At 40.2% G+C, this 60,948-nt stretch overlaps 1 protein-coding gene across 2 annotated transcripts; it reads right to left on the bottom strand.

The window, feature by feature from the left end:
• Positions 1-706: 706 nt before the first annotated feature.
• On the bottom strand, positions 707-49,257 carry ZDHHC13 (zinc finger DHHC-type palmitoyltransferase 13). Of its 2 annotated transcripts, none has more exons than XM_055143258.1 (17): positions 49,122-49,257; positions 37,297-37,442; positions 32,871-32,993; positions 30,627-30,704; positions 29,749-29,893; positions 28,277-28,341; positions 24,605-24,767; positions 24,253-24,378; positions 21,333-21,466; positions 18,604-18,704; positions 14,371-14,495; positions 13,683-13,745; positions 12,904-12,997; positions 11,328-11,411; positions 6,924-7,081; positions 3,916-4,013; positions 707-1,285 (listed from the first exon to the last, which is right to left on the bottom strand). In XM_055143258.1, exons 1-17 carry the CDS (start codon positions 49,146-49,148, stop codon positions 1,147-1,149), a joined length of 1,869 nt encoding a protein of 622 aa, XP_054999233.1. In that variant the 5' UTR covers positions 49,149-49,257; the 3' UTR covers positions 707-1,146. The 2 variants fall into 2 exon arrangements, with proteins under 2 accessions (XP_054999233.1, XP_054999234.1); XM_055143259.1 differs by having other exon boundaries at positions 37,297-37,437; positions 49,122-49,241.
• Between the last annotated feature and the right edge of the window lie 11,691 nt (positions 49,258-60,948).

Genomic DNA, 60,948 nt, shown 5'->3' with positions numbered 1-60,948 from the left:
AAGTATTTTAATGCCCGAAGAGAATAGACAAACTTCTTTAGTTTGTTAGTTTCCCTGTCTACAAAGATTCTGTAGAAGGGAAAACTGAGCCTAAGAAATGAAAGATTATCATGGTTAGAATACAAAATATGTTTGTGCATGATGTATATGACATATGACACGTATCAATATCAGGAGTTAGAGCTGAATTCGCATTTCCTTCACAATAAGGAGAATAGCACTGTACTGTAGCATTGTCATCTGGTTGTTCATCGATTTGCTCGAGCGGGCACCAGTAACGTCTCCATTGTGAGACTTATTGTTACTGTTTTTTGGCATATCGAATACGCCACAAGTAGCTTGCCAGGCTCTGCCGTGAGGGTGGGATACTCTCGATAGCTTGCGCCGGGCTCTCTGGGAGGGACGGAGGAATCGAATCCGGGTTGGCCACATGCAAGGCAAACAAACACCCTACCCGCTGTGCTATTGCTCCAGTCCAACAAAGGAGAATAATAATAATAATAATCACAGTAGTCTAACATTTTGACGGTAATAAAAAGTTTTCTAAATTCTCTAAAATACAAAAGTATATTAAATTTTGCTGTTTGGTCTTAATAGTGACCTCAACTCATTACTTAAACTATGAATCAGTTTCTTTGTATCCTATGTAGATCTTTTCTTATTTCAAAAGGCCAGAAGTGTTATGTGTCAGAAACTAAGACTCCACTATAAAAAAAAATGTTTTAATACGTGTGAAAGCAAAACAGGTACATCTATTTAAATATATTATTTTTACATATTTATAGACAAAACAAAGACAAATAATTTATCAAAAATTACAAGTTGAAAGTACACTTTTGAAATAGCCAATAAAGTATGAAAATACTACATTTTAGCCATAATTATGGAATAGTATCTAAAAAAAAGTAACTTGCATTTTCTTGTGAAAATATATATATTTTTAGATGTCTGCCAAGGATTTTCAGAACAGTCCATCCTGCTAATCTAAGAAAATGTGATGCCTTTATCGAGAACATTTTTACCAACTGGCTTTAAAAACCACCTGTGTTTTCCTTTGCCCTCACGTGATCTCAACCTTCCCGGCACTTGCAGACCACAAGGGATCAACATAAATACAAAGGGGTGAGCACTCTGGCCTGCTTTTCTTTATACTGAGCGAAGAACTTTCTCTTTAGCTGGGTGGATGACCATGGTGTATTGTGTTGTCCAGTCTACCACACAGGGCTTCACCAAGCCAAAGCAGCCACACTGAAAGAAATCTGCAAGGTTCTGCACAAACCCAAGGCTGCCAAGAAAGGAAGAGAACATATCTTAGTACATTTCCGGTTTAGCTCCTGACATTCATACAAACTATAAATATTTACTATGAATTTATATATACAACATCCTTTGAAGAGCCTGCCAGAGTCCGGAGGTGACCATGACAGTACTTCAGTGTATGGGACCTTAAAACGGAAGCTCAGCTCTACTTTAGGAACTGAACTCCCATTTTGAGATTCCTAGTTTCTGCTCAGCCACGTAGCTGCTTAGAAAGGTCATTTTGGATCTTTCACCTCCTAGAACGGTTATAGCCATCAATATGTTTCTTTCCATTCACACTATCCTAAAGTAGATTTGTTTTGTTTTGTTTTGTTTTGGTTTGGTTTTTGGGTCACACCCGGCGATGCACAGGGGTTACTCCTGGCTCTGCACTTAGGCATTACTCCTGACAGTGCTTGGGGGACCATATGGGATGCTGGGAATCGAACCTGCATGCAAGGCAAACGCCCTACCCGCTGTGCTATCACTCCAGTCCCCCTAAAATAGTTTTTGATGATTTCAAAGTTCAGACTAGAAAAAAACTATAATCAACAATATTTTTTTTTCCCTAAACCTTCTAAGAAGCTCACTGAATGTCTGTTTCAACTCCTTCCAACTCATCTTCCACACAGATATATACTGATAGGTGTGTCCTTCTATATTCACATATAAGGAGCTCCTCACTTCCCAGTCAAAACTCCTTAAACACAATCCTCTGCCAGATCCTCAAATACACACTTTTCATCTCTGATTTAAGATCCAACATGATAAATCTCCATCCAGCTCCTCAGTTGTTCGCTCCCCAAACTCATCTTTATCAACCTCTGCTCCCGCGATTCAGGCTCCAGTTTTCCCATGTCCATAACTGCACAGGCTATTCTTTTAGTCCTAGAATCTACATCCCCCATCGTCTCTCTTTCCCTCACTCTCTCTCTTTCTGTATTTTTGGGTGTTTTTTTAATTTTTGTTTTTGGTTAATACCTGGTTATGCATGAGAAGGGTGACTCCTGGCTCTGCACTCAGGAATCACCCCTGATGGTGTTCTAGGGATACTGAAGAGCAAACCCAGGCCAGGAACATGCAAGGCAAGCACCTTACTGGCTATACTATCTCTACACGCCCTGTTTTACTCTCTGATCATTTAAAACCTATCAGTTCTAAGGCCACAGTTAAGGTCTGCTTTCCCTTCAGAATATTCCTACTATAACAGTCTCTGGCATCTTTTTTTTTTTCTTCTTCTATCAGATTCTGGAACAATACTATCTATTCCAATTATTTTTATGCACATACCCTATCTTTCAAGTGTTCAACCTGCTTTCCTTACACTCATCAAAACTCACCTGGACATGAAGATGACTGTGCTATTCTGCTGTTAAGTAAGAATCCTCAGGAAAGCAACAGAAACTTCCTATTAAAACTTGCAATGCCTTTCCTTCCTCTCCCTAAAGCTTCACCCTATGTCTTTCAAGGCTCAGCTCAAGTTTGGCTTTCATTACAACGATTTCCATACTTGGGTGGAATAAATATTTATTCTTCTGGTTACATTACCGAGAAAGAGACCTGAGTATCACTGCTAGTCAGAAACAATAATCACAAGCTTGACATTACTCTTTACTATCACTTTCACCATCTCTTCCCAATTACATCAATTTCTCTCCTCTCTGAACACACATCACAGTCATATTCTAAGCTCTGATTTTCCTGTCAAACAGCCTAACAATTTCATCTTGTACCACCAGTGTGCTTTAAAATAGACTGCTCATGAGATAGGCAACGGTGCTCAACTCCCCCGAGAGCTCTGGGTCACCTCTGCAGCACTCCCAGTCTCCAAGACTGATATGTGACAAGAAGATAAGCTTCAAAGCCTAATTGTAACATACCCTAAGATGACAGCCTCCCTACAAACACCTTCATTTTCGACTGAGAATAAATTTCATACAATCAGTGTTCTGGGAAGCAACAGACCCAGACCTGAAAAACTAGCTTCTTTATGACACTTAACCATTGGCTTAAAAGAATTTCTGGTAGCACAGAGCCAACCTGAAAATCTTGGCAGAAATCACTATCTAATTTTTTGAAAGAGAGAGAGAGGGAGGTGCGGAGGGAGAGAAAGAGAGAACAAAAGGGAACAAGAAAGAACAAGGGAGAACAGGAGAGAGAGAGAAACCAAGAGAGAACATGAGAGAACGAGAGAAAACAAAAGAGAATGAGAGAAAGAGAGAGAGAGAGAGAGAGAGAGAGAGAGAGAGAGAGAGAGAGAGAGAGAGAGAGAGAGAGAGAGAATGAGCCCTGTGTGGCTAGTTTCCTCATCACATGCTTAATTATCACATGTTGAATCCATGCCAGCACTGTGCAATCTTGTGACCATGTGACTCGGCAGAAGAGATTCCCATTCTTGGCAAAGCCATGTCTCTCACTGTTTGTGCTCAGTCCAGCTAGAGTAAATCCCAAATTCTTACCACTTCGGAGCATATGATCTGACCAAACTTCATCTCCACCAAAGAGCAAATCACAGGAGAGAAGCAGGGCCATGTGCTGGCCCGATATGGGGAAACGAAAGGCTGAGGCCAGCACCTCCCCCACCCTGACTCAGTGGCCAGAACAGGTCTCACTTACTTGTATGGTGTCCTCCGGAGGGACACGGTCTGTTTCATATGCCTGTTCTGTTTCAGCAGGCTGCTTCTCTCATGGGACGTCAGGCCCAGAAAAGCAATCTGGAAAAATGAAAGGTTGGAAGAAACAGGAACAATTTTATACAATCAGTGTTCTGGGGAGCAAATGACCCAGAGCTGAAAAACTAGCTTCTCTGATTTTGACTCAGCAGTGCCTCAAAAGACACAGGCAAATGTTCCAAACTTCTTAAAAGGAGGCATTAATGAGTCTTCTATCCAAGGATCCTGGTGAGGTCCAAGAAAGCAGCCCTACACTAGACTCTTCTGTGAAAAATGCTGGGTCACATCGAGGCACCATGAAAGTCCACGTGTGCTCAGCTGAACACCAGAGGCCAGAGATGGTGACTTCATGGGCCCCCAAAGGCCAATGTCAGGTGCTGGCTTCAGGTGCAGAGTTAAGGGACTGTGACTTTAAATTTTTTAAAACTTTAGTTAGAATTTAAATTAAAAAAAAATCTTTCCATTTTTATTAATACTCCAGAAAGCAAAGTACAGTCTTAAGTGCAGACTTACTAAAGCATAAAATAATTGCTTTAGTAATTCAAGTAATGGCTTACAGCCATGTTTAGATTCTCAACACATTCAGCAATGAAACTTTCAGATGAATAAAATAAGGTCAGTATTAGTGTAACCATCATAAGACTTTTCTATTCTTAAGTATCTTTTTGAAAAGGGTCAAGTGACAAATTAATAGGAAGTCAATTTAAATTAATACATATGGGGAAAAGGTAAATTAAGGGTAACTTAAAAAATTCCCAAACTGCAAAGTCATTAGGCAACTAGTATTCACAGAGTTATTTCCTTTAATCCTCAACATAAGCTCAAACATAAAATTCCTTATCTGGAAACTGGAGAAAGTTTACCCTCCTGATAAGACTGCTTAAGGATTTGAGACAATATACTGAAGATACCTACTGCAAAAGCTTATAGAGGTGAAGTGCCCGGTCCAAAGCCACATAACTTGGAGAGCAAAATGGAAGAATTAGGACTAATGCCCTGGGCAGTGTGAGGACAAAGCCCCTGATCCTAACCAGCAGTCTCGTGCTCATTTTGACTTTGACAATCAAAGCCCTGATTCACCAGGGTGCTCTGGACATGAAAGACTTCAAATATAATGGATTATACATATAAACTTACTCTGAATTCTTCTATCTGTGTACTATTCAAAGGTGTTCATTTCATGTATGGACACCCAAAGGTGTCTATACATTCTGCCTAGAATATCTAGACAAGCATAATAACTTTCCTTAAAAAATTAAGGTTATATATTCACACTTGTTCCGAGTTTAGAAAAGAGGAGAATTAGAATTAATGTCTCAAAACTTAGGGTTTGTTGTTTTTTATTTTGGGGCCACACACCCAGCTACACTCAGGGCTTTGTGCTCAGGGACCATATGGGGCACCAGGGGTTGAAACCCACATGCAAGGCAAGTACCTGATCTGCTGCACTGTTTCTCTGTCACTACCTCCACACCCCCAGCAGGTTCTAGGTTCTATTATTTTTTTTTTTTTTTTGGCTTTTTGGGTCACACCCAGGGGTTGCTCCTGACTCATGAACTCAAGAATTAACTCCTGGTGGTGCTCAGGGTACCATATGGGATGCTAGGAATCGAACCCGTGACGGCCGCGGGCAAGGCAAATGCCCCACCCTCTGTGCTATCGCTCCAGCCCCTAGGTTCTATTTTTAATTGTACTTTTTACTAGACAAACGGCCATTTAAAAATGTACTCATCGTTTTCTCATCTGTAATATGAAGATACTATTTTGGCATGGTCTGCCCCATTAAAGTTTGCTGGGGACTTGGATGGGAAAATGCTTTGCAAAGTGTAGAGTGTATGTAACTACTGGGTGTTTAAGTGATAATGATGAACGTTAAAGCGACTGATGCTAATAACCATTCTTACTGTCAGAGTGTTTAAAAGTTGGAGGGTTAGGAGAGTCGCATGAATGCTCAGAAACCTGTTCCGTCAATATTGTTAGCCACATTCCTTTCCTTTGGCATTTCCCACCTTTGTAAAATTTTTTATTATTGTAGAATTAGTCATTACACATAAGAGTGGAATGATTCCAAGCAGCGGAGGTCTGACAGTGACTGGCTCAGACTGATCCCGGCTGTCCACCGCATGAAGGCAGACCATAGCAATAGTGAAAGGGACAGAAGCCTTGTAAAAGCTGAAGGTGGCTATTACTCAGGAGCCTGAACTCTAATGGCAGTGACCTTTTTCAGTCCAGTGGTGATGTTTATTTTTTTTTCATTTCTTCCCTATTTCCACAAATGTAAGCACTATATAGTAATAATAATAACAAACACGGTTAGAAAAAGTGAAGGGAAAAAACCCATCTCACATTTTTTACAATGCTCTTACAATGTATACCATGCTTTCACACTCTAAATAATTAAGTTGTTTGAATGGGACCATCAGAAAACCTAAACTTTCAGTTCTGATTTAGCCATCACTGGGTGGCCTCAAGTAATTCAACTTGCCTTTCTGCACTCTTACCTGTAAAATGGAGATGTAAGGTTAGATAACTAGGGCCAACATTGTTAAGGGCCAACCTTAACAATGCACAATTTGACCCACTGGCATTATCTCCATTTTACAGATAAGAAAACTATGATTCAGGAACCAGGAACTTACCTACACCCACAGAATAAGTGGCAGAGGAGGAATTTAAGAGCCAAGTCTTCCAATTTGGAATTCAAGTCTTTCTTGGATACAAAGCACTTGACGTTTTACTCAAATACAACATAAGAAGAGAAATATGGGGCTGGATATGGATTAGGGTGCTTCCCTTGCAATACAACTACGGTTCAATCCCGAGCACTGTATTTGGTCCCCTGAATATCGTTAGTGGTTGGCTTTTAGCATAAAGTCAAGAACAGCTCCTGAGCACTGCCAGGTGTGGCCCCAACCCCAACCTCCCAAAAAAATTTAAAAAGAAGAAAAATACCTGAAAGAGTTGATTGAGTAATAAAAATGTTGACCATGAGAAATGAAAAGCTGCTATCATGAAAATATATAAAACCCAAGCAGAACATGCCACAATCTGATTGAGGTAGGTCCAGAATCCATCTTCTCGGAATGTCGTGACACAGTGATTTGACCAATCTGTGAATCCACAAATAAAAGAACCTGTTATTTAAAAAGATACCACAATTTATGATCGTTTTCAAAAGAGCAAAGTCAGTACACTTCTACTTTGAGGGAAAAGAAAGCAAGAAATGACGGTAAGGATCAGAATTCAACTGAAGATTTTCTCTTCTTATGGCGGGCCTAGTCTACAAAGGAAAAAGGGCACTGCACTGTTAGGGCTACTGATAACACTATCAGTAGTTGACAGTGAAGGAATAAAAGCAAAACAAGCCCATGAAACCATCACTTAAAATCAGTATGCTTAGCATAAAAGATACTGGTTAAAAATTAATTCTTCAGGGACTTGACAACTGATTAACAACTATATTTAATAAATATTTATCCTTAGTGTTCTACTCTACTCTATAGCAAGACATGAGCCTATCACAGAACTGAATATAAACTCTTAAGGATTCAGATCAACATGTTATTGTTGTACAAGAAACTGAACATTGTACAATAAATTCCAGATACCACCTAAAGCAGACAATTGTATGCATTTCTGCACTGGCATCATAATTTATTCTGCAGAAAGAAAAAAGGCAGGCGAGACAGACAAAACTAGAAAAAAGGACAGAGAGCAAAATTCTTATGGTCACAGTGGGATTTCATTCTAGGAACATCTATTTATATATCATGATGGCCTTCATAATGTTGACCACCTACTAACCCATGGAGAACCCAGGTGAAGAACAGGTGAACAGATCTTCAGGTTACATAATGCTAATGACTTTTACAAGTACAGTGGCCATTCATAAAGGTGAGTTACTTTTAAAATAAAAATAGAAATGAAAATTCTGTAAAAAAATTAAAAATTTGAATAAAAGGAAAATTCTGTAGTTCAGTACCTCAAGCAGTACTTTGAGGTAGGTGTTATAATGCCTCTGACAATTTGATAAGTCACTTTAGATATTTTCCTAAGGCAGCACTTAAAGAGATTCTGGGGGAAAAAAAGTGAGTTCATGACATTCTATCAGCCATCTGCCTATTTTAGTCCTAAAAATCCATTTCCTATTCTTTTTGAGTCTCATTTGATTCATTTCCAAATATCTTTCATGAACATATATTAGAAGCATTCCAAAGAGCAATCATCCTAAGAGTAACAACCAAGGTAACAAGTTAAAGCAAATTACACTATTTTAGAGCTCTCATTAGAACAGCAAAGAAAGATGCATCTGATGACCAAAAAGAAAAAAAAACAAAACCCTGTAATTTTCAACAACAGGAAGGGAAAAAAGCTGCTGAGTGGGACAGAATAGCTATTTTCTTTCAGCTTATGCTTTTCTGCTGCTCTCTTCTGGGAATATTTTAAATAATACAGCATGACTTCAGGCTGGCATTTTCATAGAACTGATATCAGATTTAATATCAACGATAAGGGTACGGACAGTAATGCACATTACCTTAGGTAATTCAAATATTTTAATACACAGTAATAACAAATTCTTATCAGGTTAATTACAGAGAACTCATATTGTTCCAAGTCAAATATTTTCATGTTTAGATAGCACTGACTTTATAAAGTTCTTTTTTTATATATAAAGTTCTTTTTAACACTGATTTAAATCTTTCTCTCTTACTTATTGTCCCTCTCAAAAACATACCTCACAAAATAAAAGAATAGGTAGGATAAAGCAGGGCTCCAGGAATAGAAGGGTTAATGATAAACATGGAAGATGGGATAGTGGTGAAGCCTCATTAAAAAATGTAGCACAAGTTGGTTTTTTCCTGTTGGTAGAATAATGATAAATGGCATGATGTCCTCCTCATTCAGTGTAAAGAAATACTGTCGGAATATAAATGGGATAAAAGTGAAAAAAATGTTCCGCTAGCCTATAGTTTTAAGTGATTGTAAAGTGTGACTCCAAGAAACAAAACCTAATGTACAAATTGGTTCAGAGCCAGAGAATAAAGACAAAGAAGAAAGAACCAATGCTTGTAATAAGAAAGCAAGTTGGAGAGAATGAATGTGATGGAAAATTATTTCTGTCCATATCAATACAGTCTTTATGCAGGACATAGAAACCAAACAAAGGTGCCTATTTTTAGTGAAGAGGGAGAGACAAGATTAGTGCAAAGTCTGGCTCTCTCTCTTAGGATCAGGTCCAAGGTACAAGTTGGTCCCTGGGCCAGCTTAAAAAGGTTTTCCAGGAATCTGCTTTATTGTCAGGCCTTAAAAGGGCAGCTTTTCCAACAGAAGCTGCACTCAAAAAATCTTTTATTTCTTATACGATAATGTAAGTGGTTTTTAAAATTCCAGTGCTCAGGATTACTAAAACCCTTTATAGGAGCTGAAATTGAGGATCACAACCTCTTAGCTGTTAGAAGCATTTTGGATGGTGATGGCTACATTGAGCTACAAAGGCTTTCCCTAGAGATCAGAGACCCCCAGAAAGAAAAGGTAACCAAAGCCTCATCCATGCCTCTTGCAAAAAGAAAAAAGATCCAAACAGACATTAATAACAATATCTAACAATGAAAACATAAACAAAACTTGTAAAATTATGTTTTTAGGGAGATAATGTAGGTAGTTGGAGAATGGCACTGGAGAAAATTTCTTTTAGAAGCTTCAACTAAAAGAAGTCATTTCAAAGTTAAACTAAAAGGAACAGGAGTGTCTAGACTTGAATGTTAAGGGATAAAAAAAAAAAAACTGCAGAGAAAAACCAAATTTTCCTAACTTCCTGATGTGTGTGTGTGTGTGTGTGTGTGTGTGTGTTTTGCCAGGGATTAACCTAGGCCCTCACACATGCAAGTCAAGTGTTCTACTACTGAATAAACTCTTGGATCACGAAATTTAGTCCAAGCAATAAATACACCAAATTAGTAGCTTACCAGCAAACTTCTAAGACTTAGCCTAACTACAGCAGAAAGACAGGTGAATACAGATTAAAAGTATAGCTACTACCTCTACCGTCAAACTCTCTCAATGCTTTCAAAGTAAACAAAGTCAACATGAATAAATTCCAGGTGCTCTATGTTTTCTAGATCTATTCCAAGGCTTGAAAGACCTATTTGCTCAATTTTAAAGCACTAACCAAAACTCTTTTGTTTTGTTTCTGTTTTAGGGCCACACCCGGCGATATTCAGGGTTTACGGTTGGCTCTGAGCTCAGGGATTACTCTTAGCAGGGCCCCTGGGGACTATGTGGTATTGGGGGTAGAACTCAAGTTGGCCACTTGCAAGGCAAATACCCAAACTGCTCTGGTCCCCAAACCAAAATTATTAATTATTTTGGGGGGGAGTGGGGGGTGGGTTGGACCACACCTAAGTGGTACTAGGGAGTGGGGGGTGGGGTGCTACCCCTGATTCTGTGCTTAGGGGTTGCTCTGCAGTGTTGGGGGACTATGTGGTCCTGGGGATGGAACCAGGTTCAGAAGCAAGCAAGGAAAGTTCCTCAGCCACTGTACTACCTCTCTGGCCCTATGTGCTCCAAATTAAACCCTGTTCTTAGTCAATCACCTAACCACAGCTGATTGTCACTTCATACTAAAATTCCTAGAGGGTCTTTTATGATGCTACTGAAAAGTTCTTTTTCCTCAGGGATGCAGAATAAGCAATTTTAATATTTTCTTCTAAGATATTTCCAGTTTTTTGTAATCATTATTATAATTCATTCCCATCACTTCTAAACTACAACTTGGTATTTATCAACTTATATGGTTTCAGAGTTCTGCTCCTTCATTACTGTGACTAACCTCTTCACTGGCCTCCTTGCCCCCAACCTTCCTTGCCCCCCGACCCCGCCATTTTACTTATTTTTCCCTTGCAGTAAAGTTTTCCTCACTTTACTGGGGAATAAATCTGCGCCTGCCTTAAATGTATTTATATTCTGATCCCTTCTCAAATGATCAGGTTCATTTTAGAGTACTATCTCCTCTAAAGTACTGACAACTAACCTCTTCTAGTATTTCTTCTTGAGAGCCACACCCAGTGATCCTCTGGGCTTACTCCTGGCTCCAAACTCAGGGATTATTCTTAGCAGTGCTCAGGGGATCAAATCTGGGTCAGCCCAAGTAAGGCAAGCGAACTGCTTGCTGTATTCTCTCTGCAGTCCCTCTTCTAGCAAGTCTGCGGTTGAGGCGTGTCAACGCTGAGAGACTTAGATGTGTATTTCATCTTTATTAGGGGTCTCATTTGATAATCCATCAGTCAGAACATGGGAGTTCACAAGGAAAAGCATATGGATTTCGAGTTTGCTATAACAAAAATTTATACTTACAGACGAAAGACTCATACATAATCCAGTCACACACGATGGAAAGAAAAAGTAAGAAGAATATGTAATAGTGATGGTTGCCAAAACCTTTATCAAAAAGAAAAATAGTGGATTTAATACTTTTTTTACTATAATTTTCCACATCAAGATTTTACTAATTACTTTTCTATCAAAAGTCTTGACTTTTAAAAAAAAAAGTAAGGGTAACTTTGCTTTTAAATACCACTAGACAAAACCAAATGCTGATACATCAGTTTATCCATGTTAACTAACTTATTACTTCCCTAAAAGAAAACATTATTTCAGGGTATAGAACTAAGTTTAAAACCTGAGTGCCCAAGAACAGAGGAGTGAATAAAGAAACTATGGTATATCTACCCAACGGACACTAAGCAGCCACCAGGAAAGTGAAGTCATGAAATCTGCTTACAAATGGATGGACATGGGAGAGTATCTTGTTGAGTGAAATAAGTCAGAGAGAGAGGGATAGACATAGAACAATTGCACTCATCTGTGGGATATTACATATATATATATATATATATATATATATATATATATATATATATATGACAGAGAAGGGACCAGTATGACAGTAATAGTTGGAAATGATCACTCTGGTGAAGAACTGAGTGTTGAAAGTAGTTAACGGGGTATACATGATAACCCTTCAGTATCTGTACGGTAAACCATAATGGCCAAAAAAGGGATGGGGTGGGGAGAGAGGAGAGAGGGAGCGAGGGAGGGAGGGAGGAAGAGAGAGGAAGAAAGAAGGGATGGGGGGAGGAGAGAAGTATCTGTCATAGAGGCAGGCTGGTGGGTGAAGGGAGGGGGAGAGGCGGTAAGAGGGAACCTGAGGACACTGGTGGTGGGAAATGTACACTGGTGAAGCGGATGGGTGCTGGAACGTTGTGTGACTGAAACCCAATCACGAACAACTTTGTAACTGTGTTACTCGCGGTGATTGAATTTAAAATTTTTTTAAAAAAAGAACTAAGTTTAACCAGCACATATAGCTCTAGGATGGCCAGTGATGGGATTTGCTGAACAAAGGGGAGTGGTGAGGTTTTTGGGTAAATCACATCCTGTGTTTTCTCATCCCTCTGTGGTGAACTTGTAAAACTTAAACTTCTGATCATAAAGAAATGATCTGATTAGGAAACAGAGGCAACAAGCCTGGCAAGCAGCATTAAATTATTATCAATCAGTAGCCTAAGGGCTACTGAAGCACGGGGAGGATGAGGGTGCTGAGCCAACAGGCCTCACTCCAGCACATGCTATCTTTTAGATCTGGAGATGAGGTTCGGGAGCAACCTCCCAGGCCTGTGCCGAGGAGGAAACAGGATGGTATGTATGAGAGTCCTTTGTAAATGCTAACCCTGTTCAAATGATATCACCATCACCACTGAAACCTGTTTTCCAAGTGTTGATTTTTCTCCTACATCATCTAGAGATGTTTCTTTAACAAGACAGACCTATGACAGGAATCCCCTTAGTTGCCCTTCCATCCTTTTCTATGAGACACAAACATAATTAAACATACACTGACATCATAGCTGGGGACAGTTCAGTCTCTCACCTATGCACCGTCCAGTCCACAGGCAGTGTTGATCGTATCGGGCTACACAGGAGTTGCACACATGGCAATGGAGTGATCTTAACGGCTTTCTTATCTAAGCAGGCAAGTAAGAGAACTCTTCAGCAGAAATCAGCATCTCAAAATCGACGAATCACAATCAAAATCTTACTCCTAAGTCATACAGACACTAGTGCATATACTCCTAAATGGGTCATCAATTCTCATAGAGGCACAGGAAAGCCTTTTTAACGTCACTATTATATGTCTGTGTAATAAGAGTATGTAATCCATAATGCGATTTTGAACTCCAAAGTCTGTTCAAGTGACTAAGGAGAAACGATGTAGCGTCATATAGCAGAATAAGCACTGCAGTAAAGCCGTGTTACATTTTTGAATCTGCCAATATTTTGGGGAAAGTTACACCTTCTTCTGTCTTGATTACTCAAAAAGGAGAAGTTTCAACTAAGAGGACTTGGGTCAATATGTGCCTTTGTCCCATAGTCAGTTCTAACATATAATCCCTGTCAGAAAAAAATAAAAAACAAAAACATCAAAACATACTATGGATCATTCACAATGGAATTTAACCACAGGCAACTTTAAGAGATTCTAAGCATCTATTTTTGAAAGCGAAAAATTGCTGTGCCACAAATGCAAAATTATAACCTGGTTAAAAACAAGGAATATAGGTAAATGATAAAAATTTGACAAATATATATCAAGGTTCACCAAGAATTTGCTTTTACTATGGGAAAAACATAAATAAAAGATTCACTCACAAGACACGATGTACAAAATGTTCTGAAGTCCAGAGAGCCTGTCTCTGCAAGGGTGATGATATTCTGAAAGACACGAAATCTGACTTACCATTGTGCTCTTCCGGGCAACGCACAATGCATAGTTATATATCATTCTCACAGCTCTCTCTCTCTTATGGAGGAAGCTAAGAAAGCAATTTGGAATCATTGCCACCAATTCATACTGTGCTTGAAATAATGTGACTCTTCAAGGTTGCCTTTTCTACAACCATAGCCAATGAATTTGATCAGACAAAAATTACCTTCCAGTCTCTTCAGTCCATGAATAGTAATTCTCTCCTAGTAATAACCTGGTAACGAAAAGTACACCTGCACACATGCAAGCACACACACACACACACACACACACACACACACACACACACACACATACTCACACCCAAGGATTTTGTTCCTAATATAGCAGAGAGAGAGAGAGAGAGAGAGAGAAAGAACCAAAAAAATACCCATTTACAGCAGAACTGAAGATTATAAGCATCAAGGGCTCAATCTTTCAGAAACAATGGTCTGATGGTAACAAAAGTGAGACTCTCCTAAACATCGAAACGTTCACAAATGAAAAGACATGCCATATCCACTGACAACATCACAGCTGTGAAGACCTTCCCTACTGGAAAAAAGCCCAGTTAATAACACAGAGCAAGCTTACCGTTTTCCTGTCTTCTTCAGAAGATTTAGTGAAGCCAGGGTCAGTTGCCCAAGTCTTGTAGAAAAAGTAGAGGAAGCCCAGTATGCTGAGAATAAAAGCGAAATAGGTAGGGGTACCTGCCAAACGTTAAAATCCAATTAAGGAATATATCAACTTTCCATCAAGGACAGCATAGCAGAAGGTAAGCAGCCTTTCAGGAAGCCTTCCTTCTCTGCATTTTATCCTGACCTCTCTTTAATGTCCACTAATCCCTGACTCCATCCAATTTCCTAATCTGACAGGAACTTGCTCATAGTTTGCTAATAGTCCCTCTGCATTAGCTGAAACTCACGAGATATTGATAAGAATAGTCTCGATATATGAGGAACATCCTAAAGACGAAAAATAAAATTCTAATAAATCTAATATGGTAACTGTGGCTTTCTTATGACTAGAAAATGTTTTCTGATCATTTTATCAAATCATTCAAAGAAACAAATATCTCTCTCATCTTAAAAACTGATCACAAGTCAGATACTATTTGGAAAGGCAGGTATTCTGGATAAAAAATACATTTCAAAATGGGGCCAGGGTGATCACATGGCCTACGCAGGTTCAATCCTTGGCACCCCATATGGTCCCCTGAGCACTGCCAGGAGTCATTCCTATGTGCAAAGCCAGGAGTAACCCCTGAGCATTGCCGGGTGTGGCCCCCAAACAAACAAAAAATATGATTCAAAATGAAATACTACCCACTTGAAGTGTTTTTTAAGTGGCACAAATACTTCCTATAAAGTGTAAAGCTTTGCTCCAAGGACAGACAAATGAGCATAGAGTAATAAATATATTAATTCTCCACGTAAAATTTAAATAATTACTGACACAGTAATTATATCTGTCTTCCAAGGCGTGGCCAACCTGTCATGCTAAACTTAGGAAAGATGGCTACAGAACAGACTTTAAGTCCTTATTATTCAAATTATGTTTCACTGCTGTCCCCCATAGCAATAGCTTAATGGAGGAGCTTATTAGACAGGCAAAACTTCAGACCTCGTCTCAGACTTGTAGAATCAGGCTCTACATTTTTAACAAGATCCCTAAGGATTCATATACAACAGAACAGTTTGAGATGCACTGGGCTCCACCATGAAACTCAGCACAACCACATCAGGTTCAGTTAGACAAGTATAAATCTTACTGGTTCATTTAGAGATAGACCTGGCTTTAAGAGCAGGTTTCAGAAAACATATGTTAAAATTGCTGATTTAGAATGAATTGAGAAAAAACTCTACTAAAGAGTACATGGGGCAAGGTCTTCCCCGAAAGCTGCATCAGTGTACACAGGACTTTCACCCAAAGCTGCTGGATTTTTCTTTTTCACGTGACCTGAATGAAATATGTCATTCAGAACAGAGATTTACACATGCTGAATCTCTGGAACCCACTTTAAGACTTTCCCTGTACTTATGCTCCTTAAACTGAACTCACAGCCCAAATCACAAATATTGCTATTTCAGTGACCCCTCCATTTTATTCTTCCATTTTTTACTTCCAAACTCATTAATCAGGTCCTATCTCTTTCTTGCTTCATAAAAGTCAAATACCCAACTTCCTAAACTTATAAAAGGCACCATGAGAAATTTATCATTTGAGAGTCAACCGACAGCTGCCCTTAAAATTAATTTCATCATGCAAGCAGCCTTCCACACTGATATTATTCCTAAGAGTAATAATGAAATAAATAGTATTTACGGATGACAATTATGCAATGGGGACTTTGATCCGCACTTTACTGACATCAAAATAGTAATCCATACAGTTGTCTCATGAGCGTCATCCCCAAATTACAGAAAAACTGCCCCCGATTTTAACGTGCTCAATGGTAACATAGCTAATAGAGGAAAGAGCCCAAACTCAAAATCAGACTGATTCCAAAGACCTTCTTCTTTGCATAGTGCCCTCAACTAGTAGGTTAAACCTTTCTACCCCTGTGGTCCTGCACCAAGGCTACAGACCAGCGGTTGAAGGAAGCTGCCCTAAATCTCTTCAATCAGCGTTTCTCAACCTTCTCCCCGCTCATAACCCTGTTTTGATTTTATTCCTTCCTATACCCTCTTAATCATTTCTATTAGTTGGCCCTCTATTTAGTCTGGTACCATGGCTCCCCATTTATATACTTGTAGCCCCCTGGAATATCCTGAGGGTCCATACGGTCTCTGGTTAAGACATCCTGTCCAAGACCCTAAATGATCCGGATGACTTGTGGGATGAAGCAGACTGGACCATCTGAAACAACTCACCTAAATTCTCAGGACTAGTCCTTACCCGTCAGCAATGCAGTTCATCCCATTCAATATTATATTCGAAAGACAGGAATCTGAGGGTGAAGTGTGCCACCTATTGACTGACATGGCCTCACCACTGCAGGCAAGCCCACGGCTGCCCAGATCAATGGCTTTATGCTACACATTCAAGTCAAATAACCCATCTGCTCATCTCCAAGAGTCTGTCTTTCTGTGGAGACTATTCTTCTAATGTAATGGCATCTTTATAGATGCTGCAGTTTCTAGTTAATCTCAGCTGAATATTACGTTCTGTAACAGGGGCTTTCAAATTACCAGTGAAGTTATACTTTTGTAAATTTTGAGTTCCCAAATTTGAATTAACCAGATAAAAAAATTTCACTATTTGCACAAAGTGTAAAATAATGTGAGTTACTCAATGTTAAAAATTTCACTAGGAAACAGTGTTTGTAAAACTGTGTTTACTCCCCTTCCTCATGATAAAAATATCATTCACTCCTTTTCAGTATTATGTCAATTACCCTAGAAATGATCATTTTTGAGGTCCATGCAAATGATTTTGCATACACACACTTGCATTCATGCAAGCATATGCTGTGCTGTTATTTTATGCACTCATGTTTACTTATAAATTATTTTTATAGCATATAATGACATCACTCAAGCCTTCATTAAAGGTGATAATAAGGTTAGTACCTAAAATGCTGAGCCCAAATCAGTAACTGAGAAAAAGGTTAGCTGTGATAAATAATTTTGAAAAAAAAATGTCAAATGATTGACATGGTATTCTGTGTCATCTATTTGGATGAAAGAAATCTGAAAAATACTAGACAATATTCAGAAAGAAAAAGTCTTAAAGCAAAAATATACTAACAGAGTACATATATGCACTCTGAGAACGCATATGAACTCATTTTTTATATTTATTTCTATTAAAAATATTCTTGAATTGAGAATATACATCTCTTCAATTTCTTTAAAAAAATGCCATTATCTCCAAAGACATTAGTATAACACTTAAAGGAATATATTAATGGGTATATTTATACCTAGCGTAGTACTCTTTTCCTACCCTGTAAACGAAGCACAGCTATAATGGCTTTCTAAGCATCTTGGCAGGGGGAAGCCTGGCAACAGCAATACTGAAACTTGAAAAATATTGCCTCCTACATGGTCGGAGGTATCATTAACCTAGCATGCTTCTAGGTTACTGGACTTGGCCAACCCCACGGTCACAATACAGCCCCTAAGCTAAACTTGGCCAGGGTCATGCTCCTCAAGTGAAAGCTATTCCTCCTTAGGTTAGTGCTTTTTAAAACTGAGGGCTGCCATCCATTAGTAGGTCATGAAAGAATCAAGTGGGCGGTGACCTACAATTTTAAAAAAGCAAGGAGGATAGCATATCATGACAAAGCCAGAGTAAAGCACACATTAGAATGCTATTTCTTGAAACTTTCTTCACGTATGTTTGGAATGGCAAAGTAAATTTATTTTTGCTATGATTTGAGAAGCACCGATAAGGATGAGAATACTGCTAGTACCCATTGTCAAGGAAGCCAATATTCATCCTATCCTTCCCAAAGAGGCTATCTTGGCAACCAGACATTTTATTAATCAACAATAACTGCCAATCAAATGAAAAGAATTGCCTAACCATGAAAAGACTCTAGGCAATACAACAAATTTTTATGAGTCTAAGTAAAACAGTAATACATTTTACCATTTCTTCTTATGAATAGACAGCTACATTTTTTATATTGTGCTCGAGAGTATTTCCACAATTGAAAAATTGAGCAGACTTTCAATATTAAACATCTTCAACAAGAATCATTAAATGAATACAAATATGAATTGTTTCCTTGGACCTCTTTTACTATCTAAATTTCTAACAACAGTTATCACTTTCAAGGCAAATTAGATATGCACTTAAATTTTGAAGTTGAAAGGATATCAGGAAAAAATAAGGTAAACCATGTCATAAATATCCAAAAAATGGAACTCAGCAGAAAGACTGTTGGTAAGTATACAAGGGTTTTATACCCAATCAAGGACCTAAAGAAAACAGAATAAATAGTGTCAGTGAAAAGACGTATGATTCACATTAATTTTAGTTCAGAAATACTTAATAATAGCAATAATGATTTCTGTAAATAATGATGGCCATTTTCTGAGTACTATCTGCTATTTTTCATTCTTCAATAAGTACACATCATCATTACTCCATATTATACCTGAGAACACTGGAACAGCAGGCCTCCTGAGAAATGAGTCTGAGAGCTCACAGGGCCGAGCAGCTGCCTTCCATACAGAAGGCCTGGATGTAATCGGTCTATTGACGGGCAGTCACCCCAGCTCTTCTGGGAGCTCTTCTCACCTGAACATAGGGCTGGCAGTACTGAGAACAGCCTGCCATGACTGCCCCCCGAGAAGAACCACAAACAAAGAATGCTCTAGTTCTTATTCCCAGTAACTAGACTTTCAATGGATCTTTTAAAATTCCCACTGAGATACACCAGATTTGTATTTCCTTTTTTGTCTGTCATATTTTCAAATACTCTAAACTACAACACCTGAAGGGTACTTTCGTATTTAACAAGCTTTCTTCTAGAGGCTAGCAGTACATCTGCGAAACATACAACAGATGCCTCTACTTAAGCACTGTCATCCTACAAATAAACATCCTGAGAAATGGACACTAGACAGAAGATGCATAAAGGCTTCAACTGGCTTTCATCACCAGAACTTCAACCAGCTGCATGATACCCACATATAACTTTTCTAAATGTTTAGCATTGTAGCTTTAAGAGGGGGGGAAAAAAACCTTTAATAGTCAACGAGCAGCACAGTAAACTTAAGCATAAATATACTTTTCCTGGATGCATTTAAAAATTTATACCAGTGGCCGGAGCTATAGTACAGTGGGTAGGGTGTTTGCCTTGCATGCAGCTGACCCAGGTTTGATCCCCCCCCCCCCCCCGCCCCTGCATCCCATATGGCCCACCAGTACCAAGAGGAGTAATTCCTGAATGCAGAGCAGGAGTAACCCCTGAACATCGTCTGGTATGACCCAAAAAGAAAAAAAAAAGTATACCATGGTTAATGACGGATGTGAAAGGACTCTAAAAAAGTTATCAAGATCCTAAGGATACAATACCAGAGAGTTAGTACAGGGGTTAAGGTGCTTGCCTTGTGTCCTGGCACTCGGCTCCCCAAGCACTGCCAGGAGTGATCCCTGAGCATTGAGCCAGGAGGGCAGTCAGGTGTGCGCACCCCCTGCCCTCCGCCAAAAAACTCCCATTAAGAATAATCACAAAACAAAAGGGAATACCCTGCCACAGTGGCAGGGTGGGGTGGGGGGAGATGGGATTGGGGAGGGTGGGAGGGATGCTGGGTTTACTGGTGGTAGAGAATCGGCACTGGTGAAGGGATGGGTTCTCGAACTTTGTATGGGGGAAATATGAGCACAAAAATGTACAAATCTGTAACTGTACCCTCACGGTAATTCACTAATTAAAAATAAATAAAATTAAAAAAAAAAAAAGAATAATCACAAAAAATAATAGCTGAGAAGAACTAAAGATGCCAAACCTCAGCTACCCAATAAGGCTTCTAGAACTAAACCAAAGGGAGGCCAGGACCTTTAAGGCATGACAGGCTGCGTGATCCAATTATGCAGCAGGTGAAATACCTAATTCGTCAAAGCCTGCTGCTCCGACCAGGGCCAACTAGCAACCCCACGGACTGGGGGTTACAGAGGCACCTGGGAGACACAAAAGTAATATGGATCAAACAAACTGATGAGCTTTCATAAAAGACTTGACTGCCAAATATGGATGAACTATTGGGGAAGAAAGAGTTGAATCCTGGACACCAGTTGAGAGATTTTGGGTAGGTACTTATGGAGGACATGGAGAGAAGGGCTTGGAGAAATGGAGAAACTGAAGAAAAGACCACACTACATAGAGGATGATATCCATTTCCATGGATTTCATGAATTGTTGACTGCCACTTTACTGAAAAAGGGAACCAGGGGGACTGGCATGTGACACAATTACTTGCATGTGCCAGCCATCGTTCTAATCACTGTATCTATGAATTAACTATGAGGGAGACATTCTCACAATGATTCTCAATTTATAGAGGAAGAAAGTGAGGCACAGAGATGTATAGCAAATTGTTTAAGATCAGGCAGCTATGCAGTAAGGCTTGACTCTGGTCCAGACTAAACATAATCATGTATAAATATTTCCTCAAAAAGAACCACACCATAGTCATTATTTTATAACCTCCTACAATTTAATTGGATGCTCAACTGAAAAATAGTAAAAGCCATAAATAACCAGCTTGAAATACATTTAGATTTATATAAAAAAAACCCAAATATTTCTAAAACATGGACAAAAATGCTTAAAGAGGCAAAATAGTCAAAATTAACTGCAAAATGTGAGTTAGGATCTTTTTTTCCTACCAACTGTCCATTCAAGCAAAGTACCAGATTGACTCATTTACCTTTAGTTGAATCATATACTAACAAAGCCCTACCCTCCCACAAACTCTGGGAACATTTCTATGTGGTAACATTTATAACTCAATAAAAATATGATTCCAGTTAATCAACAACAGAAATAGCAATAAAATGGGAAATATAATAACCAACCTTGCAGAGACTAATATACACACCTTGAAAACAAGGATGTCAGAAAAAACAGCATTACGAGAAGACATCCTTTTAAAAGCCAAGAATCTGAATTGAAGTCCAATATGTATCCAACAGTCCATAGGATAATCACAGAGAACATCAGCAGCAGGAAAAGCTTGAGAGAGAATTAAGAGATTCAGAATTTTAGAACTTTATGGATCTTACCTACATATCTACTAATAATTAGCTTAATAGACATACTTCCTAAATACATAACAATTAATACAACTGCATAACACAGACTTTCATCAATATTGCTAAATAATAAACTCGAAGTTGGAGAAATTACAAAACTTAGAAACTTAAAAAGCTTTATAGTTTATAAAATGTTGCCTCAACATTTCATTTTGCTCTCAGCTTCCTTGTCCCAAAATGATGCGGTCTTTTAGAAAAGTGCTAATGATAGCTGATATTATAAAAAAATAATTTCTTGCCAGAAAAAATAACGCAAGACAAAGTCTCTTCACCCAAGGCAAATACAAGAGTTCCAACTTGGGTGCTGGATAGTGCCAATCCCTAACAAAGGTTAGATTGCAGAAAAGGTTAGTTTACTTAGGATGTGGGATTTTAAATGTCTAAGGAGGTATCCAGAAAAGCAGATCTATGACAAAGGAGAAATCCTGGTAGTCATCAGTTACATGCAGTAGTGCCGTGAGTGAAAAACATTCCAAGGCCTGTTTGCAAGCAGGAAGGGGCAGAATCCTGGCCACCATAAACATTTAAAGGGGGAAAAAGCAAAATCCTCACAGGAAACCAAGAGAAAGCATGACCAGAAAGGATGAGATCCAAGAGTTAAGAGAGGTTTTTAGAAAAGCTAGGGAAAAGAATTTCAAAAAGCAATTAGTTTTCCAAATGTCACGTGGAGGCTAAGGACTGAAACATGGTCTCAGGATGCTAATTACTCAGGTTTAACTTTGCCAGCAGAATTAAAAGGGTAAAACATCTTTAACACAATGGCCTGACTGTCTTTCCATAAAGTAGAGCACCACATTTGTGCCATGCTGTCTCCTAACTAATGAAAGCATTACTTTGGCAGTAGCAAATGGAGAAAACATATTTTTCCCTTCAACTTTTACGTCCCTGTAAGTTCTATTTTAAGGATGATTTTCAAAGGCTATTAAATATCTAAAGTGCTTCTAATTTTAATTTGCATAATAACACAATTTACCATGAGCAAGATCAACTTTATTTAAAGTGTAAATTTAGAACCAATAAGCAATATAATCTCAGAGCAGAAATAAGAATTAAATATGAATTTTATGGTTTCAATTCTAAATCAAATAAATTTACAGTATTTATTCAACAACAAATATTCTAGCACATGTAGTATGCTAGGAGCAACTCTTGGCGCTTGGAAAACAGCAATAAATTTGAGACATTCTCTCATGGAGCTTAAATCTAGCTGGAATAAACTGATGAATAACCCACAAAGTCAATGTCGTAGTATGAGAAGTTGGATCACACATGACCTTGAAAGCCATTGTGAAAACTTTAGCTCTCTTTTTTCTCCCTATGAGTGTGAGACCAGAGAATCCTGAAAGGACGAATCTGACTTACATTTTCAAAGATTCATCTGCCAACAGTGTTGAGAACAGATTAGAGGTGAAAAGGAGTGGAGAGATGTCAGTTAACAGTAATAACCCACAACAAAGATAATAGAGACTGGAACAAAACGCCAGTGGCAGTGTGGTGGGTGTCAGATGGTTGGGTATACTGAAGGCAGAACTAGCCATCATGGCTTTCCGTTGGACTGAATAGGTGTTGTGACAGAGGAAAGGCATGGATGTCTAAAAGCTGGAAGGCTATGAAAGGAATAATTGGACAGGGGTGGGAAGTACATGAGTTTAATATTGGCTATATTTTGATGAGGATGACTGTCAGATACTGGGCTAGAAAAAGGTCAAGTAGAAAGTTGGATATCTGATCTGGAGAGGTCTGAGCTAAGATAAACTGGGAGTGCATCAACAGATAGATATAGTACTTAAAGACACTGAAGTACATGAAATCACCAAGGAAATGAATAGATGAAAAAGAGTTCCAAGGATAAAAGTCTTGGGTCCACATATCATTAAGGCATAGGGAGAAGCTGAGGTGTTAGTAAAGAAGACTATAGAGTAACCATTTCTTCTTTCTCCCTCCAAAATCATAAAGGTAAAATTAAGTGTAGTATTCATGATGACCTTCTGCAGAGACATCTGGTAGTACCTGTTACTTCAGAGTCATTCTGAAAGCACAGTTACTTTGGTGTCATTATTGAATGACACTAAAAACGTCAAAAATCATACAATTAATCTAATATCCCATTTCAGCCATCCGAATTATAATTATGATGTGAAGAACAACCTGGACTAAGCTTTTTCTATTGATTCGCTCACTATAAAGTTTAGAAGAGTACCACTGGGAAGAATCGGCAAGTTAAAAATATACATAAAGTTTTAGTTTTGGTTCTTAAAATTCCAGATGCATTTATTTTATGAAGTGACATAATGTGGCTGAAATTTATAACACTAATTTTAAAAGTCATGCTTCTAACAATATACTCTGAATGTCATTATTTCCTTTTGACCAAAATTTAATAATAAGCTCAAGAAAATTTCTACAAAACTGCTTACAATGAGGTATTTTCCATTTTACTTCTAAGAATATAAACCATATACTTCATTCATTAGATATATGTAGAAGTACTCCATAACATTCTTAAGGTAATGTGTAGTTTTGTCATCTAGCTGAGATTCAAGAAAACACTACTTTTCAATGTTGGGTTTAGAATGAATGAGAAAGAAAGAATAGGTACAACACAGCACTCAACCAACTCCCTGGCTTCTCTTGATGCCTTAAAAACCAAAAACAAATGAGCAACAAATTCTACTTCCCATAGAACAGGGTCCACATAAAAAATACCTCGCATTTCTGCAGCCACTTCCGAAATCTGAACTTATTGTTGTCTCTCATTTTTGCTTCTGTTTTTAGCATGTGAATAATCAGTCGATTTTTGCTTTGTAGTGCCATATCAAGAGGTGTTTCTCCCTTACATAAAAGGAAAAAATTCAATTGTATTTCAATAAACTATAGGTACAAAAGACTTTTTTAAAAAGCTCTTAAGAAACATAGACTAAATACATTTATTCCAGAGGTAACCAACTATTTTATGTCCTAACTTTTGAGAACCAGAACCAGGCATATAGCTCATCTTTGTGTTACCCTGTCAAGCTTTGAACTGAAGAATTAAAGGGAGATAAATACCTGGTCATACCTTAACATTTCGGACATCCAGGCTAGAACCAGCTTCCAAAAGTTTATCAACTGCACTAACATTTCCTGCTGCAACTGCCCAATGAAGTGGAGTGTTCTGTTGTATTTTATCAACTACATTAAGAGATGGATTAAACTTTAAAAGAAATCCAGTTGGTTCTGGCCTGTCTCAAACCAATTAAAAAAAAAGTGGGGGAGACATAAATAGAGATGATTAGAAGCGTAAATGCAAATAATGAATCTTTTAAGCTGATAAATCAGTTAACCACTTAAGAACTCCAAACAAATAGAAAAGTCTTTTTGCAGAGTTCTACTCTATTCTAAATAGAAGATATTTCCTCCCCCTCTTTCCCAAAGACATCAATTAAGAGGCAGTCTATAAAAGTAATATAATTTTATCATCAACATGGTAAAATAATTGCCTTTGTGTTTCAAAGGTTTTCTTTCATGGTGTTTGTTCTTCTGTTGGTTAGCTATTTTTATTAAATTGTGAATTTAATTTTTGTCAATGCTAAATCTTAGGTAACTTACTAAAGATTAAATGTAGGCTGGAGGTAAAGTATAGTGGTTAGGTGCTTGTCCTACATGTGGTGACCCACGTTCAATCCCTGGCCCATGATCCCCCAAAAGCACTGCCAGGAATAATTCCCTAGCACTGGTGGCTATGACCACAGCCGTTCCCCCACCCCAAAATTAAATGTAAAATAACAAGAGATAAGCCAAAAGCTAAATTTGCATTCTCCCTCCAACCAATTATTAAACAAAAAGCTTAAATCAAGTCTTAAAACAGAAATAATTAAAGGCTTGTACTTTTCCACCAGTATGTTCCCCGCCTTCATAACAACTGAGATTCTAATAAAATAATGTTCTACTTTATTTCAGAAAAATCATTTGGGAATAGGGATCTGGGTTGGACCTGACAGCACTCAGGGGCTACTACTGGCTTTGAGCGTAGGACACACTTCTTCTGACAGTGCTTGGGAGACCCGATGTGGTGTGGGGAATCAGACTCTCTGCAAACAAAGCAAGCACCTTACTCCCTGTACTGTCTTCTATGATCCCTCTATCAAAATCTTTAAACAGTGTCTTTGACTTCATAAATATCAGCGAAGAGGACAAAATGGTGTTTAGCAAAATCCCTCGGCTCAACCAGTGCATAAGCAAAAGGTATGTTGAATAAAATTAAGCCCTAGGAGAGAACCACCTAAGTGAAAGTAGAATCAGAAATTAAGCATGCACTTGGAAATAAACTGGTGAAAAGGAAAATGTAAAATGTATTTGAAAAGAAAAATACCAAGGCTTGAATATGGTGATCATTATTTATATCACACAAATCACCCTGATAAATGGACAGAAAAAATTCAGACTTAACTACCTAGTGTGAACATACAAACAGATCTTTTTCATAGACAAGTTACAATTAATATTTTCAGAGCAATCAACTCAGAGAAAATTACATTTTAGTGTTCTCTGGAAATCAAATTCATCATCTAGATTTCAAATTATGAGGCCATTAAAACTTTTACCAATTGATAAAGGAGCAAGAAACATTTAGTGGAGCAAGGACAGCCTCTCAAACAAGTGGTGATGAGAAAACTGGGCCTCTACATATGAAAAAATGAACACAGACCTCTGTCTAACACCATGCACAAAAGTTAGATCAAAATGCATTAAGGACCTCAATATCAGACCTGTTCCATAAAAGTACATGGAGAAAATGTAGGGGAAACCCTCCATGATACTGAAGCTAAAGGCATATTCAAAGATGAAACACCACTGACCAAGCAAGTGGAAACAAAGATAAACAAATGAGACTAAATTAAACTAAAGAAGCTTTTGCACCTCAAAAGAAATGGTGTCTAAGAGACAAAGACAGCTCATAAATTGGAAAAACTTGTTGCTACTGTTTGGCATATTAAATACGCCACGGGTAGCTTGCCAAAATCTTCCATGCGGGCAGGATACTCTCGGTGGTTTGCTGGGCTCTCTGAGAGAGACAGAGGAATGGAACCTGGGTTGGCTGCATGCAAGGCAAATGCCCTACCCGCTGTGCTATCGCTCTAGCTGATAAAGGGTTAATATCAAATATATATAAGGCACTGGTAGAACTTCACGAGAAAAAACATCCAACCCCATCAAAAAATGGAGAGAAGAAATAAATAGAAACTTCCTCATGAAAAAATTCAAATGGCCAAAAGGCATATAAAAAAATGCTCTACATCACTAATCATCAAGGAAGTGCAAATCAAAACAATAATGAGATATCATCTCACACCACAGAGATTGGCACACATTCAAAAGCACAAGAGCAAGCAGTGCTGGTATGGATGTGGAGACAACGAGACTCTCTTTCATTGTTGGTGGGAATGCCAACTGGTCCAGTCTTTTGGGAAAATAACATGAACATTCCTCAAAACACTAGAAATTGTGCTCCCATTTGACCCAGCAATACCACTTCTGGGGATATACCCAGGGGAAAGGGGAACTGTCCAAAAACACACAGCAGAAACATCATCTGCACTTCTATGTTCACTCTTCAGCACTCTTCACAGTAGACAGAATATGGATACAACCTGAGTGCCTGAGAACAGACAACTAGATAAAACAAAACAAAACAAAACAAAACAAAAACATACAGTACATCTACACAATGGAATGCTCTGTGGACACCAGGAAAAATGAAGTCATGAAATTCACTTAAAAATGGATGGACATGGAGGGTATCATGCTGAGAGAAATGAGTCAGAAGGAGAGAAACAGATACAGAATGGCTGCATTCATTGCATTCATTTGTGGGAAATTAAAAAAATGTATATAGTATGAGACTAATATCCAAAACCAGGGAAAACAGGTGCCAGTCAGTGATCAGAAGCTTGTCACAAAGAATGTTTGGGGGGTGAAGGGCAATTAGGAAAGAGAAGAGACCAGTATGACACTAATAGTTGGAAATAATCAACTTAGACAGGAATTGAGTGTTGAAAAGGGATATTCCTAATAATCTTTTAGGATCTGTATTGAAAACCATAAGGCCCTAAAGAGGGAGGGTGAAGGGAATGGTGGGGGAGGGGGAGGGAAAGAGGGAGGGAGAGGGAGAGCCATAGATAAGATAGATAGAGAAAGGAGAAGAGAAAAAAAGTAGAAAAGTGCCTGCCATAGAGGTAGGCCGGGGGGAGGGGTGGGAAAGAAACTGCAGATACTGGTGGTGGGAAATGTGTACTGGTGAAGGGATGGGTGTTGGAACATTTTATGACTAAAATCCGATCATAAACACTTTGTAACTGTGTATGTCACTGTGATTCAATTAAGAAATAAATAAAACTTTTACCAGTTAAAAACAAAACTAAGAAGTGTAAGTCGTATTAACACATATATGCAATGGAATCTCTACCTTTCTGTAAACAAATATTTTACTTATTAGTAGCTTCTAAACTTTTCTCCAAAGCTATCAGAAAAAAAAATCAATTTTAATGGTGCTGTTCTAGACTACATAAAATTATATACCTACATAAAATTTTATGCCATAGTCACGGGGGAAAAAAAATCTTATTTTCTTCTCAATAATGAAGTATCATCTCAAATAGACTGAGATACTTAAGTGATATGCACAGAAAAAAAAAAAGAGCCCCGTAAGAACCAAGAATCAAAATGAGCCAATTCAATTAAGGGCACTTACCCCAGTACTTTGTGAGCTGATAACATGAGAGGTGTCTGCCCATTTAAATCTGTCATATTTATACTCTGTTAAAAAAAGAAAAGTCAATCAGCATCAACGTAAAAATAGTTAAAATCCATTTTTTCCTCTTAATAGCAGTGTCACTTTAATGGATTCTCCACATCCACTATGTCTATAAGGGCTTAAACATCACTAGAATAAAAGAATGTTTCACTTCAAATACAGAGTAAAAAAAAAAATCCAGACTCCTACAAAATATTTTTAAAGGGAAAAGCTGGACATATGATTTACATAGTATGAGGCATGTAAAAAAGACCTATGAGCAAGATAAAAACATTCATAATTACCCTCAAATATGAGTCTGCAAAAACTTTTGAAGTCATCTAGTTTACCTAAACCAATATATTAATTCACTCTACCACATCTTAAAACAAAGCTATCCAGTTTCTATCTAAACATTTACAATAATTGTGAATTTATCTTTCAAGGTAACTCATTGCGTTTTTTAAAAACTCATGTAGTATTATTATTTCAAACACTAAAACATGAAGAAGTCTTTTCTGTTTTCTAGAATCATGCGGGACAATAGGGAAATCACAGTTCTATGAGGATATGTTTCTTTTAATAGACTGGGCCTAGGTGTAAGGTATACAATACTGGTTTTAACAAGGCCAAAGAAAAAGTTTTCAGTCACTGAAAACTCTTATGGGCCTTAGAGGACAACTTGGGAAGGAGCCCAAAGAGAAACAGAAAGGACTCCTCACACATCTTTCTAAAATGAAGCCCAAGAGGTTGTAATTATTCTACTTCAGTTGGCTGAGTTTGAGGGAAAGTGCTTATTTAAAGAGAGCACAATCATTCCAATGGCATTTGTAGAAACATGTTTCCACGCCTGTTACAGGCGAGTGTGCTGGTACACAAACTAGTCTGCTACCAGAAAGTAGATCCCAGGCAAGTCGAGCTGACAGTGAAACTCCCACTGCCAATAACCTATAATTTAACCCGTGCCATAAATGGCTGCTTCTTAAGGCAAGTCATTTTTCATGGAATTGCTTTAGAGAACAATAAGAAGCCTCTGCTCAAATTGGTCTCCCATTTGGACTCAAATAATGAAAGCAAATGATGGGTTAATTTAGCGATCTGACTACCACTTCTGCATCCAACTGGAAGAAAAATACAGGCTTTGGAGTCAGGTTGCCGAAAAACTGCAAATTACTGGGATCATAAAGAAAAATATTACAGGCGAGATGTACAAGTTTTAGAGACTTCCATTACATGTTGACTGAGCTAAATGATCCTGTTTGCGACAATGAAGTGGGAAAAGCAATGTTTATTATCTAGACTTACTGAGGCCAATATGCGAATATCTGGGTGGCTGTAACTTGTACTTTAAAAACAAGCACAAAGCACTGCTAGTCATATCCCCAACGGCTTTAGGTTCACAATAGTGGAGTCCAAGATACGTTTCATACCTGTCCTTTTGAGATGAGATATGCTATAATGGGCATGTGTTGAAATAATACCGCCAGGTGGATGCTGCTGAATCCCTCTCCGTCAATGAGAGTGGGGTCTGCACCATGCTGGAGTAATAATATGACCATAGGTAAATGCCCTTGTCTGTAAATAGAGGACAAACATTATACTGTATTCTGCAGCACACGGGAAAAGGGAGAAAGTAGGAAGCACCTGATAATCCTAAGACATAAGGGCTTTTAGCTAAACAGAGAATTTATTTCCTACCAATAAGATCTAAATTTAAAACACTGGCAATTATCAAAAAAGTCTTTTATTTATATGATTAAAACTTAGAATTATCTGGATAGTTCCTTTTGAATACAGGTTACCTTAATGCATCTCAAAGTCTAATGTTACTACCATGTATAATTTGATATTAATTCTAGAAATAAAATGTTTAAGTCACCTATTATGTTAATAAATACTTGATTATTAGAAAAAGGAAGTACAACTTAGATACTTGAGTTTGTGCATCATAGGATTAGGGTTACACACACATTTGAAAACTTTAAATAAATTAAAAATTTTATATTTGGAATGAAGAAAAAATACTTTCAAATTGTCTATGACTATATTTTCAACAATGTGGTAATCACTAGTCATATGTGGATAGTTCCAATAAAAACTGAAGTTTAAAAAAATTAATAATTTAATCCTTCTTGCATAAGCTATTTTTCACATGTGTAGTAGTTGCCACATAAGGACAGCACAGAAGGAAACTTATTCATACGCCCCGAAAACTCTGTTGGAATATGTTTGTTTATAATGTTCACAGAATGAAATTTAGTCACTTTTGATTTTGAGCAGTACTTTAAACATTTAAAGAAACCTTTACCTGATAGCCCAGTGAAGAGGAGTAGAATTTAAATCTCCACCTAACTGATCCACCACAGCACCTTTTGAAATATAAAACCTATTATAAAAGCAAACGTAATTGAAAAAAAAGTTAAAATGTGAAATTCATACAAGATAGGAAACATTATTTTTCCCTAGTAATAAACATCCCAGGAAACAAATTATAATAACCACAAATATATTCATATAAGAGCATCAAACAGATCCCTGGTAAAAATATTCTTAGCACATCATTAATCCTGCTGCACAGAGCGTTCATTCGATTATAACTTACATACCAAACTTATAACTACTCTTTGCATATTCTAATTACCATTTTTTTTTTTGTGGGTGGGGGAAGGTACGGTGGTGGGGGTGCAGCACACCCAGCTGTGCTCAGGGTTTATTCCCGGTGGGGACTGGAGGAACACATGCAGTCTTTGGGATCGAACCTGGGTTAGCAGCACAGAAGACAAGTGCTAACCACTATCATCTAACCACTACCATCTTTCTGGTCCCACTTTCATTATGCACTGTAGTCCCGTTGTTCATCGATTTGCTCGAACGGGCACCAGTAATGTCTCCATTGTGAGACTTGTTGTTACTGTTTTTTTGGCATATCAAATATGACACGGGGAGCTTGCCAGGCTCTGCCTTGCGGGCGGGATACTCCCCACTATTACAATGTTGCTAAAATGATTTATGTTAAAAGATTTAGTATCACACAAGTAATCTACTTAACTTGAAAGGAAAAGGTAACACTATACCACTTTTAACAGTTTAAAATTAGATATCCCAGAATGGGATTAAATTCCATACAGTAAAAATTGATTCTGAATTCTTTGAGAAAAATTAGACATTTCAAGTTTTGCTTCGAGAGCACAGAAGTGATACAATGCATTAAATGAATCCATCAAATAAACAGACTTATTTTCTTCTATAACTTACAGATAATTTAAGGAATGAGTTTCATTACTTCAAAGTTGTACTTCATATATCATACTAGTTAAAACATAAATTTCCACCAAAAAAAATGAGCTTGCTGCAAGTACATGTTAATGTATTCTAAACTTCTTATATACTTTTAATACACATAATACAAAATATACATTTATATATATATGTATAATTACGAGCTAAGTTACAAAAATATGAATCAAAATGGTGAGCAGTAGTGCTTTATAAAGAGGGAATATTTTATATAATCTGATACATGTCTACTTAAAAATAAATTACATATTATTTTTCTTCTTTTCTTCCTTTTTTTTTGTTTTTTGAGGGGGTTTTGGGTCACACCCAGAGGGCTCAGAGGCTCTTCCTGGCTCCCCTGGCAGAGCTCAAGGGACCATATATTGTACCAATGATTTGAACCTGGGTTGACTGGATCCAAGGCAAGCACCTTTAGTCCTATACTATCTCTCCAGCCTAGTGCTCTCTCTCTCTCTCTCTCTCTCTCTCTCTCTTTACATGTTAAATATTTTCAGTGAGGCAGAGATAGTACAGTGGCAGGCCACTTGCCTAATATTTGGCTGTCTCAGGTCTAATCCCAGCACCCCATGTGTTACCCCGAATTCTGCTAGGAGTAATCCTTGAGTGCAGGGTTGGGAGTAAGTCCTACGCACCACCAGGTGGTGATCAAAAACTAAAGTCAAATATTTCATCCTGGCATTATTTCAACATATTTCTGTGATTCTCAAGTAGATGAAACTTTCTGTTCTAACCTGACAATGTTCAAAGTTATGCTTTTTCTTTTTAAGAAAAGTTTACTTTCATTGCCTTATTTTTTATGATGGACTTCGTTTTTTTTTCCCTTTTTTTTTTTTTCTGGAGGGGTGTTGTGGGAGATCCACACTCAACAGTGCTCAGGGGTCACTTAGGATGGTGCTCAGGGGACCAGAGAACCAGGTCAGTCACATGCAGGGAGTTAACTCCTGTTCTCTCTACCCCAGTGGCCCCATGCTTATATCTTGAATATCTTGAATTTTCTTTGTATCAGTGGTTACACAATCATCTCTAAGGTCCTTTTCATCCTAAGTTATCTTTAAGACCCTTATCTTTAAGACCCTTTTCAATTCTATGATAGCCAATATGTGTAGCACAAAGTTTTGGATATTGACTTTCAATAATAAAGGACTAGAGATGGTTCAACATCCTTACAAGTGCTTAATGAAAAAGACAAAGGTGATGTTTAGAATTATAAATACACAAATACACATTTAATTAATACACACATATTTCATCTTACTTTACAAGATCCAGTCTGTTGTTAATAGCAGCCCAATGAAGAAGTGATACGTTCTCTTTGTCTGGTTGCCTGACATCATATCCGGCTTCTACTAACTCTTTACATCGTTCAAAAATCCCGTATCTCAAAAAGAGTAAAGAAAAGGCATAATTACAACTATCAAAATCATTTCAAATATCAGTTTTTTTTTCCTTTTACACCTTTAGTCAACACAAAGTAGAGTAACAAATATACATCCTTTGGGATAAAAGCAGTCAATTTGGAGTTGAACCTGGTTTTCTTTGGGTTGTGGGGAACTGGCATGCTCATTCCCAGTGATAACATACTGGGTTGGGTGGTTCATTACTAAGACTTGAGAAAGGAGTTCATTACTAGGACCTATGGCTGCTTGGGTCCTATGATGCTGGAGAACACCAGAATGACCCTGTGTCACTCATGAGTCTCCAGGGATAGATCTGGCAGTGCAGGGAGGACCACGTGGTGCTAGGGTTCATATCTGGGTTCCAAAAGCCCCTAAGAGAGCTATTTCTTCTGCCCTGAACCTGATTTTCTTAACTCACTATTTTTTTTTGCCATTTTATTTTAATTAATTTTTTTAATTAGTAAATCACTGTGAGACAAAGTTACAGACTTACAGGTTTTCATGCTTACGTTTCAGTTATACAATGATCGAGTACCCATCCCTCCACCAGTGCCCATTTTCCACCACCAATGGTCCCAGCACCCCCACCCTGTCCCCTTCACCCCACCCTGCCTCTGTGGCAGGGCATTTCCATTTGCTTGCTCTCTCTCTTTGGGTGTTGTGGTTTGCTAGAGGTATTAAGTAGGCATCATGTTCAGTCTATAGTTTATTTTCAGCCCGTATCTCCCATCCCTAGTGGGCCCACCTAGCACTCTTTACTTGGTGATCCCTTCTCTATCAGCGCTGCTTCTTCACCTAGCATGTGAGGTCAGCTTCCAAGCTGTGGAGTACTCCTCTTGGTACTTATCTCTACTATTCTTGGGTTGAACTCACTATTAACATTCACACTTATCCTCTTCTAATCAATTTACATTTGATCTTACACTATGTGCCAGGAATACATGGTTCATTTCTCGACTATACCTGAATCAAGGGCTGGAGCGATAGCACAGTGGGTAGAGCGTTTGCCTTGCATGAGGCCGACCCAGGTACGATTTCTTCACCTCTCTCGGAGAGCCCAGCAAGCTACCAAGAGTATCCCACCCGCAAGACAGTCTGGCAAGGTACTCGTGGCATATTTGATATGCCAAAAACAGTAACAAGTCTCACATGGAGATGTTACTGGTGCCTGCTCGAGCAAATCCATGAACAACGGGATGACAGTACAACAGTGCTATCTGAATCAAAGCAAGCCCATACAAGGACATCACTATAAAGGAGAGAGGCTGAAAGTAAACCCAAAATGGGATAAATAGGATAAAAACATGGACTACGTTAAGCTGAGGAAGGAATACTTAGCCTTTCCTAGAGAAGTTGAAACATGATATTCTGAGCTATGTTCTTAGCTATTTGCAGGGAGGGCAATTCATGCAAAGGTAATAGTGTTGATAAACAATCAGATGTAAAGTGGCACAGATATTCAGGGAAATACAATGAATTTAGCATTCCAGAGGCATAAAACATAAGAGAGAGAATAAGAGGATAGGAGAGGTCAATGAAGTATGTAAGGGCCTTTTAAGCCAGGTTATGATGTTTAGACTTTATAGTTGAAAGGGAAACTACTAAAGGCTTTAAAAAGGAAAGCACTCAGGAGTTTTAAAAAAGATTACATTAATGGCAAGAGAAACTGATTAGAACAGGATGAGGGAGAGACTGAAATTGGTTTTGAGCTTTTACAGTAAGTATTGGTGAAACACTGAGAGCTTAAAGAAAGAATCAGAGGAATGGAAAAGGTGAGATGAACTTTAGAGATGTGTGAGATATTTACTTAACTATCAGCATGAACAAGTGGGAGAGAAACATTTCTTTTGAATTCGGTATCATTTTTTAAGTGAATTCATTAGCAACACGTATTGCTTCTTTTCAACAGAAACTATCACATCAGACCATTTACTACTTTCTTTGAGACATGTTTCAATTTAGAGGAAGCTGAAAGTTTTGACAGTTTGCCAAGCATAAAATCAAATCAATTGGCAGAACTTTCTGTATCTCACTTTCTGTATCTGTATTCCAGTTAAATGGAATAATTTTTGTCTCACCAAAGTATGCATCTATTTATACGTTTGACATTTTTTTTTCCTTAAAAGATATAGATATAGGGGCCAGAATGGTAATACAGCAGGTAGGATGTTTGCCCAGCTTTTGGCCAACGTGGATTCAATCCCCAGCATCCATATGGTCCCTGAGCCTGCCAGGTGTGATACTTGAGAGCAGAGCCAGAAATAAGCCCTGAGCACTGCCAGGTATGGTCACCAAACCAAAAAAGAAAGAAAACACAAATATAGCTGTTTAGCAATTCCAAAGGATAATATTAATAAGTGAACTGTTTTTCATTAATGATACCTACACCTACATTTTTTATTTCACGGGAGAAGTGAAAAGCGAATTTCACTGGAGATTCCTTTCAGCTGAGCAGTACGAGTAGATACTAAATAGAATTTGGAGTGTGGGGTGGGGAAGGTTTGGGGTCTTATCAGGTGGTGCTCAGGTCTTATTCCAGGCTTTGTGCTTAGGGGATCACTCCCAGCAGTGCTCGGGAGGCCACATCATTACTGGGGATCTAAAAGGGGTCAGCCACACGCAAGGCTAGTGCACCCCCTAGACAATCTCTCCAGTCCAACACAATCCTTGTTTTCCTTTGCTCTTCCCACATATTACCTAAGATCTTCCTACAACCACGTTCAAATTTCAAAGTCTAAAATCTGAAGAAAATATTTTAGAAAAACAGAATATGCATGTTATTTTTGTGAATGTAGCCAATTTTTTTTTTTACATTTAGCTTAAGAGATTTACTGATAGCAAAGAAAAAATGAAATGTTTCCTTCCATTCTAATTAGAATCAAATATTTACCTTAAGGACTATTCTCACCATATAATATAAACAATATCAAATTATATTCATTTAAAGTAATGTTGTTCCCGGATGTTTACAATTCATATAAATTCGTAATTAGAATACTCAAATAACTGTCAATTATATTTTAACTAGCTAAAACAATACATTAGTCTACATTAAGGTGGAACGGCCTAATCACCAAACATATTTGTTTTTGATTAAAAAGAAATCTATTATCAAATTAGGTTTTAAATTACTTTCATGTTGATTAGAAGCTCTTTTTTTGGTTTGTTTTTGTTTATGAGCCACAGCTGGTGGTGCTCTGGGCTTACTCCTGATACAGGATCACTTCTGGCTGAGCTCCGGGGACTATAGGGGATTCCAGGGATCAAACTCAGGTCAACCACATGCAAGGTAAATGCCCTCCCCACTGTACTCTCTCTTCAGCCCCTGATTGGAAACTCTGATGGGCATATTTACATCCGATTACTAAGGAAAAGAGAGACTAAAGTAATGTGGTAGGCAAAATACTCCAAAATATGTTCAATAGCAGAGGTGGGAATATATTTATAATTGACGAGATTCATAAGAGTGAAAATGTTGGATATTCTATAATACAAATAATCATATATGGAGCTCTCATCAGAAAATATCCAAACATACTTCTATGTTTGGGCAAGCAAAACAACCCACAGTATGTTTCAAGTGGCAGGAATATCTATTTCTACTTTACTGCTTTTCTTCTAACAAACCCAGCATGGCAGGGGCAGAGAAGGCCTTCAATAAATGATTATTTTAAATATCCATGTATATATGTGAGCTGATATTTTCCCGTTGCATTGAACAAATAGGGTGTAGGACATTTAAAAATATTCAGATCTGTACTCAAAGTCAGATCTTAGAGTCGTTTTTATTTATTTACTTATTTATTTATTTAGGCATTTTGGGTCACACCCAGCAATGCTCAGGGGTTACTCCTGGCTTTGCACTCAGGAATTACTCCTGGCAGTGCTTGGGGGACCATATGGGATGCCAGGGATCGAACCCGGGTCGGCCGCATGCAAGGCAAACGCCCTACCCGCTGTGCTATCGCTCCAGCCCCTTAGAGTCGTTTTTTAAATCATCCAGGAGATATTTATTGAATACCTAACACAAGACAGAACTCCACAAATCCACAGGCTACAGAGTTGTAGAGATGCTTTTACTTAAAAAAAAAAAATCAACTCACAACTTAATGAAAAAGTGTAGGAACAAATAACTACAAATAACTAAGGTATCCTATAGTGAGTGCTCCAATGTAGAATGACAAACATCTCAGCTGGATTATGAATGGAGGAGGAAAGGCTCACATCACAAGGCCACGGTCTGTATATACATTATTTGATTAACACAGTAGGAGGAAAACTTACTGAGTAGCTTTTACAATGTCACAGTTGCTAGAGTCCGCTATAAAAGGAACAGCTTCTCTCGCCTTGGCAAGTTCTTTGTTTTCATGTGCACAAGCTCCAAGTCGACCAAATCCTGGAGGGTGGGGGCCATGGCTGTGATTCCTGCACTGAAGAGTAATTTGAAAGAGTGTAGTAAGAGAACCTGTCACATTCAATTATGCAATGAATCATTTGCTAGGATCAACTACATATACGAATGTACATACACACACATTTAAATTAGAACTTTTTTTGAGTCTGAGGGGTATATCCTAGGACAAATTTTATTTTAATAAAACAAGTCATCTGCACAAGTACCGATGGCTCTTGTTCTGGACTAGTGGGGTGTCACGGCCTCAAATAAGTCGGAAGGTTGCAAGGCCTCGGTGCTGGGGACCTGTAGCAGTCGTGTCCTAAGAAACTCACCCTTCTCCCAATCAACCGACTTCTGGAATACGTTTAACTGAATTCCAAGAAAAGGAAATGGAATTTTAAAAAATACTTAAAACCAATAGCCTAATGTTTTATAAATCTGGTGAAAATTATAAGCTTCCAGTTCTTTTTTTATTAAAAATTTTATTGAATCACCATGAGATAGTTACAAGCTTTCATGTTTGGGTTACAATCTCACAATGATCAGACACCCATCCCTCTACCAGTGCACATTTCCCACCACCAATATCCCGGGTATACCCCCCTTTTCCCACCCTCCACCTGCCTCCATGGCAGAAAATATTCCCCATATTCTCTCTTTACTTTTGAGCATTATGGCTTGCAACACAGACACTGAGAGGTCATCATGTTTGGTCCATTATCTACTTTCGGCATGCATCTCCCATCCCAACTGGTTCCTCCAGCCATCATTTTCTTAGTGAGCCCTTCTCTATTCCATCTGCCTTCTCCCCTCCGCTCATGAAGCAGGCTTCCAGCTATGGGGCAATCCTCCTGGCCCTTTTATCTACTGTCCTTGGGTGTCAGCCTCACGTGATGATATTCTCTACTCCACAAATGAGTGCAGTCCCTCTATGTCTGTCCCTCTCTTTCTGACTCATTTCACTTAGCATGATACTCTCCATGTCTATCCATTTAAAAGCAAATTTCATGACTTCATCTCTCCTAACAGCTGCATAGTATTCCATTGTGTAGGTGTACCAAAGTTTCTTTAACCAGTCATCTGTTCTAGGGCACTTGGGTTGTTTCCAGATTTTGGCTATTGTGAACAGTGTTGCAATAAACTTATAGGTACAGATGTCATTTCTACTTTGTTTTTTTGCATCCTTGGGATATATTCCCAGAAGTGGTATTGTGGGGTCATATGGAAACTTCCAGTTCTTCATGATCACGATCACAAAAACCCGTTAATCATTGATTTCTCGAGCGGGCTCAGTAACCTCTCCATTCGTCCTTTCCCTGAGATCTTAGAAGTCTCTCTTGACTCGGCCCTTCCAATGATGTTGTACTGGAGGCTCTTTCAGGGTCAGGGGAATGGGATCCAGCTTGTTACTGGATTTGGCATATGAATATACCATGGGAAGCTTGCAAGGCTGTCCCATGTGGGCAGGAAACACTCAGAAGCTTGCCAGTTTCTCCCAGAGGGAGAAGTAGGCTACAAGATATTCTGGGAGCTCGCTTTTAAGTCTCTGGATGTTGGCCATTGATGGGATTACACACAACTGGGTTCCTCTGCCGGTACCTTCATGCGTGAGGCGCATCTTAACTCGTGGAGAGGGGCCTCAAGCATGGCTGTAGCTAGGTTCCGGTGGTCTTCAGCTGCTGGGAGCTCTGCTCGGGGTGGGGAGGGAAGTTGGAGCCCATCCCCTCCGAGAGACCTGGGGAAGACAGCCAGGCATGCGGGCAAGAGACTGTCTTCCAGTTCTTAAGCTCAATAAACTCAAAACAAAATAACACTCAAAATTTTACACTAAAGCATTTTATAACCAAATTACTAAAAACCATGCTTAGCTGGAGAGATAGTATGGGAGTAAGGTGCTTGCCTTACAATCCATCTGCCCCATTTCCAGTACCGTGAGGAGTGTCCCTGAGCACAGAGCCAAGAGTAAGCCCTGCTACATGTGGGCCATCATTAATCTCTGCCTCCTCCTTCCCCAAACAAGGAAAAAAAAAATGTTACAGAAAGAAAAAATCTTAGTCTAAGAAAAAGTCACATTATGTCCAAAACAACAAATACAAGAATGAACATAGACCTCTTACCAGTGAGTGCAAGTCTTCAAAAACAGAACCTCTCCTGCCCCCCAAAAAAAAACCACAAAAAAAAAACAAAATAAAAATCTTTTTCACAGTTAAATCTAATTTAAGTAAAACAAAACTACAACTGTACACTACTGACAATAATCCTGCTTTAATGAAATAAACATACACGGCACAGCGGGCAGAGATGGCTCCGAGAGCTACAGCTCGCGCCTGGCCTGCACAGGAGCTGAGCTGGGGTCCAGTCCCCAGCATCACAGTGACTCCCACGGAAGCCAGGCCTAGTCCTGGGCCTGGGGCAGAGAGCGAGGACTAAGTCCTGAGCACTGCCAGGTGCAGCCCCCAAACCCAAATAAAAAACATAAGGAAAAAAAAGGAAATAACAAAAGAAAGAACAAAAAGATTAAGAAAGAAAAAAGAAGAGACAAAGAACACCAAACTAAAAAATCAATAAATAAGACAATATGTGGAAAAGTCAAGTCTTTGGGAAGTACATGCCAAATATCTAAATAACCCATCGGTCACCGAAGAAAACAAGGAAAACCAAGAAAATAGTTTGAGCTGAAAGACAATGAAAATATGGCATATCCAAACATGTAAGATACAGCTTAATTTTTCTTTAGCTGTAATGCATCTAATACTAAACTAAATGATCTAAGCCTTCACCTTAAAAACCTTTTTGAAACAGTGTCCAAAGAAAAGTACTGAGAAAGCAGGAGATCCAAACTATAAATACCAAACTTAGAAATAAGACTGTCAAAGAGGTAGGCTGGGGCGGGAGACGGGGGTTGTGTGGCAAGGGACCAGAAGACTCTAGGATAGAAAAGTTGACACTGGTGGTGGGGCTGGTGCTGGAACACAGAATGCTTAAAACTCAACTATGGGGGCTGGAGCGATAGCACAGCGGGTAGGGCATTTGCCTTGCACACGGCCAACCTGGGTTCAATTCCCAGCATCCATATGGTCCCCTGAGCACCGCCAGGAGTAATTCATGAGTGCATGAGCCAGGAGTAACCCCTATGCACTGCCGGGTGTGACCCCAAAAGAAAAAAAAAACTCAACTATGAATAACTTTATAAATGACCGGGTCTTAAAAAAATTTTTAATTAGAGGGACTGGAGAGATAGTACAGCAGGAGGTAGGGTGCTTGCCTGGCCTGCAGCCAAAGCTCTTGGATCCCGGGCCTCCCACATGGTCCCACAAGCACCGCCGGGAGTAATTCCTGAGTGCAGAGTCAGAAGTAACCCCTGAGTATTGCCAGGTAGGGCCCCAAAGCAAAGAAACAAAATTAATTAAATTAAAAATTAAAAGGTATTGACTGAATACAGAAAGACAGAATGAAAGAATAACAATAGAAAAAATTATGAATTTTTTTAAAGCAGAAAATCTCTGAAACCAAAATTTAATTCTTTGGGAAGAATCAATAAAATTAATAAGGCTCTACCTATTCTGCTAAAAAAAAAACCAACAATGACAAATTGCAAGTTTAAATGAGGGGATATTACGATAAGATCCTACAAATACTAAAAAGGAAATAAACATTACAAACACCTCTATAACAATAAATTCAACAACCTGGATGACAGGTACAAACACTTCAGAAGATACAATTACCAAAATGGATTTAGAAAGAAATGAGTACTATTCTACTAGAGAAAAATGAATTCACAATTTAAGAACTCGGGGTGATCTCGGGAGGGGGCGGGCCAGCTCTCACCCCACCAAAGCCCCAAAGTTGATTTCATGCCTCCGGCCAGACTCCACCACCCCAGGACTGAGCTCCACAGAGAACTTAATTGGCCAAAAACTTCGGGTTAATGAGTTTTTTGGGAAAAAAAAAAAACTCCAGGCTTTCTTGGGGCAACCTTCCCTAATTTAGCCCAGGCAGCTGCCACGCCCATGCTTAAAAGTCACTGGCATGCCTCCTGCAGACTGTCCAGTAGAATATTCTGGATTTTCTATAGAGCCCAGAAGGGGTGGGGGAAAGGAAGAAGAAAGGGAGGGAGAGAGAGGGAGGGAGGGAGGGAGGGAGGGAGGGAGGGTGAGCAAGCTGTGGGGGGTGGGGGGAGTGGGGAGTGGCAGAAGGGAAACTGGGGTCATTGGTGATGGGAATGGATATGGTGGAGGGATGGGTGTCGGATTATTGTATGACTGAGACCTAATCATGAACAACTTTGTAACTATGCATCTGAGGGTGCCTCAATAAAAAACATAAACATTTTTCAAAAAATAAATAAAGCTACAGTGAAAAAAAAGTGCTGGATTTTCTGGAGCATACAACCACCATATCTCCAAGCTCTACAACACTGACATCCCACGAGTAGCAAACCAGATTGGATGAGACGTAGAAGCCAACCAACCTTCACGCACAAAAACATTAACACAGAAGGCTTAACTTACAACAACAGCTCAGTAAGCCCACAGACAAGGACTTCCTGTTCCCATGGTGAAATACAACAATTTTTACTAATTTTCTTCTACAGAAATATTTTTTGATCATTGTTAGCCACTTAGTGGTAACATATAATAAATTATTGTGGGCCTTTCCGTGCGGGAAGACTTGAGGGGTGGTTGGGAAAATGGAGACTCTGGTGAAGGAAGGTGAAGTGGTGGTGGGACTGGCGTTGGAATACTGAATGCCTGTAACAAATCATCACGAGCAACTTCGTAAACCGCAGTGTTGAAATGAAGTGGAGGGTGGGGAGAGAGGGGGAAGAGACAGGGCTTGAAAAAAAATAAAAAACACCAAAGAACTAAAAGAAAACCAGGCTCACATAAGTAACCATGAGGTACCGAAACTGGTTTACCTCTTTCCCTTTTCAGCAAAACAATACGACTTAGTGCCCAGCTAACTTCTGTTTGCTATGCAAGCAAACAGAAAGTGCCCCTACCCCTGAGTTTCCCAACACATCCCCACACAGTTCCAGCACCTCTGGGGAATGGTATTGCTCACTCTGGGAAACACTGATATGACCTAAGTATTGAATTCTCATGACACTCGCAGAAGAAATGATACCAACTCATTCAGAAAAGAGAGGGGATGCTCCCAGCTCCTGTTCAGAGGCGGCACTGTTCTGATAATAAAATTAACTCACATCACAAGTTAAAAAGTATCAACCTAATAGCTCTTAGGAACATAGATACCGAAACAAAATAGCAGCTCATTATATCCAGTAAAATATTAAAAAGATAATAGATATAACAATCAAGCTCCAGTGTTCAAAATAAATCATATCAATTCATATTAATAAAGAAAACATCTTATTGTTCATATTAATAAGGAAAATACACAACTTCAACAAAAGCAGCTCATTAAAAAGCAACACCTAGAATGCTGAAAAACCTTGATATACAGGGAAAGAAGGAACTTACTCATCAGACCACAAGTATTTACAGGAAATCTCCTGCTGCCATATGCTTGAGACTGCTCAACACTTTATTTACCACCCTCTCTGAATGACTTACACTATTTACAAAAGGTCACTCCCAAAGGAGGAGTACACATCAATAATGGAAAATTGAGGATAACATGAAATAATATGCCTAAGAAAGTTCTCCAGAATTTTTTGTAAAGGCTTAAGAAATTATACTTTCACCAAAATAAATCTAAGACCACCAACAGTTACTCTGAGGGGGAAAATATCTTGTCTGTTTTTATTTTTGGGCCACACCCTGTGGTACTCAGGGATTATTCCTGGCTCTGCTCTCAGGGATGGACTTCCTGGATTTCAGCACACACACAGAGTTATGTAACCACCCCCACAGTCAGGATGCAGAACAGTTAAGACATCTCAAAACTTCCCTTGAGGGGGCTGGAGTGATAGCACAACGGGTAGGGCGTTTGCCTTGCACGCGGCCGACCCGGGTTCGAATCCCAGCATCCCATATGGTCCCCTGAGCACCGCCAGGAGTAATTCCTGAGTGCATGAGCCAGGAATAACCCCTGTGCATTGCCGGGTGTGACCCAAAAAGCAAAAAAAAAAAAAAAAAAAACCTTCCCTTGACTGGGCCAGAGTGATAGTACAGCAGGTAGGAAGCTTTGCCTTGCATGTGACCAAACCAGGTTTGATCCCTGAAACCTCATTTGGACCTGCCCTGCCAGGAGTGATCCCTGAAAACAGAGCCAGGAATAAACCCAAGCAATGCCAGCTGTGGTTCCTCCAAAAACATTCCCCTGGTAGTTCTTTGTAGTCACATCAGCGCCCCCCCCCCACTTCACAAATTTCTGGCAATCGTCAATAGTTTGTTGTCATCTGTTTTTCTTTCCCAGAATATCATACAATTTTTCAAACTGGCTTCTTGCATTCAGCACGCTTTTTTGTATGTGTGGGGTGTGGGAGGGGAGCAGGTGTCAGGGGGGTGGGGTTAAGGGCACACCCTGCAGTGTTCAGGGCTATTTAAGGCTCTGTGCCCCAGAGTGCTCCCTGGTGGTGCCTGAGGACCATAAATGATGCCGGGGATGAGAATCAGGGTTAGTTAGCTGCTTGCACGGTAAGCATCCCACTTCCTCCTATAGACAATGCCTTTGGACCTCAGCATAACGCTTTGGAGATTCATCTAAGTTCCTGCATGTTATTAATAGCACTTTCCTTGCCGTGCAGTACTCAAATTGCCTCTTGTTTTTCAGAGTGGCCATGGCACTCAGCGTTGCCACTAGCAAAGCAGAACAATTCTGAGTGCTCTACGCACTCAAGGGCACCTGGTTTGGTCCGTACAATCGATGTGTCGTCCTGTCTATGGTCTTACTCTGCACATCTTTAGTGGCTATTGAGGCCAAACATCTTTCCATATGCCTACCTGCAACTGCATAGCATCTTTGATGAAATGTTTAAGGTTTAACTCATTGTTTTAATTGGGCTCTTTGGTATTTTACTGTCTAGTTTTAAGAGGTTTTCATATTATATATTCTAGACACCAATTTGTCAGATGTGATTTGCAAATATTTTCTCTTAGTCTGTAGATTTTAACTTCCCACTTCACAAAAGTCTCTTTCATGGTGCGTTATCTCTACTTCGGTGAAGTTCAATTTATCAGCTTGCTATAATGGACTGGGCTGGAGAGAGAGCACAGCAGGGAGGGCATTTGCCTTGCATGTGACTGACCTGGATTCGACTCCTCTGTCCCTCTCGGAAAGCCCAGCAAGCTACCGAGAGTATCCCGAGTGCACAGCAGAGCCTGGCGAGCTACCTGTGGTGTACTCGATAAGCCAAAAAGAATAACAAGTCTCACAATGGAGACGTTACTGGTGCCCGCTGGAGCAAATCGATGAGCAATGCGATGACAGTGATACAGTGATTAAATGTGTTTTTTTTAAGGCCTTGAATAGCTTTATTGAAATCTGTATAAATAAACATGCACATTTCAAATATAAACTCAAGTGAACTCAAGTGCAGACAAAATTTTAGCCTGTCATGCAGGAGGTTAGTTTACATTTAAAAAGAAAGAGAGAGAAAAGAAAGAAAGGGAAAAAAAACTCAAAGCAGCTTTTAAAATACCAGGATGAAAAACCAGCTTTAATATCAAGGTATAAAGGAAAGCCATGATCAACATACCTCATTTATCCTGGTCAAATGCTATTTTTTCAGTGATTAAATGTTAAACAATTTCTCAAAAGAAAAAAAGTTCAATTCCCCCAAAATGGCTAATGTGGGACAGACTTTATTATCTTTAACTCAAAACTTTATTACCTTATTATCTAGTCAGCTGGCTGTTAATGTATGAAAAAATGCATATTGTTAAGTCTCACAATAGCACACTCTTTGATGAGATGTATTTGATGACTGGCTCCGATCCCCATCCTAGATATAAATCAAACAGAGGGCAGCAGTCTTTTAAGTCCCTGCCAATCACATGACATGGAACCATCCCCATTAATACATATATCGGAGGGATCAAATACCAGGAAGAGACACAAACTGCAGTTTGAACCTGGATAATTCCCAAAGTGGGGGTGACCCCCTCCACTCTCTGGGATGATGCTGGATGGATTTAGGAGGGGAAGACAATAGTCTTGGTTGCAACTGAGAAATCTCCCGTTGATATTTCCCCAGGTTACAACTGGCAATGGAGGGGAGAGAGGGGAAGAGGGCTACTCCCAGCTTCGTGCTGGGTGGGGGAGGGGAGAAAGGAAGGTCACTAGTCACAATTATCAGGGAACTAGGCAAATTTGGGTATAAAATACAGGGATCTCACTTGCAAAGCATGCACTCTAGCTTGCTGCCTGATTCTTTTTTCTGAAGAGTGTGGTCAAATAAGTTTGGGAACTTCTGATTGGCCTGCATCTCCCATCCAGATTATAGTGCAAGACACAATCATCATTCCACTTACTTCAGTACATGACAGTTTGCAAAACTGAACATTTGGATCCTACTTTTCACCCTATAATGGGACTTTACAAACTCAAACCCAGTAGGGGTACAAAGTCAAACCTAGTATAACAGAAACAAACCATTCCAGTCCAACTGTATGATACACAGCCTTGAACATGGCAACAGTTTTTTATACCACTATGGTTTGTTAGATAGTAAGAGATAAATTGGAACATTTTAAAGATCTAAGGTCAGGGTGGAGAATGTCCAGCCTGTGCACCCATGTAAAGCCCACAAAATCACAAAATCATGTAGTCTGGCCCTGGTACTCAGCAGGACAGACATGTAAGCTTCTCATATGCATGTCAGCTGCCAGACACCCATCTGCCTGTACTGAATGGCCTGAATGATGTTACAAATATAAAAATGGCCCTTGTCAGAAAAAAAAAAGTTTCCCTACCTCTGAGCTCTCACATAGGAATATCATCACTGTCACTGTCGTCCCGTTGCTCATCTTTTTGCTCCAGTGGGCACCAGTAACGTCTCCATTGTGAGACTTGTTACTGTTTTTGGCATATGGAATACACCACAGGTAGCTTGCTAGGCTCTGCTGTGTGGGTGGGATACTCTTGGTAGCTTGCTGGGCTCTCTCAGAGGGGAGGAGGAATCAAACCTGGGTCGGCTGCGTGCAAGGCAAATGCCCTACCTGCTGTGCTATTGCTCCAGCCCGGGAATATCATGAAGCAAATTATTTTCATGAATAGTAAACAAGCATACTTACAGTGGACATTATTTAAGAAAAACATAAGATCTAGAAAACCATGCTTATCCAAGACACATGACACGCGCGTGTGTGCACGCGCACACACACATACACACACACTACACCTGAGAGACAGCCAGTAAAATTTCTCCTGACATTCACAGAAGTATCAAAGTTTCCAACCTAATTATTTGGTTAATTATTTATGAAGTACACACCCAGGCTAGCCACTGTTTAGCAGATGCTAGACACACAGCACGGAGCATAACAGATAAAAGGTACTTTGCTCTGGTAATTCCATTCATACAGGGGGAAAGACGACAAACAAGAGCAAGAAGAATGTGAAATGTTATTGAATTTTGAGGAGAAATAAAGGTTAGGAAATGCTGCTGGTGGTGTGATACTGGGGAGGTAACAACTATATTATGAACTTAAAGAGGTGAGCAAAGAAAGTATGTGATGGATGGGGGCTGGAGCGATAGCACAGCGGTAAGGCGTTTGCCTTGCACGCAGCCGACCCAGGTTCGAATCCCAGCATCCCATATGGTCCTCCGAGCACCGCCAGGGGTAATTCCTGAGTGCAGAGCCAGGAGTAACCCCTGTGCATCGCTGTGTGTGACCCAAAAAGAAAAAAAAAAAAAAGTCTTAAAAAAGAAAGTATGTGATGGTAAGAAGAAAGTTCTTAATAGGCTGAGCCTTGAGACCAGTGGAGCCAGGGCAGAAAGAGCAAGCAATGAAGCGGTGAAATACGTAGTCAGAGTGGAAACTGTGGGTCAGAGTGTATGGAATTCCAGCAAAAAGCTGTCAGTCCTGAAGATGGAAGCAGGAGAACCAAATTCAATCAACACGGCAATGTTCTTGTCCCTTTAGTTATTGATTTACCTTCAGCACCTGTACAAGAGTGCTCAGTGCCTGAAAGAATGAAGTCTTGGCTCTAAAAAGTTAGCATTTCACTTTTAACAAACAAATTTGACTTTGGGGGAGGCCTCAGTTCTGATATTTAAAACTAAAACAATAATCTTTCTCCACCTCATGGAGTCACAGCATACATAGGTGAAATCTTCACACTGTCATTGAAAAACTTAATAGCAATTATTAAAGAACTACAATGATCACTCTACTGTGTCCCATTTATTTTAACCTCTGAATCATTCTCTCCTTCCAGCTGTAATGGAACTGGGGCAGGGCTACCTTCCCTTCAGCTCACAGGAGGGAACCTGGAGCACTTGCAGGCTTTCCTGAATGAGTGGCAGTAATTAAGATAGGATAGCTACTCCCAACAACTCTTCCTGCAGACTCTCAGAGGGAAAAGGAGTCAGACCTTTTTCATGTGAAGATTCCACACCCTTTTAGAAATAAAATCCAGTCTGCTTGCAAGCCTTTCCTTTTTCTGTCAAAATGTATGCGCATCTAATAAGCACACCTGACAGTTTTCTCACATATCTTGTTCCACACAGAAATCTACAAAGACTGTTGAAAGGAAGGGAAAGGAACTGTATGAAAATACTGTCAGAATTAGAAAAACTTTTTTTTTTTTTTTTGAGAGGCTGATCTAAAACTTGCTTGAATCTCACTAGGGGCTGAACAGCCACTACCCAACACACTCCAAGTGTGTCCAGCTTCTGTTTTCTCATGTGGAAATGGGGATAAATAATAGCATCTTCCTAAGGATGATTTAATTCTGGAATAAAATAATGCCTCTAAATGCACCTGGCATTGAGGAAGCACTGGCCCAACACCGGCTCCCTCTAAGAGAGCCTTCATCTCCCCTGTAACTATGAAGCCAATCATGACCTTAGGCTGGACATTAGGCATTAAGAAAGGGACCTAAGCAAAATTGCAGAGAAAGCTTGAACTCTGTTGGGGCGGGGGCGGGGGGGGGCGGGGAAGGGGACAAACATCTACCGCCTCTGATTCCCCCCACCAAAAGCCAGTTTTGCATCAAGCTTTGGGCAACACCTCTTCCTCCTCCTCCTCCTCCTCCACCGAACAGTGTCCTCTGGGATCTCGCTGATGGCCAACACCGCCTCCCTGTTTGCACCCGGGAGTCTTTCCCGGAGGAAGCCAGGAGATGGAAAGGCGCTAACGCACTTGCTGGGTGCGGCACCCGCGGGTGCCCAGGCGACCACGCCGGGAGAAAAAAAAAAAAAAGATCAAGAGAGCCGCAGAATGCGGGCCAAGGTCAAAGAGGCCGGTCCAAGTCAGGTGTGTCACCTGACATCCTTCCCCTCCCGCTCCTCACCGACCGCGGGGGGACCGGCCCGGGCCCAGGAGCAGCTGCAGCGGGGAGGGGCTGGGTCGGGCTTTCCCAGCGCTCAGCCCCCGCCATCTGCTGGCCATCTGGGTGGAGAGGAGGAAGGTCCAGCATCACGGCCGGAGGTTCCGATCGCCCACCCCGCCACCCCGTCGCAGTCCCAGGCCCCTCTGGGACCCCCACCACCACCCCACCGCCCCTCGGGGAGCAGCCTTTTCACATCCACCCCCCTCCTCCCACCGCCACACTCGGCGTCCAGGGCCGCCACACTCACCTGCGAGCCCAGCCCCGGCCCGTCCATCTCCTCCGCGACGGCGGCGACCGCGACTCGGCAAAGCGGCTGCGGCTCGTTCTCCCTCCCGGCCGCCTCCACCCGCCTCGACTCCCACTTCCTGCTCGGGCTCCCACCTCCGCCGCGGCCCCCAGCACGCGCTCGGCTCCGTCCATCGGCCGGCAGGCGACCAATCCCTGCCCTTCTTCCAGCCGGGAGGCGGGACTTTCTCGCCGCCGGGAAGCTGAGTGGTGGACTGAGCGTCTGAGACCCCGCCTTCAGCCCCGCCCGCCCCAGGTTTTTCAGGTCCCAGCACTAGCTCAAGGAGGTGCGCTCCTGCCAGACTCGCTTTCGTGCTGCTGAGCTCATCCCGCCTCCCAACTGATCCAGAAGCAGGCTTTTTTTTTTTTTTTTAGTCCAGCGTCAATCTCCAGGTGTGGAGAGCAGATCCAGCAGTGGCTATTTGATCGTTGGATGACCTTCTAAGAGCCTCTTTACTCAGTTTTCTCATCTATGAGTAGGAAGAGTAGGGGTCCTGCCTATCTCGCAGAATTGCCTAAAGAATTAAAAAAACAAATAAACCACTTAACGCGCCTGAGTCAACATCCAGCATATAAGACGGAACCAAAAATCGTTAACTCTTAAAATATTAATGTCACTTCTGCAATCTTGAGCACGCCTGCACTTCCTACCTGCCTTTCCCGCCTTTTGAGGAAGGCATTGAAGGAGCTGACAGCTAAGCTGTTGAGTGAGACGGGCGACCATGAAGCTATAATAAAGCTTTGGATCCTTCCATGGGGAGTAGGAAAATAGCATCTCCTATCTCGGCCTCCAGAAAACATGGTTGCTGTTTTCCAGTCCAGCACTTAACACAATTCTCTGTAATTATTCCTTAATGTGCCTGCTACCAGGCTAGATAAATTAAATCCTTTAGAAGCTAGGTGGAAAAAGAACTGGTGACATTAAGACTTCCTTATTCTTTAAAAATATACATAACTAAGTGTATATAAATCTGACACTGTGTTGGGGTTTTTTGCTTGTTTCCTTTCCTTCTTCCTTTAAAAATTTTTTAAATTATTTTTTGTTTGGAGCCACACCCAGCAGTGCTCAGATATTCTTTCTGGCTCTGTGCTCGGTGATCACACTTGGTGAGGCTCAGAGGACCATATGGGGTGCCGGAGATCAAATCCGGATCGGTTGTATGCAAGACCTGTAAGACCAGCATCCTACACGCTGTACTATCTCTCTAGCCTAGGTTCTCTGATAAATTCTACGACAATACAATAAAAAATTGAAAGTATTATTGCTTTTATTACTTTTGTTGTTATAGGACCCCACCTACTGACCACAACCTCCCCCTCTTGGGCTGGTCGAAAAGTCTAATGGGGGAGTCATGTGGACTCCCATAAGTTTGGCACAATAATGACAAAAAACATGCTAAGCAGTTTTATTGGGTGGATGCTGAGGTGTGTCACCAACTTCTATGATACAAGATAGGACAAAGTAAGTAATAAATTGAAGTTAACTAGAAGTGCAAGCAATTTCCTATGAAAATCAGAGGAGAGAACCATTAATTTGGACAAGCTGGGTTGAGACTTTGAAAAAAGCATCACAGAGGAGAGAGTCATTAGTCATTTGTGAGAATCAGCTATGTGCTATCTTGTAAAAGGCTTTGGAGAGCCAGACCCAGCTACTATTCTTAGCTCTGTCATCACTTAAATTTTGCATTAATTAGGGATAATAGAACTGTATAGAACTGTTAGGAGCTCTGCTTATTGATCATTTCCTCTGTATTGACATCTATGAGTGTTTTAGCTTATATTATGCCTAACTCAAAAGGTGGATATTATTTTCCCCTTCCTACAAAAGAAACTGAGGTTCAGACCAATTTCATAAACCTCAAGTTAGAGTTCAAGATAGGATTTAATCCTGGTTGGTTTCTTACTGCAAAATTGGTTCTGTCACTTTCCAAAACTGAATTACAAAATGTTTTTGAACTTGAGGGAGGTGTAAAACCTACTATTTTAAATTCTTTGATATTGATATCCATATCTGACATTCTAGGGTAAACAAAATCCCAACAGCATTATTATCTTTAGCTTAGAAAATGTCTTTGACTGGTAGATATACCACAGTAGGAAAAGTATGCCGGGGAGGTACATGTTCCTGGGATTGACGGGACGTGAATTCCAGCCTTATGCCTTTGAGAAAGTTGCTCAATCTCTTTATACTTCATCTATAAAAATGAGACTACAATAGCACTTTTTCACAGGGCTGTAGGAAAAATTAACCTAGGTATATAAAGAACTTAGAAGTGTATCTGGTTTAAGATAAGCACTATATATGGATTAGCTACTATTATCTTTGTTATAACCACCTTCATCAACAGGAACATGATAGGCTCAGCTGTGTGTTGAGTTGGAAGGATTTAGGAGGGCAAGACCCAGCTTCCAGTCTGAGCTCTGTCATCCCTTACATTGTGTATTATTTAGGACTACATTGTCATAACAGCTTTATAGATTGGATAGCTTAAACAAACTCTTAAAATCTGGGGGTTGGAGAGATAGTACAGAGGTTAAGGTGCTTATCTTGCATGCTGTTGACCATGGCTTAAATTCCAACACCACATGGTCCCCCTAAGCACTGCTTAAGTAACTCCCAATTACAAAGCTGAGAGTAACCCCCTGAACACCCCTGAGTGTGGATCACCCCACCCCCTTCCGAACTCCAGCCTCCAAATAACAACAACAACAAACCTATTCTCACAGTTCTGTAGGTTTAAAGTTCAAGATAAAAGTATTAGCAGGATTGTTACTTCTGGGACTGGACCAATGTACACATTTTCTCCCTATCTTTTCTCTCTGTCCTAGTCTTCTCTTATCAGGATACTGATCATAATGGTGATCATAATAGAACGCCCACATAGCCTCATTTTCACTCAATTCCCTCTTAAAAAACCCTACTGTGCAGAATGTGTATACAGTCACTTAATGAGGTATTAGATTAGGACTTCAACATAAGAGTGGGAAGAGGAAAAACTTCAGTGCATAACTGTGTGACCCTGGGCAAATTACTTTCCCTCTCTGTGGTAATTCTTATTAGCACAATAGAGCTGAGAGTAAAGGTGAGGAACATTTCCCAAAGGTTCCTCTCATCTTCCATCACTTGCTTTCTGCAGCTGGAACTGAGCTCTACCTCTCGGATTGCCATGGCACTTTCATTCTCCTTTAGGTGACTTAACTTTTCCCATGTTGTATATGTGCATATATAACATCCATATAATATATCACTGTCACTGTCATCCCGTTGCTCATCAATTTGCTCAAATGGGCACCAGTAATGTCTCCATGTGAGACCTGTTGTTACTGTTTTTGTCATATTGAATATACCACGGGTAGCTTGCCAGACTCTGCCGTGTGGGCGAGATACTCTTGGCAGCTTGCCGGGGTCTCCGAGAGGGGTGGAGGACTCGACCTGGGTCAGCCACATGCATTTGCTCCAGCCCTTATAACATATAATGTAATATATAATATACATATAATATATTAAGTTGTTACTATGGACCGGGCACAGTTCAACACTGGGGATTTAATTTTGAGTAAGACAGAAAGAACTATTTCCAAGTTTCTTGTTTAATCACATGAGACAGATCTAAATCAAACGGGTTCACAAATACTCTGACCTCAGAGACAGGCTTGCAGTTCTAGAGTACATCTTTCATAGCTGACCATGGGCTCCCGACACACAGCCATCTTTATGTCCTTTGTCATGCTTTGCAAATGGTCTGGTATGTGGTAAAACCTAACAAGTATTGTCCAGAGATAAAGAAATAAATGCTGCTGAAGCTATTTATACAAGTAAATCAAGATGGTTTGATTCGATAAATCACTCTGATATAAGCCAATTTCGTTGTGCTTAACAGTTCTTGGCTTTTTAAAAAATCCACATTACGGGTTTTGTAGTCCCCATTTTCATAGAGTGGGTGGGAGCTGCTTGGATGGCATTGTTCTGACTAAAGTTTTGATTCTGGCCTTGCAAAAAGGCCGTGTTGTATTTTGCTGTTGTTGTTGTTGTTTTGAAATAGGGAACTCGTAGTTGCAATCAATTCAATATTGGCACAAAATGACCATTTGAAATGTCAAAAAGAAAAATGTATTCCCCCAAACAAACACATATGCATAAGCACAGAACTTTTCACAGATACCAGTTAGAAAACTTGGTGCTCTTCCGCCAGGAGCAATTCCTGAGTGCAAAGCCAGGAGTAACCTCTGTGCAACGCTGGGTGTGACCCATAAAGCAAAAATAAATAAGCAAATAAATAATAAAGGTCCTCTCCCTCTTCTTAAAAAAAAAAAAAGAAAAGAAAACGTAGTGCTCTTTAAGGCCAGGCAAGTAGGGCTTGAGACAGCAATGAGTGCTTGTCTGAAATAGTGAGTGTTTACTGAACTCCTACTACTGGAACAGTCTGTGATGAAAATTGATGTCTGTTTTTCTGACATTCAGGTCCCTGGAGATCAGTGAATAATAATAGATAAAGATAAATTGATTTTTTTTTAAAAAAAAAGAAGTAGGAATGATAGTAAGTGCCAGCCAAAAAAAGTGATAAAACACTGAACAGGAAAACACTTAAATCAGAGAGACTAGACAGAGTAGAAACTTCTCTAAAAAAAAAAAAAAATCCAAAAAATTAAAAGGATTTCTCCAATTTTATTTATATTTAAGTGGAGAAACTAAAGCCTGGGGAGGAAGTGATTTGTCCAAAATTAGCAGGAAAATCCATACTAAGACAGGATGAGGCAATTCTGGCCCAGTCGATCTTGCCAGCCTGCAAGCAGGCTCAGCTTTCTAATGACAGCCAACAATGCAGATTCTCAAGACTAGGGGGACACCAGATGGGGCACAGATTGCTGGGAAGGCCTGCTCGACCTCTTGCCTTTCAGTGAGGAAACTTCATAGTGACCCTTTCATTTGGTAAACTTCTAAGATCTGCATGAGATTCTCTGAGAATCACAGTTACATGATCAAGATTAGGAGGTCAGGGCGTGTAAAGTGTATTTCATACTTTGCTTGCCAGATTATTAACCAGACAACCCAATGTGTGTGTTGAGAGGGGGGACACAATAGAATGGTGTCAGAATAACCAGCCAGGCTGACTTGCTATTTTATAAGTTGCTTAAGAATATAGAAGGATCACTGAAGGTCAAATTGGATAGCTGTTATCTCTGTTTCTAAATGAAAGAATCTCACATAATGCTTTGGATAGATGGTAAATCAGACAAAATCAGAATTTTTAAAGTAAAAGTATCTGGAGTCCTGATGAATCAGATGGCTGGAGGCATAACTGTCTACGAAAGCCATACAAAAGCTGGAGAGACAGTGATCTTAACACTGAATAAAAGTGCCTTCTTATTGCCTATTTCTGTGCCTTCTTATTGCCTATTGCAAAGTCTTTACGGGACTGGAGTTGAGAACTGAGACATGCCCGAGAATCAAGAGAACCCTCCTCTCTTTCACTCTTGTCTCATTTTCCCTATAACATGCAGCCCTGGGTTTACTCTCAGTTTCTATTTCCCCCCAACCTCTGATTGCACTTGGCAGTGACTCCACCCACACACTACAAGTACTTTTAGGTCTACTGCCTATTATCTCTGTGCCTTTTCCTTCCTACTACAGAGAACCCACTAGGTTATTATTATTGGATGCTTTAGACAACTTCAGTCACTTAGTTACCTTTATAAGTTCACTGTGATGAACTGACAAGGTTTTTTTGTTTTGTTTTTGCCACAACTGCCAAGGACTTCAGTGAGAATGGAATACTTTATAGAGAAGGGAACCTACCTACACCATCCAAAATTTCTGGAATAGGTGATCCATTTGCCCTTACAGGTAAACATATTCAGGATATGTGTGCTTCCTAGGATGCCATAACAGAAAAAGAAACTGGGTGACTTGAAAGAACAGAAATGTATTCTCTCATGGCTATGAAGGCAAGAAGTCTTAAATCAAGGCAGGGCATTTCCCTCTCGGAGAATTCCAGGAAAGAGTTATTCCTGGCCTCCTTCTAGAGCAATCCTTGTTTTTCCTTGACTTTACTGGTATCACTCCAGTCTCTGCTATCTTTGGGAATTTTCTCTGTGTATCTCTAGCTGAAGCCTCCTTCTCTTATAAGGATGGTTGTTGTGTCAGAGGCTACCTAGATTCCTCAAGAGTTCCTCTTTACCAGATTATATCTCCAGAGACCCTATTTCCAAGTAAAGTTGTCTTCATAGTTACCCGAGATTAGGACTTCAACATACATTTTGGGGAATCACAATAGACTCACTACAGAGGGTAAGGGAGTAGGAAGAATTAATATGATCTAATGTATCTTTCCTAAATCTAACACAAAGTATCTCTCTGCAAGTTCTGGGAAGATAGCAGTTTCTATTTGGGAACAGACAAACATAAATAAGAGATTATACTGAGACTGAATGTACTTACTGGAGGGAGAGACAAGGGTTAGGTGGAAAAATGAGGTTTTGAGTTCCATCCCTGGCACTCTACCACCCCAAGCACCAGAGCCCTGTCCTTTGGTCTCAGAGCACCACCCCTGCTGCCAAAACTCTTGGGGTTTACAGGAATTGGGCATGAATTCCTCAGAGCACATAGGATGGTGACTGGTAAATGTTGGTGCTGTGGGGAGTTTTGTGAGAGCAAGAACAAGAGGAAGCAGGGGGAGGGGCTTGTGGTGAAGAAGGAAGAGGAGAAATATTGGGTGAGGCTTTTAATAGCCACTATTGTTGGGGTTTGGGTGGGGAGATTGCTTCCTCAATGCCCCAAAGCATTTGAGCCCATTGCTTATTCCATGGTATTGTAACCACCTATTTTACTTGTCCAACCAGGCTTCTGTCTATAACTCTGAATCGAAGACTTGTACTCTATCGCCCATTGCATCCCCAGAGCTAGAAGATAGCCCACAGTAGTAGAAATGCAGTACTACTTGATGATTATAAATGGATGAGTAAGCTAAGATAGTTCAGAGCCTTCCAAGGCCCAGAATAAATAGATAAATAGTTGGAAGGAACAAGGGAGAGAGGCTTATAAATTGGAAGGTAATTGGGAACATAATGATTTCTAATTTCAGTTAGTTGTGTGACTCAGTTTCAAATTCTATGCATGTCCTGTGTACCTTCCCTCAGGGTGGGTGTAACAGTGGAGCAGTCTCACCAAGTCATCTTTGCTGGGTGCTGCCATGGTGGGGCACAGGTATTGATAGCCCAACTCTATTTAGAACACAAGTGTTTTCAGGCTTTGGGAGTCAAACATAATACAGTTTCAAGGACTGGGACACTCCAGGAGGATGGAAGTGAGGAAACAGATCAAAAAGAAGAATTAAGACAGTGACCTGCATCTTGGCCACCAGAGGCCAGGCCTCCAGCTGTGATGAAAGCTGGGTCATAGACCTCCAGGAGGCCTGAGGTCAGAGCACTGCCTTTCCTCAGTTCCACTTCCTCCTCCATCAGCAATGCCACTGAGCAGCCTATGAGGGAGGTGTGTATGGGCAAGTGAAATTTACCAGGCCAAGAATCAGGAGGTCCAGCTTTTTACTCGTTACTGGGCAAATTGGCAGCTCCATGGCCTTTAGTGAGACACTCTGCTTTTTTTTTTTAATTTTATTGACACTCTGCCTTTGTAGATTTTACTTTCCTCACCAGCGATTAGAAGCTGCCCCAAAAGCCTCCGTCCCTCTCGGACAGCCCAGCAAGCTATCGAGAGTATCCCACCCGCACGGCAGAGCCTGACAAGCTACCCGTGGCATACTCAACATGCCAAAAATAGTAACAATGGCGGTCCTCATGCTCGTGACCCTGAAAGAACCCCCAACACGCCATCAAGACACGAATGGAGACGTTATTGGCGCCTGCTCGAGCAAATCAATGAACAACGGGATGACAGTGATACAGTGATACTTTCCTCACCTGCAAATGGAACTTCAGAGCACAGCTGAGCAGTAATTGGAAATATGTGCCACAGTCACGTGACCTGTGTAGTTCTTTTTGTCAGTGAGATCTGTGCCCCAGTGTTGAGGATTGCATGGGTTCCTGCAGAGCACAGATATGAAGGTCCTGGAAGCCTTACTAAAGTAGCCATCAAGCAGCACCCAAGATCTAGTTGATCTTCACATTCTGGGAGTTGGTGAGATAAGGAAAAGAAGTCAGTCCTAACTTCCACTTAAGGCCTTTGTCTTCGGAGCAGCAATAATATCGGGAATTAGATTTATTAAGGAATGATACTAGTTATAGGAAGATCTTTAAGAGAGAGAGGCACTCAGGCCGACAGAGAGTACCCCACACCCAAAGCAGGGTGCAGGCAACTACAGAATGGAATATCTTGCCTGGGTTGCTTGACCAGCTGGTCATGTAGGGTCTTTTCCAAGCTGCCTGAGCTTAGACTGCGGGTTATTGCTAGTGAGTTATCTGGTGGTTTCTTCTTTCTCTCTGCCTAATCAGGACATCTCCGTGCCTGTGAGTTATCTCCAAATGGGGCCTGGCTTCTGTGGTATACTAGCAGGGGCACAACACTTTTTCAGAACATATCTTACCTCTCCAAATATTTACTATTGTTATGGCTCCCTGAAATTTACATCCAAGGATCCCTGACCAGATTGCCTACTTCCGTTCCTTCTATGCCACAGAAGAAGGAAGGGAACCCTCGGCTTTGGAGTTTGATGTCATTATCTGTGATCACTATCCATGCTCTCACTTATTGATGGTGAACGACAAACTGGACTTTTGCATCATGAAGGAAAACAGTTCACCTCTGTTTATGATAGAACCATTTATGCGGAGAAGAAATTGCCAATAAGATACCTCTCGTGGGATTTTATAGGTAGTTCAGCATGGAGGGCACTTGTCTTGCACACAACTGATCAAAGTCCTATCCCCAGAACTGCATATGGTTCCCCAGGACTCATCACTGAGCACAGAGCCAGGAGCAATCTCTGAGTCCTGGCTAGTTTGTGGCCAAAATTCCTCTCTCCCCAAAATAAAGATGAAAGTAACATTCATCTAATGTAAGATTGTCATACTAAACACCCCCTACCCTTCCCTCTGTCAGCCCCTCATCCCAGGCCCCATCTGGGTCCTTTTCTTCAAGCAAGTCATTTAGAACATGAGGCAGGATAATAAACTCATTAAAAATTTTTCAGACAAATAGACCAGTCTTAAATAAATAAAAAGAGCCCCCCCAAATTCTGGAAGGGTTGGAAAAAGAATAAGATGATTAAAGATTCATGAATATCTCTACTATGTATCCATATGATCAATAGTTGTTTTTGTGCTTTTTTCCAACCAACACATCAATTTAACTTGCTTTTAAGAAAATCAGTACCAGGGCTAGTGGGGATAACTCAAGTGCTAGGGCAAAGCCCCATGTTTGATCTGGGTCCATCTCCTGGGCCCAGGTCACCACTGTGTAGTCTCCCCCAGTTTCCTGGGCAAAGCAGCACTGTAGCACCGGGACAAGCAGGAATGCACAGGTCTGCACCGCTGGCCAAGCATTGCAAGAGTGGCCCTCACCACCTGGACTTCACCCAGAAGTTGGGGTTAACCCTTCAGATTCCAACTATGGAAATGGGATAGGCAAAAAGCAAAAGCAAAGAGTAATTTTACAATCTTTGGATTAAAAAAAATAACTTTCACCCACTCTGATCCCTGAATCAGGATTCTAAATCCTGAGGATTCCCTGACACATGCTTTAAAAACTACTACCTCTTTGATTTCCCACATTACCTGCTATCATCTTAGTTACATTAGACAGAACTGTATCTCACTATTACTTTTATAGTTGGCTCCAAAAGTGGCTCATTTGGAGCCAACTATATGTAACTTTTATTATTATTATTATTATTTTAAATTTATTTTTTAATTAGTGAGTCACAGTGAGGGTACAGTTACAGATTCACACATTTTCGTGCTTGTTTTTCCCTCATGCAATGTTTGAGAGCCCATCCCTCCACCAGTGTCCATTCTCCACCACCAATGAACCCAGTATCCCTCCCACCCCCCAATCCCATCCCCCCACCCCACCCTGCCTCTGTGGCGTGGCATTCCAATTTGATATCTCTCTTTCCTTTTGGGTGTTGTAGTTTGCAATAGGGGAATTGAGTGGTCATCCTGTTCAGTCTCTAGTCTACTTTCAGCATGCATATCCCTTCCCACGCAGGATCTTCAATCACATATTACTTGGTGTTCCCCTCTCTATCTGGGATGACTTTCCCCCAGCGTGTGAGGCCAGCTTCCAAGCTATGGAGCCAACCTCCTGGTATTATATACTATATTATATACTACTATTCTTGGGTATTAGTCTCCTATTCTGTTGTTCTATATTCCACAGATGAGTGCAATCTTTCTATGTCTGTCACTCTCTTTCTGAGCCAACTGTATATTACTTTTATCGTTGGCTCCAAAACTGGCTCTTGGGGCCACAAAATGTCCAATGAACTGTCTCCTGTACTTTAACACACTAGACATTCGAATGAACAATGACACCCCTAAGAGTGTTGTTCTCCTGATTAAATATCTCCAGTTCTTTTAACCTTTCTACTATTGGTATAGTGACAAAGTAGAGGAGGAACTGCTGTTTGGGGAGCCATAGATAGATAGTTTATGCCTGAACTCTTGCCAAGTTGCTCTCTTTGTTGGCCAAGTCACACAATCTCTCTGGTACTCTCTTGTTATTATGTCAGGTTGTGAAGAAGACTAAATGAAAGAGTGAAAAGAACGTGTGTAAGGCATTTGGTGTTTTATGTTATGGTAGTTGTCATTACTGGAAGAGGGGTTAGTTTCTTATAACCCATTCCTTCTTTGGGAGAATTGCTCGTCTTTTTGAAAAAGAAGGTATGAGTTGAGATATCTGGAGGTGAAAACAAAATTGGCACTGGTGTGACCTGGCTGTGAGCAGGAGAGGCCAATGACAGGCAACAATCAAAGAAGATTCTGAAAGATGAAAATGAGGAGACCTACTCATAGTGGCGAGCATCATGAGAAACAAATTCTATTGTTTATGGGAAAGTGCTTTGTAGAGTAATTATTTCCTTTACTTCTAGAACAATTGTGCTTCACCACATAGTAAAATGACAACTTGTCACCATGTCTGTTTCCCCTTGCAGAGGCTAAGTTCATTGTGGAGGCAAAGAGTGCTTTCTTCCCCCTACCCAGCTCCCTCCTTCCACCAGGGAGGTGCCTCTTCTTCATCCCAAGTGAGTAAGATGGAACTTTCTTTTTAATTTTTTTTAAATTTTATTGAGTCACCATGAGATAGTTACAAGCTTTCATGTTTGGGTTACAGTGTCACAATGATCAAACACCCATCCCTCCACCAGTGCACATTCCCCACCAACAGTATCTCCGGTATACCCCCCTTTCCCATCTTCCCCCCTGCCTCCGTGGCAGACAATATTCCCCATACTTTTTCTCTACTTTTGGGCATTATGGCTTGCAACACAGACACTGAGATCATGTTTGGTCTATTATCTACTTTTCTGCACACATCTCCAATCCTGGCTGATTCCTCTAGCCATCATTTTCTTAGTGACCCCTTCTCTATTCCATTGAAAGTCGGAACTTTCAGTGTCATTACCCTGCCTCTGTGAGCCACAGAAGTGAGTCTATTAGCCAGGCCTGACTCACCAGGGAACCCCATCCATTACTCCAGAAAGACTGGTCCTAGTTACAGGGAAGGTCACTAGGCCCAACCACAGCTGACCAGAGTCCTTCCATTGAATTTTATCTACAGATACTGAGAAACTCTCTATCTTTATTTACAGATACTGAAAAATTCCCTATCTTAC

Source organism: Sorex araneus, chromosome 6, assembly GCF_027595985.1.
Source record: "Sorex araneus isolate mSorAra2 chromosome 6, mSorAra2.pri, whole genome shotgun sequence".
Lineage (NCBI taxonomy): Eukaryota > Metazoa > Chordata > Mammalia > Eulipotyphla > Soricidae > Sorex > Sorex araneus.
This window is presented reverse-complemented; position numbering and strand designations above follow the sequence as displayed.

What these genes read in the sequence shown, in the direction of transcription:
- ZDHHC13 (XM_055143258.1), bottom strand. Translation starts at nt 49,148, where the DNA reads ATGGACGGGCCGGGGCTGGGCTCGCAG. An exon ending in TGGATGTCCGAAATGTTAAG is followed by an intron (nt 24,379 to 24,604) that starts GTATGACCAGGT and finishes CTTTTATGTAAG; the next exon opens with GGAGAAACACCTCTTGATAT. An exon ending in CTGACATCCTTGTTTTCAAG is followed by an intron (nt 18,705 to 21,332) that starts GTGTGTATATTA and finishes TGTTTTCTTTAG; the next exon opens with GTCCTTGATTGGGTATAAAA.